The sequence below is a fragment of the Juglans microcarpa x Juglans regia genome, chromosome 8S, assembly GCF_004785595.1.
Source record: "Juglans microcarpa x Juglans regia isolate MS1-56 chromosome 8S, Jm3101_v1.0, whole genome shotgun sequence".
Classification (NCBI taxonomy): Eukaryota; Viridiplantae; Streptophyta; class Magnoliopsida; order Fagales; family Juglandaceae; genus Juglans; species Juglans microcarpa x Juglans regia.
The window spans coordinates 12,175,096-12,235,083 of NC_054609.1; the positions used below are offsets into that span (position 1 = coordinate 12,175,096).

Here is a 59,988-nt window from a genome sequence, read left to right on the forward strand (position 1 = left end):
ACTACATTACTTGTCTTTCACTTGTCATAGGCCGGTACCCACTGTTGACCCCCGTGAATTAGAGTTAGCGAATCTAAATAGATTCAAATTCCTCTAGTAGTTACGTGTTGTGGAATACATACATAAGTTTCACGTTAGTTGCATAATACATGCATCAAGATATTTTATGAAAAGTCAAGCATTATTTTATGTGCAAATTTATGCATTAAGATATTTATGAAAAATCATGATTTTATATGAGGAAACATGTATCACAACATTTTATAAAAGAATGTGATTTCATTTGAAATCTATGATATACGCGTAAAGGTATGATCACGCTATGTAACGCCCCGTCCCCATGGGTCTGGAGAGTTAACTCATGTCACCTAAAATCATCTCCAATAACACTTTTAAAATAACCCAATGTCTCCATAACATATTAACCAATTTATTCAACACAAGTATCCATGTTCCTACATAAGGACACATCAGAAGTACCTCAATAATATAGATTAACATTTCCACAAAGATTAGAAAAATCTATTACTCAAAATACCAAAGCAACATAAAATATCAACACTACCAAAATGACTCTTCAAAAAGTCCTTGTACCCTAAGGCACTTAATCTTCTATGATCAACAAAATTTGTAAGTACTCCATATTTCTGACTTCCAGCTGATGCATCAAAATTATTTGAAAAATATTATGGAGATAAGGGGTGAGTTATCCAAACATGAGCATTTATAGAGTTCAGAATGCAAAACAAAAATACTTTTTTATTTTAGAATGCAGAGTCAAAACATGTTATTAAAAGTATCAGATCAAAAGTTTCAAAAATATTCTTATTCAAAATTCCCTTGGCACAACATAACTGAAACATCATATCAGAACAAAATTATATGTTTAACCCCCGTGATAGGGTTGTGCAATCACCAATGGCCAACCGAGTAGAAACAGAATGTGAATCTTCTTCTTATTATTCTTGGAGCTCTGAGTGTGCACATAGGAAACACCACGTAGAAAACCACTTTGTTTCCAAAGTGGGTGCACCAGAAACAGAAAAGTTGGTACCAACCCGAATAGAGGCCACAGTTTTACACATGTGGTAAGGTCATAATAGAACAGAAACAGAATGTCATGCCAGATGTTTTAGAAATCGCATCCTATTATATCAGAGTATAGAAAATTTTCAAAACAGAATCAAATCAAAAAAATATGATTTATGCACAATTTTTCATATTTGCTCTCTTTTGCATAGTTCAGAAACAGAATGCTAAAACTTTGCTCATGTATGTACCAATCATGACAGAAAGTACTTTATTCTTATACATAATTTCATGAGTCATGCAGAACAAATAACTGAGGTTGTTTCAAATTTCTTTTCATAACATAACATGCATATTTTTCCGAAAATCAACCTCAACCCATTTTATTTATTTTTATGCAAAGTATAGTATAGAAACTCCACTTACCTGGACTTCTTAGCTTTTCAGAATTTCCTTAAAAAATGTTGAACAAATATTAATCATCACCTATAAAAATCACGTAATTCCCGTAAATTTTAATTGAACATGTATTTCAATATTTAAGCCTAAACTTCTAAAATAACCTATTTGAATTCCTTAAAACCTAAAATTCTCATAACCTCAAAATATATCATCATTTTCTAAAATATTCCGTATCCAACTTAATAACTCAAACTAAAACATTAATTTCTAACTTATTTACTATTGGGATCTAACTATAATTTATAAAACTAAATAACATAATTATATCAAAATCATTAAAAGTAGAAAATCATAATTTTGTTTAAATAAAAAAAATATTCTTTTAAACGGATTCAAAATAAGATTTTGTACTTACTAATCACTTCAAAAATTCATCAGTATTTACTTAATAAATATTCTGTTAAAAATATCAAACTCTTACAAATACCAACTTAACAATACAAGTCCACACGTCTACGTCCAAATAAAAACATACTTTGCAACCCACGTAATATAAACTCATCATTTCAAACCCAAAGTACATAATATAAACCCATTAAACTAAACACCCTAAACAATAAACCTAGAGGCATACACTCAGGGGTAAAAAAGTAATAGCACTTCCTTTTATTAGGTTAACATAGTTACATATATATATGTATATATATATATATATTCATATATATAACTTAGAAGAACAAAACCGGAGGAACAAACATACGGAAACAAAACCAAGCATGTAGGAGCAGGGGCTTACCCAAGGGAAACTGAGGCACGCGTGGAGGGGTAAGGCACAAAGGGTCTAGCTGGAGGGACTGTGGTGGCGCAGCTAAAGAGCAAGAGTGCGGCGGAGATGTCGTTGGGCTGAGCACAAGAGAAAGAGAGGGAGAGGTGAGCGAGAGAGAGGGCGAAGAGAAAGAAGGGAGTAAACCAAGAGAGATACTCACCGTGAAGGTTGCTACGGGCTAAGGTGGCCTGTGGGTGTCCGACGGCCTCCTTTCCATGTAGGTTGTGACAGCTTGAGGTGGCTGACAAGGTACAGTTGTCCGATGGTAAGAACTCTCTATTTTGAGTGAGAAAAACAGAGGTATGGTGCTGTCGACACTTTGGCTGGGCAGTGGTTTTTCGGTGGTCGAAGCACTCCTCTGCTTCTTGGTGCAAAAAAAAAAACAGGGGTGGTATTTTTACTGATAACTGAGAACCGAGCGTGCGCGGACTATGTGGTGAACTCAAAGTGGCTGAGGTATCGTGCGCGAACTGTGTTCGGTGGAGTTGCGTTACGTGGATTGGCTTTGGGGTGGTGGTTTACTGGATGCAAACTGAGACTTTTGGTTTGTTGTTTTATAGAAAAACGATGGTTGGCTACGGTGGTGAGGTTTGGACTAAGGTTCACATGGGGTGGACGAGCTAGGCGGCAACAACTTAGGGGTGTAATGGGTCATGGAAGTAGATTCACACTCTATTTTGGTGAAAGAAAATGGAGGGTGATGGAGGTTGTTTCCGTCGTGTGGAGGAGATTGCGATGGAGGCACTAGTTGGTGGCAAGGGGTCCTCACTAGCGGCAGCGGAGTGTAGATATCGGTTTTACCGTCTATGAAGAGGAGGACGAGCGGCACTTATTCTAGGGTTGAGGATGCTTAACATATGTATAAGATATATATATATATACATATAGTAAACAGATAAAACCTAGAGAAAAATGAAGGAGGGACGTGCACGAAAAGGGAAACGGACGTGAAACTGAGCATGATAGAGTCAAGAATCGTTTTCACGGGCCTGGGCTCTTTAGCCTAAAAACTTTTGGCTCACATCTTGGATCTTGTATGGGATTAATGCATAGGCTTTCTTCCTAAGTTTTGGACCTCAACACAACTTTAAAAAAATTACACTTGTTATAGAAATTTTTCGGACGAAAATCCACTTGGTCCATTAAAAGATTTTAAACCTAATTATCAAACCTATTGAAAAATTATATTCCACCTAAAAATATCTTAGGCCCAAACTCTCTTCCAAAAAATTTTACTTACAATCCCAAATGGCTTTTCATAACTATAAATCCAAAAATTTTGTAAAGTGGGTGTGGCTGGGCCCAAGTGTTACAACTTTAATCCAATATTTTCAGGTCACAGCTAATTACCTATCAAATATGCCAATAATTTCCTTAAATTTCTAATTAATCACGTGCTGCATTATTAAAACCTGAAAAGGCCTAAAGTCCTAGAGATAGGCGAGGTACTCTGCTTTTTTCATTTTCTATGAATATTAGGTATGGATCAAGTTCACGTGCTGAGTTGAGGGCTCTGTTGGAAGGTGTAAAACAATGTAAACAAAGAAATTTTGGGGCGGTAGACATAGAGATTGATTCAAAGGTAATCCTGTATTGGTTGCAACATAAAAGTTGTGGCATTTTTTATGTTGCGGCATTTGGTATCTACAAGAATACTGGAATGAGCTATAAAATTTGCTTCCAGATATCGATTACACAGTATCTCATATATATAGGGAAGGGAATGCTCCTGCGGATTGGTTAGCAAGAAGGGGTGCAAGGGGAGGTGATTCGGAATGGTCTCAGATGTCAGAAATTCCTTCTTATCTGCGGGGTTTATTGAGGATTGATAAATGGGGTCTTCCCATGATTAGATGCAGAGGTTTAGGAAGATATGGTGGAAGATAACGTTTCTTGTGGTCAAGTTTGGTTAAAGTTTATGCGTATTTATATATATGGGTACTAACTTTTTGTGCAGGTGCTCGAGCTTTTTGCTCTTATCGTTGGGTATGGGCTCCGGGATTATTTGGCTTTTTAGGATCGTGCAGAAGATTTCTTGAAGATATGGTGATCGAAAATGTTTCTGGTGGTCGGTTTTAAATTTTAATTGGATTAAAGTTAAGTTTTATTTTTATGTGTATTAACACTTTTTTTGCAGGGCTATTTTGTTTTGAGTTTTATTTGGGTATAGTCTTTGGGTTAGAATTTGTTTGTTGTTTGGGATTTATTAGGACTCTGAGTTTCTATACTTGGAGTCATTGAATGTAACCACGGTTTTCCTCCACCGCATGTGAGGGCTATAAATAAAATTGGGGAGGAGCTCCTAGTGGACAGGGGGCTCTAACTCTTCTAAAAAAAAAAAAAAATTATCTATGCAAACACGTGTTAACCCCTAAAATACACGCACATTAAGTCTACGATATTGATGTTAAGCCGTAATTCTAATATTCCTATATCCAACTTTGATTTCCAAAAGTTACGTTAATTACCCTAAAAATATTCCAACTTTTCATGGGTCTAAGTCCTCGTAAATTCATATAGCATCCCATATTCAGTCCCGTGAAGTCCTCTATATGTACTCAACCTAACATATACTAACTGGCTTGTGGGAGAAAGAGAGAATAACGTGAGAGGAAGGGATCAGATATTAACTCAGAGAGTTGAGGGCTACATACAGGGTGCTCGGGCGATGGAGGCTCATGATGCAGCAGCGACCAAATGGGACAGTGGGGGGCAACTTCCACCGTCGGTAGCAGAGGTTCAGTGGCTTGTTTAAATGCTCTATTTTTGTGGGGGCTAAAATAGAGGTTGGTAGTCGCTGAGATGTGTGGGCTTGCAGTTTTTGTAGCAGTGGTTCTTGGATTGGTTCTCTTCCAAACTGAGGCTAGCATGCGATGAACCCTAAATAGGGGTGCTACGGCTTGGATAACGGAGGCTAACCATGATGGTTTCAATGTAGGGTGGTCCCACCTTTTTTGTGTTGGACAGCAAAGGAGGGTTGCAACCTGCTAGCTTGTCGCGGTTAGAGGAAGAGTCATGCTCTATTTTTCCTTTCTTAAAATAGGGGCTGCCTTGGTTGTGTGTGGAGGAGGTGGCTATTGTGCATGGGACGACTACTGGTTGTTGTTGTGGGGATGCAATGGGGCTTTGTAGCTTGGAGCGTTCAGAGTATTTTCCTAGCTATAGTGATTGAGTGGAGGTCATGAGGGTGATGTTGGTCGGTTCTAGGGTTGAGGGGAGGTGGTTTGTGAAAGGGAAGGGCTATTGTGCATGGGTGAGGTCTCTTGGAGGCTTCGGGATGCTGACGGTAACCAGAGAATAAACTAGGGCTTGAAGAAGAATGTGATGCTTATACGTTGCATGGAGTTGAGTATATATATTTATATAAGGAGTCAGTTTAAGAAGCTTAACGAGAAGACACTTGTAGAGTTGTAACCTTGTTGGGAGATAATTCTATTGGGCCGTGAATCCTAGTAGAAAGTGGAGAGGTGCATGGCTTAGAATTATAAAGAAACCAGCATTGGCCAAACAAGTTTGGGTTCATCTCATGGGACAGTTACCAAATAAATAGATTCCACTTGATCCATAAAATATTAAATTGCTTTAACTTAATTATCAAGCCCAATCAAATTTCATAATCTATCACAATAAATTTTGGGCCTGTGACCTACTTAAAATGACTCATTAAATCTCAAATGGGCTTCCTATAAATATTAATCTCAATAATTTAATAGCTTGAGGGCTATTCCAAAATGGCCCATTAAACTTAATGCAGGCCCAATAAGATTATCCATATTTCATCCCTAATAATATTGGATCAAGTTGTTACAATCTCCCATCCTTATAAAAATTTCGTCCTTGAAATTTGCTAGATCTCTAACAGTCTACATTCTATCTCTCTCTTTTACTCCTCAATCAGTTAGTCAAACTTAATATTCCTACAATTATAATCATCCTCTGTTTTAGTCCTATAACTCATGTATTCTAATAATTCTTAGTCATACACATTCACGTGCTTCATACACTCCAAATCTAATTTAAGCCTAATTTAAGCTCCAACATAATCTTCAACATCAAGATCTATTACGAGCCTAATAGTAATTTCACCCAAACAGTTTTCTTACTCCAATAAAATGGTGAATTAAAACTCTCCACATAAAGTAGTAGATAAACTCTCCGCATGAAATAATAATTAAGACTCTCACATAATATCTAAACTCAATTGCATAGTAAGCTTCTCAATAGTTCAAATCCTAAATCTTACAATTCATACTATGCGATAGAATCACATTACCTATATGACATAAAAGTATTTCCACTAGTCATCATGAAATACCATAAACTATATTCTTAATATTCCAAAGTCCATCCAGGGCATCCTTTCCTTCAAAGCATTGTAATGCTTTGCTTACTACCTTCCATTCGTCTATATCCATTAAGCATGCAAGCAAGACCCTAAGTTGTTTGTAATCATACCAATAATCCCATTCCAGAAACAATCAATACTTCTAATTGAGGAAGATAGTCACCTATGTCCTCATTGGTGGGCGTGTAAGTGTCACACAACTGTGCCAAGGAGAAAACTCGAGCTGGTGCCATATTCCGCTGTCCACCTCTTGTAGCTTGAATAGTAATTGTGTTCTTACCAAGGCAGTCTCGAATCTGATCTCCATCCTTCCCACACTTGAAACATGTGTCGGTCCACATCAAAAATTTCTAAGCATGCCTTTTACAACACTTCTCACACATGGGGAGCCATCTTGTCACACCCCTATCGTGGCCTCTGTCCATTATCCCAAAAAAGCCTCTTAGCCTGACCTTGCACAACAGACTGCATGGGACGCTTCCTTTGTTCACTCCATTCTGTAATCTCAAGGATGTCCTCCTCTACCACAGTGGCCCTCATGACCAGGTCATAAAAGTTTCTGATCCTGAGTGGAATTAGATGGCTATGAATCCTCGAGTTGAGTCCTCACTCAGACTTTTCTGCTTTCTTTTCCTCATCAGAAATCATATACTCAGCAAAATGAGACAGATCTAAGAATCTTATAGTGTACTCATCAACAATCATGTTACCCTGAGTAAGGTATGCAAACTATCTTGCTCTTGTCTCTTTGAGAGTTTGCGGGAAGAAGCGCTCCAAGAATGCTTTCTTGAAGCACTTCCAGGGAATGGGAACTCCCTGGCCTCGGTACAGGAGATTTTACCTTTGGACTGGGAGGAATTGCAGAACCATTAGAGGGAGGACAATAAGTTGTTGGAGACAATATGTAAGATAAAGAACTTGGGAGGGTCAAGAGAATTCGGGGTCAGAGGAGACGGTACATTGTGCTATAAGGATCGTAAAGGGATCATGTAACACCTAAGCCCAGCACCTGGCTCATTTTTTTTTTTTTTAGTTTATAGGTATGAAAAGCCCATTTGGAATTGTGAGTAAAAATTTTAGAAGAGAGTACGGGCCTAAGATTTTTTTATTTTTTTATTTTTTTGCGGAATATAATTTTTGAATAGGTTTGATAATTAAGTTTAAAATCTTTTAATGGACCAAGTGATTTTTCACCCGGAAAATTTTTGGGACAAGAGTTTCTTTCTTTTTTAGGTTGAGTCGAGACCCAAAACTTAGGGAAAAACCCATGTATTAATCCCATGCAAGATCCAAGATGTGGGCCAAATTTTTCAGCTTATAGAGCCCTAACCCGTGAAAACAATTCCAAACTCCATGACATGCATGGTTTCACTTCCGTTCACACTACATGCACGCTTCAATCACGTATGTGTTCCATAGCTTACTGATGCACTTCTTTCCTTTTCCACTATAGGGTTTTTATATTCAATCCCCTATATATATATGTGTGTCGCAACCATCCTTCATGCATGAAGAAACCCCAAGTTGCCGCTGCCCACTTTTCATGACCTTAGCCATCCAAACTCCCCAAAGCATCTACCCTCCATTGTGAACCATGGCCACCACCACAACCGAGAGCCAAACGTGCTGGAAACCACCCAAGCCCCACCGTACGCCACCACCCTCTTCACGAACTCAACCCATTCTCCCCTGTTTTCCCACTCCCAAAACTAAGCCTTGCCTCAACCAATCGAGACCCCCACTCAACTGCCGCTAGTGAGGCCAGCCCGAGACGCTGGTGGCACGTCCGTGGTGTTTCTGCGTTAGAAAGCCAACTTTATACGTACCAGCCACCTTTAGCACCACCACGAACCCAATAGCCCCTATTTTTAGCAATCGAAACAAAGCACCCGTTCCCTCCACGCCAAGCCACAGCCCAGCCACCCATAGCGCCAACTCTCTCCGCATCTTCATTACCTGCCCAGAAAATGCCAACCGTTGCCACCCCACGTCCGTCGTTCATTGACCTTCTTGATAAGCCCACGACCTCGTTTCCCCTCACGACACCCTCTGTCTATCGCATCTCACAGTGAGTTTCATCTCTCTCCCTCACGTTTTGCTCTCTCACATCGTGTTTCTCTCTCTCTCATCACTCTCTCTCTCTCTCTCTGTCTCTCTCTCTTGTTCAGCCGCTCAACTCGACGGTGTCTTCAGTAACCACCCAATTGCGCCACGTCGAGCTCTCTTTCACGGGTCCTCTGTGCTCATTGGGTAAACCACGCCGCACGTCTCTTTGGTTCTAAAATCAATATGTGTTTTGTTTTAAAATGGGCATTAAGTTTTGATTTCAGTTTGTCAAACATGTCCGTATTTTGTTTATTTCCCAAAGCACCTTTGTTAACAAACTAGTTTCACGTGGGCTGCAGGTTTTTCTTTGGACTTAGACGCTTGTGGGCTTATATTGTTAAGTTAGTATTTTAGGATACTAATGAATTTAATGGAATATTTATTAAATGATTATTGATGAAATTGGGAAGTGCTGGTATTTTTAGGATTAAGAGAATTTTAGATATTTAGGAAAAATAGGTTATTTTAGTATTTCAGATTTAAGAATCGAATTGAAATTTATGGGAGTTACATGGCAATTTTATACATAATGATTGATTTTCGTTCAGTATTGCTATGGAGAAATTCTAATAAGCTATGAAGTTCAGGTAAGTGTGGTTCCTATGCTAGATTTTGCATAAAATAAAATGATCTGGGTTGATTTTATGAAAAACATGCATGCTTTGTTATGAAAATAAATTTGATATAACCTTAGTTATTTGTTCAGCATTACTCATGAAATTCTGTATAAAAATAAAGTATTTTCTGGCATGACTAGTGCAGACATGAACTATTTTTGCATTTTGTTTCTGAACTGTGCAAAAGAGAGCGAACATGAGATTTTCTGCATAAAATTATATTTTTGTGATCTGATTCAGCTATGTTCTGAAGATGTTCTGTGCTCTAATATGATATGATGTGATTTCTGAAAACCTCTGGCATGACATTCTATGTCTCTTTCTCTTTCTGTTTCTATTTATGTTCCATTCTGACCTTACCAAGTGTGTAAAATAGTGGCCTCTGTACGAGTTGGTACCAATTTTTCTGTTTCTGGTGCACTCACTTTGGAAGTAAAGTGATTTTCTGCGTGGTCTTTCATGTGTGCACACTCGGGGCTCCGAGAATAATAAGGGAAGATTCACATTATGTTTCTGCTCGGTTGGCTATCAGGGTTAGCACTACCCTACCACAGGAGTTAAACATGGAATTATGTTATGATATAATGTGTTCAGTTATGCTATGCCAAAGGAATTTTGAATAAGAATATTTTTTTGGTACTTTCGCTCTGATATTTTTTATAACATGTTTTGACTATTTGCTCAGCATTCTGAATTATGTAAATGCACAAGTTTGCATACTAATATATGTTCTCTACTTACTGAGTTGTTAATAACTCACCCCTTATCTCCAAATATTTTTCAGATAATCTTGATGATTCTGCTGGAGAGCAAGAGTAGGTAATATTAAAATGGTTTGATGTGTATAGAGGAATAAGTGTCCAATGGTACAAGTACTTATTTGAGAGTCATAGTTAGTAAATTGATTATTTTCGATTAATTTGATATGATGACTTAAGGATATTTTCAAGTCTTTGGAGAGTTTTTAATTTATTTTATTGAGAAATTCTTCGTTGTCCTTATTAAGGAACATAAATATTTGGGTTAGGCATATGAATTAATATTTTATGGAGTTTTCTGGATTTTATAGTTGTAGTATTGGAGTTGATATTGAGTATTAAAAACTAACTCTTCAGACCTCTAGGAACGGGGCGTTACAGATCAGCTGACTCAGAGTTAGGATTTCGAGGGAAGCTCATCATACTTCCTATATAGCCCATCCTAGTAGCACTAAGATGTATCAGGCCTTAAAGCTGTATTTTTTGTGGGAAGGAATGAAAAAGGATGTAGTGGAGTTCATAAACAAGTATTCGGTTTGTAGTTGTTAAACCAGAACATCAAAAACCAGTAGCCGTGTTACAACTAATACTGATCCCAAAATGGAAGTGGGAAGATATTTTGATGTATTTCGTAGTGGGATTTCCAAGAACCGCTGATGGAAATAATACTATCTGGATGATAGTTGATCGTTTGACTAAGGCCCCATTTGTATACAGAAATGATTTCATCTCATCTTATCATTACAACTTTCTAAAATTTCCTCACAAAACATAATCAACAATTCAACTTTTTCAAATGTCAAAATAATAATAATATTAAAAAATAATATTCTAACAATATTTTATTCAGGTTTCAATTTTCATCTAAAACCATCTCATCTCATCTCACTATCCAAACGAGGCCTAAGAGCATCCACTTTATATCAAGAACACCGATTCTTTGGGAAGATTGGCCAAGATTTATGTGTCAGAAATAGTCTTGCTACATGGAGTACCTAGAACGATTGTGTCAAACAGAGACACTTGTTTTACATTCAAGTTTTGGCAAAGTATGCAAAGCTTGATGGGCACCGGTTTGAAGTTTAGTAGTGCCTATCATCCTCAAATATACAAACCCTAGAGGACATGCTTAAGGCCTATGTCCTTGAGCACAAAGGTAGCTAGGAGAAGCAACTACCTATGGTAGAATTCGCTTTTAAAAACAATTTCTAGGCCACCATTTAAATGGCACCATACGAAACCTTGTACAGAAGAAATTGCAGATCCCCACTATATTGGGATGAAGTCGGAGAGAGCAAGGTAACTAACCCGAAGGTTTTGCTAGAAATAAAGGACCAAGTCCTATTACACGGAGAAAGAATGATAGCAGCTTAGAGTTCGCAGAAGAGTTATGCCAACAATAGGAGAAGGAATTCAAACTTTGAAGTTGGTGACATGGTCTATGTTAAGGTATCTCCTATGAGGTGACTCGTTTTGGCGGGAAGGGGAAACTGAGCCCAAGATATGTGGGACCAGATGAGCTAATAGAGAGTTAAGATGTTTTATTAGATTTTGGAAAAGGAGAGAGAAAAGTTGAATAAAATATTATATAGTCAAAGAATTTTTTAATATAATTTTTTTTTTGATATTTGAGAAAATTGTATTGTCTATTGTGTTTCGTTTAGAAGTTTGAAAATGTTGTAATGATTAGATGAAATAGTGGAAGATTTGAAATTGAAAAGTATTTTTTGTTTGAGTAATGTTTGAAAATGAAATATTTAAAAGCATCTGAAAATACTTGATAATAGTTGTATTCCCAAACAGGCTCTTAGATTGTCTTCATTAGCTTTCCCCCCCTCTCTCTCTCTCTCTCTAGCCTGCGATTTTATTTGTATTTTTCTCCATTTCTCTTCTATGTTTTCATTGCCAAAATTTAAACTGAAATTTTTTAGCTTATTTAATTAAAACTTAAGTAGATTAACCTTTAATTAATGGAAGCAACTAATGTTATGTATGAAGGCTGACCTTCTAAAAATCAACCTATAAAAAATTCCACATGAATCTCTTTTGGACATTTTTTAAAAGGGTATAGTCATAAAGCGATCGATGTGAGACAGACCATGAATGAAATCAGAATTTTTACCACTGCATGGTCTGGAAGAGGAAGAATAATGGACACGATGGTTAACTTTCCTGGAACCGTATTTCAAATGGGGAAAACCATGGAACACTAGCAGTAACTCAAATATCAAGACCAGGATAACAAGGTGAACAAGGTGGGCTGAAAATAAATAAACAATATACAGAAGAATAAAAAAAATACTCATGATATCAAAAGATTGATTTTATAATTATTAAAATATTTTATGATCTTATCAAGATATTGGATTTTCAAGATATTTACCTTATATCATCTCTATTTAGTTCCCCAATAAATAAGGACGTTTGCTTTATATTCAATTCACTGAGAATAATAAAGATATAAGAAATAATATTTGTAATTGTAGAGTGCGCAAGTACTGCCACGCAATCCTTTTGGAAAAGTAAATAAATATGAGATCCACATCAAAAAGAAAAATTAATTTTTTAATAGTAGACTCCACTTTTTTTCAAAATGATTGTGCGGCACTTGTGCACTCCATAACTATATGTAGTATTGCTCCAATTGTGCTTTTGATATTCTTAAAAAAATGTGCTTTTGATATGTTGTGAGCATGGTTTAAACCTCCTGACCATTTTTTTTTTGGCGTTTTATTTTGCTTATATAGTTAACCAAAGTCATTTTTAGCTTATTGTTGACTCAATCTTTAGACTTTTGTTAGCATTATCTCATTATTAACCATTTGTCCGGCATAACTGTAGATTTAATTTTCCGGCCACCAATTATGTACCATCTCATCAGTTTCAATGGTCAATTCATCACCACCGGCATTTTCAACGTCTCGGTGGTGATCAATAAACAGATATAAAGGTCACACTCAAATTTTAAAATTCATCTTGAGTTAGGGAATGCTAGAAATAATATTAAATCAAGTATTTGATTTAATTATTATCCTAATCAAAAGATTTGACTTCTATAATTATCAAAATATTTTTATCTTATCAAGAAATTTGATCTTTTAGATATCCACGTTATCTTATCTCTACGTAATTTTCCTATAAATATGAACGTATACTACTTTGTATTCATTCACCATTAATAACTTGGAAAAAAAACACCGTGGATAATAAAGATGCAGTTATTAATGTTTCTCTCTCATTCTTCTTCTTCTATTTTCCATTTAATTTGTGTTATGCTTTAAAATTTTGTCAAAACATAAGATTATAATTTCTATATAATATCTTCTTATTCTTTTTTTACGTATCCTTCTTATTCATATACAAGCAAGATAACATTACAATTCAATCAATAACTTGACAAAATCCCTTTCCAACTTTCAAATAATAAAGGACGGTTTGGGACTAAATTTGCAATGGCAATGCTCAAAATGAATTTGGGTTAGAGTGCAAATTACGAATTCATGCAATATCAATCAAGAATCAAGATAATATTTTTTATTGGCACTGGGTGTCCAAGAATAAAGTCCCAACAAATCTCAGGATGCACAAGCTCTCGACAAAGAATTTCTCTTAAGTGCAGATCGGGTAATTCAATGGAAAGTTCCCCCAGTCCGAAGGCCCCTAAAAATTATTTCCACCTAAGAGGATTTAAACCTTATTACAATTTAATCAATAACTTGACAAAATCCTTTTCTAACTTTCCAATAATAAAGGACGGTTTGGGGCTAAAACTTGCTATGGCAATGCTCAAAATGAATCAGGGTTAGGTGCAAATTATGATCTCATACAATATCAATCTAGAATCAGAAAGATTTTTTTTTTATTGGCATCGAGTGCTCGAAAACAAAGTCCCGACTAATTCAAGGGGTGTACATGCCTTCAGGAAAGAGTTTCCCACACATGTATCTCAGGTAATTCAAGGGGAAGTTCTCCCAGTCTGATAGCCCTAGAAATTATTTTCACCAAAGAGGATTTGTACCTTAGACCTGGAGGGAGCATACCACCAAGACCAAGACTTTTACTACTTGAGCCAATCCTAAGGATTCAACCTAGAATCAGGATGCTACCCCCACTCGAACTCACTTTGAACCAAACTCAAGTCATTGCTCATTCCCGCTCATGCTTGCTATAACAATTCCCTTGCCTTCTAGACTTGTCTAAAAGAAGAAAAGATGCACGAGCACTTGCGAACCTGAGTGGAGTACTAGACTAAGCTTGGGCCTGTCCGTGGTGAAGCGTTTTGGAAATGTTGGAACACTTTAGTAAAAAATAAGAAGCATTTTAGGTGACATTTCCAACATACTATAACGAAGAACACCATTATATATATATATATGAATGAGTATGACCAGAATACCCAGTGGTCTCCTTGTCGGCAGATAATAGACAATAATAGGCCTTTGGTTTTCTAATCTACACGCTTGTTTGTTCGGCTGAGGTGTTGATCTATACGATGTTTGGATCAATGATTCTAAGGTCCAATTTCTAGTTCGAAATCATGGAATCCCAAAAAGTTTTCATTGACATGCGAGAAATTTTGATTTTTTGATGGCAGCAAGGGGTTCGCAAGTGTCTCCTCCTCCCATTATACAACAAAGACAAAAGGGTATGCCAACGAAACTACCCACTGAACAACGATTGATTCGAGGCAAAGTACCTTCTCAGAGTTAGCGGGGTTCCTTCTGCCTACTTTCATCCGATTGGGAAGGAGATAAATAAAGAAAGAAATTCATTCAATTCTAGATGAGCATATGAGCCTTGACCATTTGCCACAAAGCAAACAACTAAAGACCGATCCAGATTTGAAATTCCCGATGTTCCTTCGACACAGGAATGGTGTCTGACTTAACCTCGCATATAGTGATATTCTCAAGCGGTATCCAGTAACTCAATAAGACAAGACAACAATGGTTGTCCGAGTATGTGCAAGATTCATGAGGGTAGATGCCTAGGGTGAGACGACGCTAAGTTGATCCACCTATTTCTTGAATTCAAACTTAGGACAAGCAAGGAATCGAGACGGGGAGTGGTGTCCCCTATCAGCTTGAGCCCCCTTCACAGCAATGCCTATACTCGATGTTGGCTCCATCCGATATAGGTAAAGAGATCAATGAAAAAGCATGTGAAAAGCAAAATGTGCTAACAGAACACTAGTATAAGCATGAAATCCAATGGACGTACTTTTTCAGCCCAACAAAGAATACCAAGTTTTACCTTAAATTCCCTACGCATCCATACTGAAGCATGTACCTATCACTAAATTTATGAAATAAAAAATAAATAAATAAATAAATAAACAGAGAGAGAGACAGAGAGAGAGTAGTGGAGTTGTTTCTAAAGTAGTACAAAAGAGCTCTTATCTCTTGATGAGTTCGGGCCCTCCAAGCTTCCAACTAAAATCGAATCACTCAGTCAGGTGGTTTTACGTCCTATCCCATGTAAGGTTAGGTCAAGGTAAGCTAGATTTCACCAAAAGACTTGTTAGGAATTTCATATAGATAGAAGTTTTTGTGATCACTTGTGCAATTTCGAATCTCACCTTTCCCCATCTCCCTACGAGTGTAGGAGCTGAAAGAGATATGAGCATTATCCGCATTCAATTTCACATCACTCGAAGTCGTCAACATATCCGCAGTCACATCTAGTCTGTAGGATGGCAAGCTAGTCAACGAGGACACGTCCATGACCGAAGGTCCCATAGCCGAAACCAAAGGTCTTCATCGATGTGCTCCTTAAGCAAAGGGCTGCAGTGATCATCAAGCGATCCATGAGGATATTTTGTGTGGAAAATGGAATGCATTCCTAAATTCCAACATTCTTCCAAATCTCCAAAAATCTTGTCATCACTCTCCATACGCACTACCTAGTTAAGCTATTCCTTTTGAGGTCTTGGCCATCTTATCACAAAATTCTACTAGAAGCACTTGGTCCAGTTTGGAGCCTTGGAAAAGAGGGCTTCTTCGGGATATTGAGGGAAGACTTGGTGGCTGAGATCTGAGACTGGGCTTTCGAATGGGACAATGAAGGCCATATCATATCACCAGTTGGCTAGGGGTTCTTTGGTTTGGAAAGGGTGGTAGACAAAGAAGGGGATGGAGAAAGGAGAGTCAAAGAGGTTGAGCACAATTGGAAGAGAATTTGGAAGAGAATTATCCTATAAAATGAAGTGCATCTACGGTTAATAAGTTTCCTTCCGCTTTTAGGTGCCTATCTCTAAGAGGGCAAGAACTCTATAACATCCGATTTGGTAATTAAGACAAGATCCGATTCTCAGAAAGAGCATCAAAGAGACTTGGCTTTCTACCCTTTGCCCCTTGACAGACAGGATCGCCTTTCCTTTGAAAGGGCAGACAGGATTGTCTCATTGATTAGACACTGGTACTGGAATGATAGCAAGCATCCCGTTGGTAAAAGTGCTTTATTTAATATGTATATCATTCATCCGATTCTAGTTCATCTAGTCTCCTAATTTCGTTCTAACTGAGCTAGCTCGTGGCTTGGTCTTTAGTGACATGATCTTCCCTTGGATTACTTTTCTGCCTATTGACTGACTCCCCTGCATTGAAGTTGATTAGCTTTATGCTTAGCTACATTTTGTCTTCTTGATAGCTAGATAGTGAAGAGAGAAGGGTGGTCTCCATCCTTTTCCTCATAAGTGTCGAGAGCTTGCTTGCTATCTATCGTGCTACAGAGATTCTTTTTTCAGAAAAGATGTCTCCGTTATCTAAGAAATTCTGTTATTAGCTTAATCAAAGGCCATTCTCCCTTCTCAAGGAAGTGAGCCATAACATTTTCTTTTTTATAGGCAATTAACTAAACATAGTTACCCTGACAGAGTACTTTTCAGATTCAACCTACCCTTTTTTCTAGCTCTGATTTTTTGTAACCTATATGACTAATTGGGGACAATCTATCTATCTATCTTATCAAAATGAATTGCACACTAGATTCTCTATGTATGCGTCCTAATCGAAGGAAGGGGAATGCTAATAAAAGATCAAAGATCCGCCCCCAACTTCTTGTGATTCGAGACTAGGAGGATATAGAAATGAAAAAAAAAAAAAAAAAGAAGAAGATGATGAGATTATGGAAGTACCGATCATTTTTTTGCAACTGCACTGTTAGTTTCTACTGCTTTTTTGACTTTCAATATAAATATAATATAAACCCCAAGTCAAAATGATTCACTTGAATGAAACTTGAGTTATTTATTAGTTCTTATCAATGATTGAAGAAATGAAGGGATTACAACTCCAAGTCTTAAATGAAATGAGTGGACTGGATTGAATCAGCTGCATATAGATCCAATAAATAGATAGTAAGAAAGAACTAGATGCACCTTTCTACCGAACTATCTATAGATGAAGATATGGGATTGATATAGATCAATCTAGAATATATATCAATATATATATATATATATACATGTAAATATATGTGCATGTATATGTAAATAGCACTCCGATTTTCTTTCTTCGCTACTACACCCATTTGTCTTACCTTCCAATCAATCAAAAGTAGATTTTTTAAGTGTTTAAAATGAGTGGCTTGTAGTGGTTTTTCAATAGGGAAAGTAGTTTTATCTCAACCTAGAACTAGATGATGAATCGAAGTTCTTACTGTTTCCAGTAAAAATCATCTTTTTAGATGTTGGAATTTCTTTAGGAAAATGCCTTTCATTGTCGGGGAGTATTTAAGACTCAGCCAATTTGGATCGAATTAGGACCCCCAAAGGCTCTGTGACTAACAGCGTCTTGACTATTACATAAAATCAACCTGGTTCTTCACAATTCAAAAAATTCGTAACTTTAATCTGCTTTTACATAAACTCAACGCAGTTCTTCAGGATTACTTGTGCCAGAGTTTTCCAACTGAGCTTCAGGTACATAACTTCTATTTCTAGTCTTGTGCATCATTACCACCATCTTCAGCCAATTGCTTCTGTTTTTCTTCTTCCTCTGCAAAACAACAGAAAATCATTCCAGTTTATTCGATTGAACTACATTTTACTGCAAGTCGCAAGATAGTGAAAAATGGCGGGTAATTGTTAAAGAAGCTCCATACTCTTAACACAGACACAAATTCTAGGTGTTTATGCTGGTTTAGACATACCTGTAATTTCAAAATACAGAATAGAGACAGTTAATGACAACTTTGCCCATGTGGTTTGAGCTATTTTTATGTTGCTTTCCTGTGGTTTCCTTGGTGTGACACTTTCTCCCATGTGGTTTATGAAAATGTAATAAATTATTTGAATAGATGGAGAATACCTATTAATATCCCAATCAGATTTCCTTTTTCCCATTTTGCTTTCCCTGTTTATGTTTTGGCACTAAAACTGAACTCCTACTTGTGAGACTGAAATAGCTAAAACTGAATTAGTGACCTTAGAATCATGTCTTGCAAGGGGAAAAAGATCAAAGTTCAAAATTTTGAGGATCCAAATCGAGCTATGTGAAATACATTTCCTCCAGAATCAAAAGAGTGCAAACTGTCATGAATTAAATAAAAGGGTGCAAATTGAGAATAGTCCAAACCACAAGCGCCACAGTGTATTAACCCAAAGGATATATCTTTCTTTTTTCATAAGAAGAATTTATTAATCCACATAATTAACCCAAAGGATATATTGATGTTTGTATTTGTGTCAAGTAAAATCAATGAATCTATGATAAAAATGAAACTACAGATTAGGAATCACAAATTAAAATAGCAAATTAGTTCCACAAATACAACATCAGAAATTGTAAGACATCAGTTGAGTAAAGCCATTCAAATGTCTTTAGGATCCACCTATACAATAAAAAGACAATTACACATCGACACAAGTTTCATTCACGACCCTCTATTTAGTTCGAAAAATATAAATAACACAGAACAGGAATTTGAATAAGATGATATTTCAAAGTTTTTTGAAGACATTTGGAATTTGGTTAACAGAATATAAATCTAAAATTTGGAAGATGTCATGTTGATGTAGGACAAAAAGAAAATTAAAAAGTAAACAAGTTGAGGGGAGATGAGTTGTCAATGTTCATAGTACTGTAGTGGTGGTACCATTTGCAAGGATTACAGCAGTGTCACTAGTACAGCAGTGGTACAAACCTGAGCAAAACTAAGTTAACATTTCGTAGAATTAAAGGTAACAGTCAAATTAGATGCCATGCAGCTTCTATAGCTCTATAAACAAACCATGACCTCATCTACACACATAAAGACCCAACTCATTCTCGGGTTTCATAGCAAGGATATCAACGTGGAGAGAAACCTTCATAGATTAGAGAAAAATGAAGGCCCAAGGAAAATGATTCTTTGTGAGCAGTACCATATCCAACCTACATAATGCGCAGGAATATTGCCAAGCAGTCTCAGTTTGGTGTTTTTAGGTTTGACGCACAGTAAGAATGACAACCTCTTGGTGAACACAACAAACAGAGAGAAAGCTATACCCAGAGGAAGAAAAATATTTGTCAACTGATTGCCAACCAATAGATTAATGCAATGGGAACAAAAAGGGGAAGTCAAGTAATACCATTGTCACGTTTCTCACTAGTGGGAAAAAGGACAGATTAAAAACAGTAATTACTTACCCATTAAATCATACAATGCCTTCTGGGTGCGTCTTTCGAGCTTATCCAGTTTCTTCTGCACATCCCTCCTAAGGTCCCAATTTGGTTTCTTTGGAGCAATATTCACAAATGGGTCCTGAGTACTTTCCCAAATTAGAACACACAAACATGGAAGATGAAACAACTCAAATGCATGCAGATTAAAGCTATTGAGTCATAATTTCAAAGGAGGAAGTAATCTATTACCTCCTTTTCTGATGGTGGAGGAGCAGCCGCAACAGGGTCTTCGAACTTTGGTAGCACTGGTGGAGCAAGCTTTCCGTCCTGAAGCTGCTTATCATGAGGAACATAGTTCCGAAATTTCATATTGAGATTACTGCAATGAAATTAGCAGCTATAAGTTAGAAGGGCAAGCATTCAAAATTGGTGAAGTAGATGGAAAACATACAAACAGAAAACAACAGTACACACCTTTGGAGATTTTTCATACACATATGAAAGAATCATCACATGCCAATAGATACTTAATCTATCAGCAACATCATCAACTTAAACTAGTACATTTGTCGATATATGAAGTCAATTTACTATTAGTAGGTGAAAAAAATAAATAGAAAAAACAATGGAAGCTCTTTCATGTATGGTCTGACATTTTTTACATAAAACCAAAGACTAAAGATTAATGCTAGGTACAAGCCTTAAATAGACAAGCTCCATACAAGTCCTTTGTAAAAAAGTGGGTCCCACTAAGAAAAAATAGTTTTTTTACACTCTTTTTAGGTGGGGTCCACTTTTTTACAAGGGTTTGTATGTGGCTTGTCTATTTGGGGCTTGTACAAATCATTTCTCAAAACGAAAACTTAATCAACACTACTCAGTGGACAGTCACCAAGAATGAGACTTCAAGTTCGTCCATATCTTGATGTAAAAAACTAAAGGCACTCCCAAAATTTTACAAAATAATAAACTCCCAGTGTTTAAACTTTCACAAATTACATCCAAGTTATATAAAACTCACATTTAAGTCTCTCTGTCCGTTTCTTGTTAGATTTCTAACAGCCCATTGCCACATATCCCATCCATTCAAAATAATGAAAAAACATCAATTCCATCTATAAAAAAACAAATAATTAAAAAAAAATAAAAGAAATAAATTCATCCCTCCCCTTGCGATGTAGTGGTTGGATTGACTGGAGGAGGCTCTCCCACCCACAGAACTCCACCACCCCCAATAATCACTGGAGTGTTTTCAATCAGACCCACCAAATAACTTTTTATCCTACCTAACCCTTTTAACAAAACTTCCCAGAACACTTTTTGATGACCTGACATAAAAGAAATTTTGAAAACTTTCTGAAGCATCCCCTAAGCGATTGAATAGTGGGGGTTTGAGGCAAGGATAATAGAAGTTCAACAATTCTATATTTATGCATATATTGGTCAGTTATTTTTTGGTATGAGTAAGCTTTTAAGGTCAACAGGCATACCATTCAGAGATATGATGTAAATCTGAAATAATTCCATAAAGTTACATCAAGCGAGTGAACAATATAAAGTTGGTTTCCCCCTCTTACATGATTAGGTGTTAGGGAAAACATATTCAACATTTAACGAATAATCCAAAACATATGAAATGGAAGCAAAAGCTATTACAACTCATTTCTAATCCTTGAACATGTAAATTTATGATATCATTAAATTCAATCCCGTACCTATGATCCAAAATATATGCTATGCGGCACTACAGAAAGCAAAGCTATAACAAAACATATGTAATTTTCGAAAGATGCATGATCATGTTTACATGTGAAACCATCAATTGGATTCCATCTCAAATGAAGTGCACAAATGTATGCCCATATTGATGGAGATGGATAGACTAGGTAAAGTTCGGAGTGGGTAGTTCATCATGGGGCGATTCATAACAAGCCCAATGAGCCCACAGCTACAGAAAAGTCAGACAATTCAGACCCAAAAAGCATTGTAAGTGACCTATTTTAGCAATTCCTGATAATTTTCGCATGAAATCCGAGATGCGTATCCGGTGCACAGTGAAACCCTTTGAAGATCATTGCAATAAAAGGCACTGGAATAAACAGATATCGGTAGGGCTGAGCAAATATCTGAAAAACCGACTCCAAATCCGACTCTGTTCCGACTCCAACAAAACGGAGTTGGGGGTGTTGCTATTGATCATATATACTAGATAGTTATATAGTTATATAACTAGACCTTATATATCAAATTCAATAATATACTAGTATGAGTTAATTATTATAAAATAATATACTTATAATATAATATAAATAGACTAATAATAGTTTAGTATATGTAAACATCATAGTATTACTACCACAATATGCTCCCCCATATTATGGGCCATAGTATGCTCCCCCCATATTAGGAGGAGGTCTGGGTATCAAGAATTTATAGGTTTTTAATAAGACTTTTCTGGGCAAATAGTTGTGGAGATACCACCAAGAATGGAGGACCTTGTGGAGAAATGTCATAGACTCGAAGTACAGTGAAGCGTGGGGAGGTTGGTGCTCAAATGAGGTAAGTGGGCCCTATGGGGTGGGATTTTGGAAGCACATAAGAAGAGGGTGGGATGCCTACTTTAGAAATACCCAGTTTGAGGTGGGTGACAGACGCAAAATCAAATTTTGGCATGACATATGGTGTAGTGACGGACCACTCAAGGAAGCTAATCGAGAAGTCTATGGTAGGGGGTGAAAAAAACAAATAGGTGAACCGGTGAGTTCGGTCTGGTTCTAAATCGGTTCGGTTCAGTACCCGTTTCATTTTTTTCAAAACCGGTCGAAATCAGTCCGGTTCCCTTTTTTTTCTAACACTGGATCGGACCAGTTCATATAATTATATATATATTATTTTTCTTTTTATATTATATAAAATATTTTTGATATGATTTTTATATTATAAATAATTTTTATATCTAATATATATAATTATATATAAAATAATCTTGTATTATATGCTAAATTACTAATTAAAATAACATTAAATTTTCATATCTTACATAAATAACTATATATTATCACTATAGTCTATAGTATTAGTAGCTATACTAATACAATATCACTATATTATATATTATAATATATCACTATAGTCTATAATACAATTATAATATACTACAATATATTATCACTACATTATTCTCTACTACAATATATATAGCATATTATATAAAACCCTGAGGGGTAACTCAGCTGGTCCGGCCTTGAGTTTGCTCCCCAATGGTCACTAGTTCGAGTCCCCTTAGGGCCACTGGAGGTTTACCTGATCATTAACTTCAAGGTCCTATGGGATTAGTCAAGGTGCGCGCAACCTGGCCTGGACACCCACGGTTATCAAAAAAACATATATAGCATATTATATATATTATATATATAATATACCTGAAAAATCGGATTAAACCGGTAAAACCAAAAGTACCGATTTAGGGGTGTAACCGGCTCATTATCGGTTTTTCAAATCTCAAAACTAGTGTATACCTATTCGGTTCTAAAATATGTCCAAAACCAGACCAAACTAGACCCGTTACACCCCTAGTCTATGGCATAACAAGAATGAAAGAAGCATCGATTGCAGACCTGTTGGTTACATCAAATGGTACTCCTCAATGGAATGTCACTTTTTTCAAAAATGCACATGATTGGGAATTTGACACAATATCGGAGTTCCATGATCTCATATATTCCACTCACATAAGGAAGGAAATTAATGACAATTTTCTATCGTCACTCCAAGAAAGGGAAGTTCACGGTCCGTTCATTTTATCAAGCCATGCACATGCCAACCAACCCATTCTCATTGAAGAGCATTTGGAAGATAAGGGCACCCTTAAAGGCACTCTTCTTTGTATGGACAACTTCATTGGGGAAGATACTCACACTCGACAACTTAAGGAAACGTCGATTCATTATCATGGAGTAGTGTTGTATGTGCAAAAAGAGTAGGGACTCAGTTGATCATTTATTACTTCATTGTGAGATTGACATGACATTATGGGACGACTTCTTCACTCAGGCGGGACTAACTTGGGTGACACCGAGAAGGGTGATCGATCTCTTAGCTTCATGGTGAGGCCTTTAGATTAACTCTCATATTGCTGTAATATGGTAGATGGTCTTAATATGCCTATGGTGGTTCATTTGGAGGGAATGACTGACAAAAGCTTCAAAGATCGAGAGTGATCAATGGAAGAGCCTAGGAAATTTTTTTTCAATACTTTACTTCATTGGTTGGTTGTAATTGATTTCAATGGAATGAGTTTCCATGAATTTCTTGTATCGCTAAACTAGCACGCTAAGGCGACGCTCTTGTATGTCCCGTATACCTGGGCTTTTGCCTATTCTTATGATCAATAAAATTTTGTTTACCGATCAAAAAAAGAAATAAGTTATAAATAAGTTAGATACTAATATAATATAATAACATGTAATACTATAGTAAAATAACAAGTAATTAGAAACAAACTATATTTAGTTTTGTTTTGTTGTTGGAATGGGAACATGTAATACTATAGTATAATAACATGAAAGCACCCAATATTTGGTTTTGTTTTGTTATTGGAATGGGAACATATAATTGATTATAATTTATGTTGTTGGTTGTTGTAGTGGCAACAAATGAATTAATATTTGGTGGCTGGTTGTGTTTCAGCAGTTTTGGTTTTTTTTATTTTTCAATAATGGTTTTTTTTTTTTTTTTTTCAACTGGTGCCCTTGATGACATAAGGCTAGCAACTGATATGGCATACCAGGCAGTAGCTGAATTTTAAACCTGTTATTTTTTTACTTTGTTGTTGGGCTCCTATTATATTTACTGTTAATTTTTTATAATTAAATATTTAATGTAAATATTGATGTGGAATGACCATTAACAGGGGCATCTTGTTGATCTTGTTCAAAGAGTTTTGGTTATGTTTTTAGTAAACTTGAAATTTGAAAGCCCACAAAAAAGTCATTTAAAAATGGGCTAAATACAAAACTAAAAAACAGCCCAAATCCGACTCCGCTCCGACAAGTAAAAGCTGGAGCCGAATTAGAGCCTACACAAGTTGAACTCTAACTTGGAGAGTTCGAGCCAAATCTTCGGCGTTGCGATTTTGGTTTTTTGCAGGTGGTCATAGAGAGAGGGAGTTACAAGACTCAAAAAGTTCCATCAACAACCATCAATAGAGAGTTAAGTCTTAGGTATCAATCATCACAAAAAACCTAGGAAAATGAGGTTCAGAAGGACTAGTCACTTCATTGCTAGATTGCATCTGTTTGATGGAAGACATACTTACTAAACAAGTTCAAAATTTATACGGCTTTACATGAAGTCTTAACACACAGTTAGAAACTAGGAAACGGCAAAACCATAACAAAATGGTCATAAAAAATAATTAGGTGAGAAGAAAAGAATAGAACAAAAAAAAAAAGAAAAAAGAGGAAAGGTACTCACTCTTCTTCGCTAGTTCCATTCTCAGCAGCTTGAGCAGAGTCCTTGTCTGGAGTGTTTAGCAGTTCCTGAGCAGTTTTAAGCGCTCTCAGCCTATCTCGGCGAACTGCTGCAGCTTGTTCAATGGAGTCCTCTTCTGCAGCCATCACTTACCTATGTTGTATACACATATAAGAAAATAAGCATCATTAGGTTAAGATAATAGTACATGTATCATAACATTTCAATCGAATATTAGCCATTTTACAAGACTAATCACTTTTTTTTTTATCAATAAGAAAGACTAATCATTGTTTTCTTAAGTTCTTTTTATCTTTTTTTTATTATAGATTCATCACAATTACCTTTATTACGAGTTAGACTTGGATTTATATTTACAGCCACATAACTATATATTGCAAGAGCTAGACCTAAGACTTCTGCTTTCCTTCCATGATCTTGTCCCCAAACTCACTTTTGTTGCTCCTCCCTTTTTTTGCCTTTACACATACAATTTCAAGCTCTCCGTCCAAAAAGGGAAAAACAAAAAACACAACCTTCTCACCACATTATGTGAATATTACAGTAAAAAAGACGACAACTTGAGAGAGAAATCCTAACCCTTTACCCATCAAACTTACTTATCTTTTCAAATCGGTTTCCCAGCAATCTGCCGTCTCGGATAAACCGGAACAAATTAATTAAATTCCGTCACCAGCATAAAAAAAATAAAAAATAAAATAAAAAGACGTGTTCGTGCTCTAAAGGTTTAGGGCATAAAAGGGAAGCAAAGACAGAAAAAATATGCGAAAGTTTTGATATCCTAAAGTTTTCTCGGGAACAAAACATAGGGTTAGAGTGAAAGAAGACGGGTCTGATACTACCAAAACAGAAGATTGAAAGGGGGAAAAACAAAAACAAATTCAAACAAATGAACAATAATAACAATTGGATGCATGAAAATGAAAGGAGAGAACAGCTTACCTGGAAGAAGAAAAAGAGATGACAATAATAGAGCGGAGACGAGAAAGTTTGCACTGCACAAAGAACTCAGACAAATAGTTTGTAGATTATCTCTTCGCTGGTTCACTTTCGATATATATTTTCTTCCACAAATTTAGTCAAAAGCAAGCAAACTTGGAGTTGAGCAGTATCAATGCTATCTATTTTTCAAATTTACATTAACAATGCTTTAAAATAAGATGTATATTAGATATTTCTTCTTTTTATAGTAATAAGGGAAGCTAATAATTCCTAATTTTTTTATTTTTATTTTTTTTTTGGCCAACGGCATGTGGCCTAATGTCACAAGATCACATCAATGGAAATCATGAGTTTGACCCCTATGTATTAAAAAAATAAAAAAATAAAAAGCTTTTTTTTTTATAGCTAATAAGATTTTTATTAGATTATTTAAGATCAATCTAAATTACATATGAATTAAATTGTTTCTTATATTTAATATGTACTATTCATCTACCTAAACATTTGTTATTATTTGTTTAGTTTTCCTAAATTTTTTTTATATTTCTTGCATTTACATTTTTATTTATAAAACATGAAAAAATTACAATATTATTAGAATACTTTATTTTAATAAAAAGAAAAATACCCATAATTAAGATTTGGAAAATTTGGTCAAAATCCTGTGCTTTTCCCCATTTGCAATTAGCTCCATGCGGTTTTTTTTTTTTTTTTTTTTTTTTTTTTTTTTTTTTAATGATTAACAAGTTAGATGAGATCCTTCCATTACATTTTCCATCAATCTCAATTAACGATAACACGTGTCATCTTGTGAGCTCACCACGTATCAAACTATTTTTACTTATTTTCAAAATTCATAATAAAATTAAAATAAATTAATACATTTTTTTTGTTAATAATAAAAAAAATACAAAAAAAATCTGGTGTTTATCGGAAGGGAGACCCCAAACCCACAAAACTTCTTGTGTTGCTCACCTAGGAAACGAGCACTTTATCTCTCGTGGTACTCGCCTGGAAGACTAGCGCTATGTCTCCTAAGGTGCTAGGCAAGGCAAGAACTATGCATCCTACTTGCCAAGTTGAGAAGTCGTTGCCTCCAATGGATTGCTCGCCTCGGGTGAGCATTTTGTCTCTGAAATTGCTCTCCTTGGCTACGAGCACTTTCCATTTGCCCATTGTTTGCCAAGGTTGCGAATACTTCAACTCCCCGTGAAACTTGCCTAGAGTATGAACAGTTTTAATTTTTCTATCGCTCATTGTGATCACGAGCACATTTACTCCCTGTGTTGCTCGCTTGGGGGTATGAGCACTTCACCTTTCTGCGTTGCTCCCACCCAAAGTGCTCATCCTGGATACGAGTTTTTTTCCCTCCCTTGGTACTCAAATGGAAGCGAGCAATTTCCCTTTCCACGTTGCTGCCAAGGTGCTCGCCCCCAAGCAAGTACTTTCCACTTCCCCATGGCTCGCCAAAGTTTCGAGCACTTTGTATCCGTCTTAAGAGACCCTACCAGTCCTTAAGAGCTAGACCCATTGATCTCAAACCCTTCCGGTTCTTCCTGTTATTGGATAAAAAAGATATATATTTTCAGTCATTATGTTTTGTTTATTAGTATATCGGGGATTTGATAATGTTTTCATTGGTAGGAAGATTTTGGGTCTACAGGAATAGCTTTATCAAGTGAATGTTTGTCGTGATGCTTGTACTACAAATAATGCTGCTACCACACATCGATCTCCCTTTCGTTTCATAAATATATGACTTTAATCATCTTTGGATCATCGTATATTTTTTTAAAAGAAAATTCAAACGTTGATAAAAAATAAATAGAGAAATAATAGTTACAATCATGAATGCGCAAGCGCCATATAATCACTTTAACAAAAATAAATATATACAGAACCCAAGTGAAAAAAATTAATTAATTTTTTAATAATGAACTCCACTATTTTTCAAAGTGATTGCACGACACTTACGCATTCCACAACTGCATATAGCATTACTCAAAAAAATATCACCTCATTATAATGAGATAAAAGTATAGTGTGCAGAACACATCTTACTCATAATTGGAAACTTTCATTGTTGCCCATTTATCTCTTAGCATGGTTGTCACGGAGTCAGGCTGAGCAATGGCAGTAGCGACGAAGCCGATAACAGCAACAAACATGGATTTGAACTGAGAAGAAATATAGTGATGGGGGCAATAATACTGTGAAGATATTTCCTTTATATATTCCTCAGCTAATTTTAATTGGGAATACAGAACCGAGGGAAAGAGAAGGGTGAATGGACTTCAAAGCCAGACATCTCAGATTATTATCATACAAAGACAGATTCGAATGACTAATGTTGTATTGTAGTTAAATAGCGAGTATAATCAACAAGTGTGTCTGGTATGCGGTAAAAACCAAGGTAATTATGTCATTCAATTTCAATTTGTTGTGGGACTTCTTCTGGTTTTGACCCTTCAGCATCAATTTCTTCCTCAGTAACTCCAGAGGCTTCCACAGTCCTCTCAATCCATTCCTTGAGTGGCTCTTCTTTCAAATCAAGCCTTAAAAGACCCGCAAACATTCCACCCATGAAAGCAACTGGCTCCTAGGGGAAAATAGCATCAACTTTCAGAGGAAGTACAAGGAAGCATATACAAGGATTTCCACACACAAAATGCATTCGTGGCTATTTGAAATATGAATAATACAGGAAACTTGCATGCTTGGTAAAGAATATTACATGGAAACAGAGCAGAGAATATCACTTTCACCTTTATCGGATTACCCAGACTAAAAGCAATTAATTGATGTTGCTTTATTTTAATAAAGCAGCACATAAATGAGATGAAATCTGATAGTGTCTACTTCATATACCACATGGTAAGGTGGTAGTATTTCCTGCCCTCTTTCCGGATTGCATATGATTAGGAGGTCATGGTGGCGGATCTTTTGGACAGCTCTAGTGGGCCTTTCAGTGGAATGTTCACTTTAGAACAGATTGAGAAATTGGTGTTATATCTAAACTTCTCAGCTTGATGTACACTTCGAGAATTGGTAGTGTTGAAGTAGATAAGATGATTTAGACTGCGTTTGGATGTTGTGCTGAGCTCAGTTCTTTATGAATAGTAGTGAGTTGAGTAGTGGAGAAAGTTATATGGGGTCTATCGAAACTGAGTTTAAAGTGTGTTTAGATGTTAAGATGAGTTTAATACTTTTTATGGAAATTTGAAAAAGGTTGTGGGTCCCACATATAAATGTGTTAAGTTGAAAAAGGTTGTGGGTCTCACATGTAAGGAAGTTTTGAGTTGAGATGAGTTTAGTAATTTGAGAGTTGAGTGTTTGGATGTTAGACTCAGTTTAAAATTAGACTGAACTCAGCTGAGCTCAGCAACCAAACGCAGCCTTAGACTCATTCCAGGAATCTGAAATTCACAGTTCAATTCCTGTGCAAGGCTTTGACATGTCAGAACCACAACTTCTTTCCTTGGTAGTGCATGAGGAAGAGAAAGGTATCTTACAAGGTTGTCCTCTTTGTTTGGACTGCTTCTTTTAGGAAGATCTTGATTATGGGCAACCTGAGGAGGAGTGAGTTTATTGCTATGGATTGGTGCTATGTGTTAAAAAAAGTGGTGAAACTGTGAACCATTTATTACTTCACTGTGAGGTGGCCAGGTCCCTATGGGATGAGATTTATAGCAGAATCAGACGTGTGGATAATGCCATGAGGGTGGTGGATTTCTTGCTAGTTGGAGAGATCTTTAGGTTAATCATCAAATTGCTGATGTGTGGAATATGGATTCATTTATGTCTCATGTGGTGTATTTGGCTAGAAAGGAATGATCGGAGCTTTGAAGACCGGGAATGCTCATTGGATGACCTTAGATGTTTTTTCTTTCACACCTTATTCTTGTGGGCTTCTGTTATGGTGCTCATTAAGGCTAGTTTTAATTATTTCCTCATATCCATATCTAGTTCCAAACTTGTAACTAGATGTTCTCTTTGTATCCTGTGCACGCGCATGTGTGAAAGAGAGATAGATCCAAGCAACAAAAAAACATTTTTTTGATCCAGAAAAAAAAAAAAAAAAAAAAAAACACCATATCATGAACTGGTTCTCTTTATTCATATGCAACCTAAACAACAATAAAAATTAAAATCTTCTTTGATGGAAAAGGAACTCAAGAAACAATGCTGAATATTTATTTGCGAGCACTATTATGGTAGCAGCCAAATTATTAGATAAATAAATATAGATCGGTGCACAAGCTTGAGAGGAGTAAGGCCTTTAGAATGGACTTATTTGACTATCTTGGTGAATGTCCTTGATAAAAACAACAAATTACTCTTCCCAGTAACAAAATTAGTGAAGCAATTTTTGTAGTTACCTTAATTTTTTTCTTAAGTAAAAAAAAAATACAACTAAAAATAAGGTAAAAATAAAAATAAAATTATGGAAACAATTTTCTATGGACACTGCTACGTCCACCGAGATTTTCTACCGAAAGTGAAAATTTCACTTTACTTTTTTTTTTTTAATCATTTTTTAAATCCCTTTAAACATTTTTTAAAAACAAAATTCACACTCATTAAAAAACATTTTCTTAATCATTAAGTTAAAAAAAACATAATTCGGTAGACATCATTGGTAGAACTTCTTGGTAGCTTTATCATTTTACATTATCTATATACCCTAATTTTTATAAGTAATAAAGGTGACTAATGTATTCGAGCATTATTCAGAGAATCCTTCTGCAAACTTACATTCTAAAATCTCAAGTAGTTAATCATACAATAACTTCAGCAATAAAGATCTTAACTAAAGAGAACGAGTATTTTTCCTCTCTCAATATTGTCTTCAAAAGACAATAAGGGCTGCTTTCCAAATGGAACCACCTCTATGCTTTCCAAATAGACTAATCCGGTTAAGTACATCTCAATTACTTTCTGAGGTATTTCCCATGAACACTAAAAATCATATATACAAAAAACCATATATCCTTAACAAGCAAGTAGCGAATTATTAAGCGATCAAGTGTTAGCCACTACTCTTGCACATGCAGCACCAGTCCACCAAGAGTGATGTTCCATTTTATCAAACACACTCATTTTAAAATTGTACCAAGGCAGCTATCCCAAAAAGAAAAAATGTAAATTGCTCCACACAACCTCACAGTGCTAACATGTCAAATTGAAATAAAATCAACTTCAAGTTTTTAAAATTCTTTTACAAAGTAGCTCTTGTTATGTCAAGAGTGGAGAGGGTGTGCCCTCCATACCAATTTGCAAGTAGAAAGACTTCAACAAAAAACAAACACGTCATTACATCATAACAAGACTGGGTATCAGATTTGCTTCCATGTTTCTGCTTCAAAAATAACCTAACAATCTTATCAGTCGCTGGCATATTCAAGAACAACGTTTTAAACAACAAGCTCACTGATTTAAACTTATAATCCTGGAATGCACAAACATATTTGGATTCTACGACCAAATCCCCCAAAACTGAGGTAAGCATGCCCAAGACTTTTTTTAACTCCATTGATTAAAAATTAATCAGGCCGCTACTACTTTAGAGTAAAGTCTGCACACCACACATTGTGATAACCCATATTAAGTGATGAGTGTAGGTGGTGTTAATGCTGTAAAAATCTCACAACAGGCAGGAGGGAGAGAGAGAGTCATTCCCAGCCCACTGAGTTGACTGGACTTTGAGCGGTGTTGTTTGAAGCCCCTAGTAGTGTTCCGGTATGGCTATATGGTGGCGATGCGTATGCCCATAGCAATGAATGGAAAATAAGTGCTGAGAAAGTAAAGAGAGATGAACACCAATATTTACATGATTCGGTACTAAGCCTACGTCCATGGAGATTTGGGGAGGAGAGTTTCCACTATAATATATTTGTTTACAGTCTCACGTGGTCTCTCCTATCTCACTGTACAAAGATTACTAGTGGTCTGCTGGCTGAATAAATTCTTCCTGGAGCTTGTTGTAAGTTGAAGAAGAAGTTGAAGATATGATCAAAAGAGTTGTTTGTCATCTGGCTGAAGGCTCTTTATATCTCCTTATTGCGTGTGCCAGTCTGGAGTGATGGGGTCCAACCCCTTTGCGTGTGTCAGCTTCCCTTTTCTTTCTACTTTCCCTCTAACATGCTCTAAAGCCTCCTGCCATGAGGTGACTTGTCCCTTGGTGTGTCTGACTTGCTCTCCTTTGCCTCTGACACTTGCATGCTCTCATGTCCCTCCTTGTCTCTTTCTTGTTTCCCTCTTGTCTCTAGTGGTGGCCTGGTGGGCTGGGCTCAACTATGTGCTATGGTATTATCCCTCCACAGAAGCCCACGATTTTTAAGGGCAATTAGTTCTAACAAAACGTCCTTGAAAATCTTTAAGATAAAATATCCAACATAAGTCATCAATAAGAAAACAAAATAATCTATTTGTGTTAAGTAATAAATGCCTCCAGAGGTGAATTTAGGCATGGGGCGTATTTGACTGCGAATGGTGTGAGCGAGGAGCTTGGATGTGGCGGGAGGCTGGCTCAACCGCGTATGATGCGAGCGCGGAGCTCGGAGGTGGTAGGAGGCTAGCTCGACCGCATATGCTACGAGTGCGGTGCTCAATTGTGGCGGAAGGTTGGCTCGACCACTTATGCTACAAGCGCGAAGCTTGGATGTGGCGGGAGGCGGAGCTCGGGGCTTTGGTCCTTAGCCAATGCATCGTGGCAAATCAAGAGACTGGGCTTGTACCTCGCGAAGGTCGACACATCAAGAGACTGGCTTGTGTTCCGACTAGTTGTTGTTTAAGGAAGAGCTCGAGGGCTCTGATCCTTAACCAATGCGTCGCAGGCAACAACCTGGCATGAAGATTGGCAAGTCGAAAGACTTGTGTTTCGACTGACTGTTGTTCGGGCAGAGCTCTGGGCTCTAGTCCTTAGCCAATGGATTCTGGTCAATCAAGAGACGAAGCTTGTACCCCGCAAAGGTCAACAAGTCCAGTCAAGGGACTGGCTTGTGTTTCGACTGGTTGTTGTTTAAGGAAGAGCTCGAGGGCTCTGATCCTTAGCCAATGCATCGCAGGCAACAACCTGGCACAAAGGTCGGCAAGTTGAGAGACTTGTGTTCCAACTAACTGTTGTTCAGGCAAAGCTTGAGGCTCTAGTCCTTAATCAATGCATTGTAGCCAATCAAGAGACTGGGCTTGTAACCCGCGAAGGTCGGCAAGTCCAGTCAAGAGACTTGTAGGCAGCAATTTGGCACGATGTTCGGCAAGTCGAAAGACTTGTGTTCCAACTGGCTGTTGTTCGGGTAGAGCACAGTGCTTTGGTCCTTAGCCAGTGCATCGTGGTCAATCAAGAGACTATGCTTATATGAAGGAGGTGCTTGTTCGTGCAGAGAAGACTAGCATTAGTGCCCATCGATCTGTTTCAATGGAGTCATATTGGGACACCCTAGCGATGCCCGGATGGCCCATATTGCCGGCGTTTGCCGTTCCAAGCCACAAGAAATAACTTTGTTAGTAGAAACAAAATTCACATAAGTTTTGAGAAAGATAAACCGGGAGTTGTTATCGGTTGGGGGGATTCTGTGCTTGCCTGCTGGGGAAGTCCATTGGATGAGCTCGCGGGGAGAGTCCACCGGGTGAGCCCGCTGGGAAAGCCCGCGGGGAGAGCCCTTTGGGAGGGATAAAATACCATAGCCCATAGTTGGGCCTAGCCCACCAGGCCACCACTAGAGATAAAAGGGAAAACAAGAAAGAGATAAGGAGAAACATGAGAGCATGCAAGTGTTAAGAGGCGAAGGAGAGAGAGTCAGACACGCAAAGGGACAAGTCACCTCATGGCAGGAGGCTTCAGAGCATGTTAGAGGGGAAATAGGAAGAAAATGGAAGCTGGCACACGGAAAGGGGTCGGGCCCCATCACTCCTGACTGGCACGAGCAACAAAGAGATATAAAAAGCCTTCAGCCAGATGACAAACAACTCTCTTGATCATATCTTCAACTTCTTCTTCAAACTACAACAAGCTCCAGGAAGAATTTATTCAACCAGTAGACCACTAACAATCTTTGTACAGTGAGATAGGAGAGACCGCGTAAGACTGTAAACAAATATATTGTAGTGGAAACTCCCCTCTCCAAACCTCCTTGGACGTAAGCCTACTACCGAACCACATAAATCTTGGTGTCCATCTTTCTTTAGTTTCTCGGCACTTATTTTTCATTCACCACCATGGACATACGCATCGCCACCGTACAGCAGCACCAGAACACTATCGGGGGCTCCAAACAACACCTTTCAAGGCCCAGTCAAATCAGTGGGCCGAGAATGACTCTTTCTCTCCCTCCGACCTGTTGTGCAATTTTTATAGCAGCAACAGGTAGTATATGGGATCCCAAATTACTTGGATTTAACGATTGGACTCATATATCCCACTACGTAGGTTACTAGAGCTTTTTATAGGTGAATATCCAGGCACCGTGCCAGAGTAAAATGGGCGATCCAATCCTCCACTCTTTTGTTAATTGGAAAGAGACGTCAGTTGGTCTAAAGACCAATGGCAGCATAGAAAGTTAGAAACTATGTTAAAGAGTTATTACAAGAATAATGACAATCGAATTAATTTCCATAGACGACGGAGAAAAGCGCTACTGATAGAAGATTGAGATTTTTTCAATTCTCATCCGTTAGACAAGACAATCTAATCATATTGGATGTTTACAATTTTCCCTTTGTACTTTAAACTTTATGATTGTTCTCAAAAGCACAAATTGTGGACGAATTGAAACTAATTTCATGAATTCACTAGCACACCAATAAGATTACAGGATACCCAAATCCGAAGACTTACGAGAAACACACAAAAAGGGAACAAGAAAATGAAAACATGTGGGAGCGATTAGCAGTAGCTACCAGCAAACATAAGCTCAAAACACCCAAAATAAATATCGGGTAAGGCAGTAGAAGTTGTACTCGAGTACCTTTAGAGCTTCTTTGAGAATGGGTTCATCGATGGGATTGAAGAAAAACGCTTTCACCCCAATTTTGCCTTTCCTGTGATAATTCGCTAAACGTACGCAGCTGCCGCCGCTGCTGCTGCTGCTTCTCCTTTCTTTCGATAACGTCAAAGGGTTTGTCAATGGCTCCTTCAATTTCCACTGTCATCCATTCGCCATATTAATTTTACTGACACAGACACAAGAAACGGAGAGAGAGAGAGAAGAGTACTTGGGAGAAGTGGAAGTCACGCACCAGAGCACATGAGGAGGACGAACTGAGAAGAAAGACCGACATTTTTTGGGTCTCTATGCGCCTTAGCTTACTGTCGGACGTGGTTTATTGTAAATTTGTATATAAATTTCTTGGTCGTCTTGCATTCCACGATATTGCAATTCTTTGTTTTTAGAGGCTGTAGAAATTTCTCTTTATTTCACACCTAAACATCAAGAACTCGACCCTAGATCGGATAGTGAGGGGAGACGATCTATAATTAGTAACAAAATAATTTATAAATAATAATAAAATAGTTTATATTAAGATATTTATAGACTTTTAAAAAATGAGAGAGAAAAAATTAAATAAAAATATTATAAAATTAAAATATTATTATAATATAAATTTTTAATATTATTTTTATTTTAAAATTTAAAAAAGTTGAATTTCTTTTTATGTTTTGTTTAGAAGTTTAGCAAAATTGTAACGATTAGATAATTATTAAATAAAAAAGTTGAAAAAGTTAAAAAATTGAAATTGAAAAGTGTTTATGGCATTTGGATATTGAGATAGGATGAGATGAGATGGGAGTATCTTGCTATCCAAAAAAGCTCTGGGATAATTGCGGGTATTGAAATTAATTTCCTAAAGAAATTAATTCAAGTGACATTTTATAATGATATTTTTATTTAATATAATATTTTTTATTTCAGAAAGTTTGATGTTTGATTATTGAACCAAACTCAACTCATATCAAACCAATCATTAATAGAACTAACTATTTTTTCAATTTTTTATAAAAAAAAAATTAAACTCATCTCAGCCTATTTTATACATTTCAACTTAAAAAATTAAACTCATATCAACATAGGCCTAGTTTGGATGTTGAGTTGAATTGAGTTCTTCATAAATAGTAGTGAGTTGAGATGGTGGAGTGAGTTTTGTGGAGCACACCCAAGATGAAATTAGATGTGCTTGAATATTAAGATGAGTTTAGATATATTTATAAGAAGTTAAAAAAAATTGTGAGTCCCGCGTATAAAGAGATGTTAAGTTTAAAAAGGTTGGGGGTCCCACATGTAAAGAAATTTTGAGTTAAGATGAGTTTGATGATATGAGCATTAAGTGTTTATATGTTAGACTCAGTTTAAAATTAAATTGAACTGAAATTAACTCAGTTCAGATCAAGTTCCAAACGGGGCCTTAAACTCATCTCAATGAGACCCACAAAATACTATTACAATTCATCTCAACATCCAAGTACAGTCTAAATGTTAGACATTATAGTAAGTTAATTTGTAAGATATCTATTCTATTAATAAAAGAGGCTATCTAGGAAGGAATAGTGAATTTTTTATCATTTTTCGTTTCCAATTTTGCTCCTTTATTTTTCTCTTTTCCCTTTTTATCCCTCAGTTTGGCTTTGGTTCTATTGGTGTGTTTACGTTTTTAGCCCTCTATTTTGTTCGTTTTCATTTTTGTCCCTCTATTTGGTTTTGTTTTATTTGCACCAGGCATGAACAGTGATTTTCAACCACTTTTCATTTCCAATAATAATATTAAAAAATAATATTCTAATAATATTTTATTTAATTCATCGAAAACTATCTTATCTCATCTCATTATCTAAACCAGCCATATGATCCTCTCTCCAGCCAAGAGCCACTCTGATCAACTCTCAAGCTTGAAAACTCCTTGTCTCTGCATCATCTTAAAAAAGCTTAACTTTTTTATTTTCACAACCATTCTCATCTCATTTCATTTTATCTAATCTTTACAATTTTCTCAATTTTTCATACAAAATAAAATAAACAATTCAATTTTTTCAAATCTCAAAATAAAAATAATATTAAAAATATATATTCTAACAATTTATTTTATTCAACTTTCAACTTTTATCTCAACTCAACTTATCTCATTTGCAAAAATAAACATTTGTAAATTTATCTTATGTTTTATCTTGTAATTTTTATGTGATTTAAAGTCTAGTATCTCATCTCTAATGGTATAATTATCTATTCTAGCTTCTATTTAAATTAATATTGGTTTTAAGAATGAATTTTGTGACGCCCCTAATTCCTGCTTGGGATGGAACGGAGACTTAGAGTGTTGGGACATGCAACACAAAGTTACATACCACCATTCATGACAGTTAATATGCAATGTATCCTAGTATGCAACTAGTAGTATGCAATAATCGTAGAGGAAATAAAATGTTAAGGTGAAAAATATACCAAAATAACTAAAACATCACAACTTCATTAGATAATCCTCATGTTCAAAATACTAAAATAGCATAGATTTATATACAAAGTCATATTATTCTCTTCATATGATCTAAAGCACAAATGACTTGGATTATAAACATCAAAATTAAGTCCAAATTCCTCTCAAGATCCGGCTCCTCCTCAATCATGTTAATCCAGTGCTCCATCATTCCCGTCTTGGTCAATCCCGGACACAAATTCTATCATTCCGAGTGGAATGATAATGGTCCCACAAAAAGGTGAGATTTACTCAAAATCTCAGTAAGTTAAATAACTAATTGACACAAAAATAAATCAATCATGAAACATGATAAATATGCAATGCATGAGATGCAGAAAATCAGTATGCATGTCTCCTATCCAAATTCCTCAATATCTTTTAAAAGATATGGAGACACAGGGTTTTACTCAATAAGTAATTTCGTCATCATTTTTAAAAAGACATAATTTCTTCATAAAAATTTCATATAAACTTTCATCATTATAGACTTATATCATTTTCTTAATTAATAACATAACGTGTGGTAATGTCATAGTTCCCCATATGTACTGTAATTACCTGCCGATAACCGTAGTATAACTTACATTGAAACTGCGTTGTCTATAGACTCGTTCTCAATGCATTAGTATATAACGTAACATCATAAAAATTATAACGTGTACACCCACCAGCGTTAGGTGTCGTAACATGTTGACTTCACTCCAGCGTTCTTTAAAACGAACCCATTTGAAACTTGTTGACTATTCTTTGTCAACCCCGGGGTTACCACTCCATTATCAAACACTCCAGAATGGACATAGGAGTTATACCAGGATAATTCTCCATCTTGGCCTTTGGAGTCATGAAAAAATGATTTTCACGCTATGTTTTTAAAAAAATATTTTTCATTACATGTGCAAATGTAGTAAATTTTATGAAAAAAAATGACTTTTATAAATGTAGTATGCAAAAATGGTGAAGATGTCATGTTTTGTAAGTATGCACTCAATGTGTTATATACATGATAATTTATGCTCATAATGATAATTGAAGAATAAATGAATCATTTGTCAATAATCCATAAGAAATCTATCAAGGTGTAAGTTAGAGGCCAACTTAGAAACTTTCAGAAAAATTTGAAATATACTCTTATGGATAGGTTCAAAATCAAAGGCTTCAAAAATTAGATATTTACAAAAATACTCTTAGACTTTCAAAAATTATCATTTAGGCCCTAAATTTTCACTAATTGCAAACGAACTCCAAATTTAACCAAATTTCATGGATTTCATATTTTTTTCATTTTAAAACCATCTATACCCTTGCATTTTAAAAAAATTCAAAGTGGAACTTATCCTATTAGTCTCAACCAGTAGCATGCATCCTAGTTGATGCTTATGTGTATTTTAAACTATTGATCCCTATGAATGCATGCATATGAGATTTTCTCCAATCATTAATGATCACTAACATCTTTAGGGACATTATGAAGTCTAATTCTTGAGTAATCAAGTTCATCCCAACACTTAATCAAAGCTAAGAAATCATTAATCACCAATATGCTTAAAACCGATTCATACTTGATAATCAAAACAAGATAAATTTAAAACCTATCATGACATGCTTCTAATAAAAAATTTAACATTCCATAATCATATCAGAACAATGTTAGATCATATCAAATCATGCTTAGGGCATGGCAAAGCTAAATTTTCAATTGAAAACACTCAATCATCATAACCTTCTCAAAACTCAACCAAATTTCGTACCCACATTTGGAAAAAATCTTGAGATACTAGGTAAGATCAAAATGAAGAAAACTTACAAATTATGTGGTCTTCCAAGCTCTCTAGATTGCCTTACACAAGAACACTCAAGTACTCATCAAAACTCACTCAGTTTGCACTCTTATGATCTCTAAGAGAGGAAATGCTGTCAAGGCACAAGAGGATACTTAGAGCTATGGTGTGGGTGAAATGAGAAAGAGAGAGAAGTATTTATAGGTGGTCAAGGGGTGAGGGACGTTGGCTTGGGAGCTTGGTGATTGGGTGAAGTGGGAGGTGCTCAAATCTGGAAAATTTCCAGATTTGCTTGCATGAGGTTAGGTCACTTGTGCATAATGAAATAACGCCCTAAACCACCACCATTCCCGCTCCATAGTAGTTGCAAGGATCTTGTAGATGACTTCAGGTCGTGGGACATCATTTGGATGGCAGAAGATCCCTTAAACCACCATTGAAAACAAGTGGATGGAGGTGGTTTTGTGGTGGCAGAAAATCAGTTCGGTTTTGGATGTTTTTGGGTAGCCAAAATGAGTCAAAATCCTTAATGATGGTCATGAGACTTCTTGATGATTGGGTGGAAAAGGAGGTGGCATGGGGTGGTGGTGCAAAACATGCCAAGAAGCTGGTTCAAATTCCATTCAAATGGTTCCTACACAAACTAGACCAAGGTACACCCGGTTTGATTCTTTGAGTTGGTTGATGCAACCAATTTCTTCCAAGACTCAAACTGAGTTTGAGAGGGTCTCATAAAGTGTTTAAGGACCATATTGCCCTTGAGGAAAAACTACAAAAATATTGGGCCCAATGACAAAACAGTCCAAGCATTACAAAGGGTAATGCACAAAACCGATTGAAGCATGATTTGGACTTGTTATGTCATTTTTCTTAATGACATGTGGGATGGTTTAACTAGGGTATTAACATGGTCTAACATGGTTTAAGGGAGTATTAAGTCAAGAAAATTTGAATTAAAAAGTTTAAGAAAAGATTAAGCATGATTAAGTTTCAAAACATGGCTTAAAGTTTACTAACCTCAAGTGTAATGGTTAATGACCTTAGCCAATTTTCAAAACTTAATTTGGGTACTTTGAGTGTGATTTGAGCTTAAGGAAACCAATAGTATGGTGTATTGGGCCTTTGGTCTTTGAATGGTGAAATGAGTCCAAACATGGCTTTGGGCCTTAGGGGCTTGAAAAGGGTCAAGGGTCCAATCTACACCAAAGACCTTATACCTTCCTATACTTAGGCCAAAACTAGCCTTGATTTCCTAAGGGCTTGGTTCAAGGCATTCTTAGGCTAAGCCCATGAATGTACTTAGGTCTTAAAAAACCTTACCAAAATTACTATTGAGCTTGTGTCTCTAATCATTAGCTCATAACATTAAGTACTAACATTAATACTAATCACACTATCAGCCTTAATGAAAGTGATTAACCTATAATTAAAAGCTTAATCTAGAATACTTAAGAGTTAATCGAGGGTTAATTAAGCGGGGTGTTACAAATTTTAAGGATGAATTAATATTATCTATAGTCTATAGCTCCTGATAAGATTATAAGCTGTTGTATATGATGAGCTAATTTAATAGCGGGCATCGTGACTTCTAATTAATATGTTGATATAATTTGGAATATATTGAACTACATGATTGCGATTTATTATGCTGAAAATTACTGTCATTTGAATATTAAATTTACTATTACTAATAGCATTTGATTCTTTCCAAACAGAGATGAGATGAGACACAGAATTTATAATACGTATAATAAATTAGCTATTCTTAATCCCGGGTCTAGATATTTTAGTAATTTTAATATAATTATGTTGAATGTGGTCCTATGAGTAAGAAAATAATCAAGAGATTAAATTAGAATTATAGAATTAAGATGTAGATAAGTAAAAGAACAACAAAGTAATGTTTTATTATATATTTTAAGTATAAGTCAACTGTGACATTTACTTAATTAGAGATCTATTGAAATTAAATAAATTACAATGGAATAAATTATAAATGAAGATAATTCTAAATTAGTTCTGGCTAATTAGAAGCTAGACATCCTTACTAAATTTTGCTTTTTCCATAGATACCTCCTGAACCCTATAAGAATATTAGTACTAAATAAAGAAAAAAAAATTATTTGCAGTAGTTATTATTATTATTATTAAAAATACACATTAACTTCTTTGGGTCCTTTTGTTTATTATATGCATAATTTTTTCTTTTTTCTGTTTTTTTTCTTTTTTTGTCTTAAGTTGCACATTGTATTGAAAAGGATGAGTTTGTGGTTCAATTTCATTTTATTCCTATTGATAAGTTCACATAGTACCCCGGCCTCGCCAATTGCAAAGGGATTGGAGAAAAGATTATTGTAATAAAGGAGTACTAAATTTGAATTTTTTAAAATCTTAGAGTTGTTTTCTTCTTCACAATTTATATTTTGTTCATAAATTTATGTAAACTTCGAGTTTTTAATCTCTTCTAATTTTGCAGTGCAAATGATTTGCAAACACGATACTTTTTAGAGTTGGAAAATTATAGACAGGAGTAGGGAACGCTCACCGGATGGTTTTAGGCTTTTTTTTTCCACACATTGTTGCTTTGGGCTTCGTCTATTGTATTGAATGGAACGAGTTTTAATGACTTTTATGACACTTTCCGTAACGTATAGTTTGTAATTAGGCTCTTTCTTGTATACTTCTTGTATACCTGGGTATTGCCTAATTACGTGGATTAATAAAATCTCTTTTTACTTATCAAAAAAAGAATTATAGAGAGGAGTAATTATTTTGTATATGGTTTCGCATATCCTTGACAAAAACTAAAGCAAGAGAATCTTCTACAAGGTAATTATTTAACTTCAATAAAATTAACTAATTTTTGGTGGATAATTAATTAACTAATGGAGAGTTAATTAATTTAACAAAATTTATTTAACTCATGTGGAGTTATTTTAACTCATTGCAAATATTCGTGAGATCATGATTCATGAGTTCTCACAATCTAATTTCCAACATTTTCTAGATGTCATGCCCATAAATTGTCTCCCCTTAACGTCTTATCTAATTATTCTATTAGAAAATGAAGTGTGCAACTTAACGAAAAAATATAGAATAGATACGGAGTCCTCTCGTAGTAGGGTGAGGTTTTTTTCTCTCCAGGGTGAGTTAAGTCTCTTAGACGAGCTTGATTGGTTTGAAGAGGTTACAATGGAGGAAAATTTAACTAAATAGTCGGAAGGTTTTTGTCTCACTGAGAAGGAAAAAGAGGAAGTGGTTTTATCTACAAACTTGATTGCCAAAACTTCATGACATGGCAAGTTTTGTTTGTTGCCATGATCATTGCAGAAAGACTAGTCAATCGAGAAGCTTTTAAGTCTACAATGGCCAAGATATGGCGATGTGATAGTTGGTTTAAGTTCTCAGAAATTGGCATGAATAAGTTCCTGATCGAGTTTAACAAAGAGAAGGATCTGCAACAAGTTATTAGGGGCAAACCTTGGTCCTTTGACAAATGGCTATTGTGTTTGCAAGTGTTTAAAGGCAACAGTTCCATAAATGAAGTACCCTTTAATAAAGAAGAGTTTTGGGTGCAGGTTTATAACATGCCACTTGCAAGCATGACATACAAGGTTGGAACCAAGATTGGTGAAAGTATTGGTAGAGTTATAACTGTCCAGGTGGATGACAGAGGTATTGGATAGGGAAATTTCTTAAGGATAAGGGTGGAAGTTAATATTTCAGAAGCCCTCCTCAGGGGGGTGTTTTTATCCTTCGAAGGCAAGAAGACTTTGGTCCCCATCAAGTATGAACATCTTCCTACGTTTTGTTTTAAGTGTGGTGTGATTAAGCATGCTAAGCAAGGCTGCTCTGTAAGTTCACTTGGAGGCAGTAAGTTACAATATGGAGTGTGGATTCGAGCTCCAACTGTGAAGGATAGTGAGAGCACAATAAGAAATATGGGAAAGAAGACCTTCAACATAAAGGAGAGGGACAACCATGAAGGAAGGGGTGGGAGGACAGGGATGAAGGTCCAAAAAGCAACACTGAGTCAAATGCAGATTTTTACGAAACTGGTCTGCTTGATGCTGACAATGCAGCCAACGTAATGTCAACTGAAAACATGCTTTACCCTAGGATTTCTACAGAGACAACCCAAATGCTTTTTAAGGAATGTTTGGTTAAGCCTATTTTGGATAGTTCTGAGCTGACTTTTCATGAAGGGGACGTCTGTCTCATGCAAGGCATTGAGGATTCAAACTGCCCAAGGTGTGAATTAGTAACAGCCTATAAAGGCAATATCCAAAAGACAGGCCTGGGCTTTGAGAGCAATCATGACCTGAGGGCCCAAGCCTCATCTCTAGCCCATTTTGTCTCTGACCAGGTCCAAGTTTTGGAGAAAATAAAAACAAGAGCAAGTTGGAAGAGGAAAACTAGAAACAAAAGTTTTGAAAGTCTCTTAGTTGGCCTCGAGGAGAGCAATGCAAGCTGTCCAAGTGGCATCAAGAGAATTTTTACTAGATCAAGTGCAGGAGGGGCCACCCAGGTTACTAAGAAAGCAAAAAATGGGGTGATGCTTGGTGAAAGTGCTAACAGAATTGAGGTGGTGGTGGCTGATGCATAGCCCCACCCTTTGTTATGAGTTGTCTAAGCTGGAATTGCCGAGGGCTTGGGAACCCTCGGACAGTGAATAACTTGCATCTAATGGTGCAAAATAAGGCCCCAACTTTTGTTTTCTTAATGGAAACAAATAGCAATAGACTTAAAGTAGAAGCTGTCAAAAGGAAGTTGAAGTTTGATAACAACTTTGTGGTTAATTCGAAAGTGGCCTTCCTATGGAAAGAAGAAACAGAAGCTGAGGTCCTCTTTTATACACAACAACACATCTCCTTGATAATTAAGGAAATGAAAGATGGTGTTCTTTGGATTCTGATTGGATTTTATGGCAATCCAATCATGGTAAAGAGATATGAAAGCTAGAAACTATTATAGGCACTTACACCTACAACCTCTACAAGATGGCTATGTGTAAGTGACTTCAATGAAATTTTGAGCTATGGAGAGAAATGTGGAGGTCCGTTGAGACCTTATAATCAAATGGAAGCTTTTAGAGATGCAGTGTACATATGTGATCTCAATGACATGGGCTATTATGGAAGGAAATTTACTTGGTCAAATGGGAGGCAAGGAGAGGCCTTCACCAAAGAAAGGTTGGATAGGGCCTTATGCAACAGTGTCTGGTCAACCTTATTTAATGACTCGAGAGTCTACACCTCCCAGCTCTTAACTCAGACCACAATCACAAATGGATTGCTATGGAACAGCTGCAACCCAGTGCTTATAGACTTCAAACGCTCTTTAGATATGAGGCAAGCTAGACACTAAGGGAGGATTGCTTTAAAACTGTTGAGGAAGCTTGGAGGTTGCCTAGAATGACTGCTAACAAAATGCAACACACTGCTGAGGGACTCAAAATCTGTAAACAGAAGCTATCTCAATGGAGTAAGCAGAAGTTAGGCAACTCAAAGAGAGAAGTCAATGAACAAATGGACTATCTCTCAAAATTATAGGAAAGGAACATAGACCATGTAAATGAGGAGATCAAACAAGTACAACAAGGGGTGGACAATCTTCTTGAAGCCAAAAATATCAAGTGGAAACAAAGGGCAAAACATAGATGGTTGAGGGAAGGAGACAGAAACACAAAATATTTCCATCAATGTGCTTCACACAGGAGGACAACAAATGGGTTCAAAAAGCTAGTTGACAATAATGGACAAGTTACTACCTCGAGAGAGGGAATTAGCAAGCTATTCCAAGATCACTTCACATAATTGTTTACCTTCTCTAATCCCAGCAGAATGTATTGCAACTTTGGAGTCTCGAGTGACTGCTGAACATAATGAGATGCTGTCCAAACCTTATTCCTAACAGGAGTTGGAAGATGCTTTATTTCACATGAATGGCTTAAGCTCCCAGGACCAGATGGATTCCCTACAATTTTTTTATCAAAAGCATTGGTCAGTTGTGGGATCCTAAGTGTGTGAAGCTGTATTGAGTATTCTTAACTCAAATGGAAGCTTGGGTGACATAAATAGCACATTCATTGCACTTATTCCAAAGAAGAAAGCTCCTACAAAAGTTCAGGCTAATATCCCTCTGTAATGTTCTCTATAAACTCATCTCTAAAGTCATAGCCAATAGACTAAAAAGGTGCTGCCTTGTATCATTTCTCCCTCTCAATATGCTTTTGTTCCCAATAGACTAATTACTAATAATGTAGTCGTTGCATTTGAGGCTTTGCACATAATGAAATGTAAAATTACAGGGAAAGACGGCTATATGGCTTTAAAGTTGAACATGAGAAAGGCTTATGATAGAGTGGAGTGGAGCTTTCCAAGAGCAGTTTTATATAAACCGGGTTTTTGCTACCAATGGGTGGAACTAGTGATAAAGTGCCTTGAAACTGTTTCCTATGCCCTCCTTGTGAATGGTGACCTTCAACCTGAATTCCTACCCACTCGAGGCCTTAGACAAAGTGACCCACTGTCACCCTATCTCTTCATCCTATGTGCTGAAGCATTGAGCAATCTAATCTACAAAGCTGAAGAAAGCAGGTTGTTGCATGGGATTCTAGTTGCAAGAGGGCAGTTAAGGATATCTCACCTCTCTTTTGCAGATGACAACCTATTGTTTTGTAAGGCAACTGCAGTGGATTGGGGTAGGTTGATAAGCCTATTAAGAACTTATGAGATGGCATCTGGTCAAAGACTAAGGCCCCGTTTGTATTCAGAGATGAGTTGAGATGGTTTTATATGAGTTAATAAAATATTGTTAGAATATTATTTTTTTGAGATTTGAAAAAATTAAATTATTTATTATATTTTGTGTGGGAGTTTGAAAAAATTGTAATGATGAGATGAGATGAGTTGATGTGATATTGAATACAAACAGGGCCTAAACCTCGAGAAAACCTCTATCATTTTCAGCAAAAACACAGCCAGACCTACTCAAGATTACATCCTGTCAATTGCTGATATGAGGTCAGCTATGCCTTATGAAAAGTACTTAGGTTGCCCTCTGTAATGGGTAGAAACAGACTCAAATCTTTCAAAAGCATTTTATATAACATCAAACTGAGGCTAAGAAAAAATAGAGTTCAAACTCTATCTCAGGCAGGGAAAGAAATCTTCATAAAAGTAGTGATCCAAGCCCTCCCAACCTATACCATGAGTGATTTTAAGCTGCCAACAACCTCACTCAAGTCCATCAATAGAGTCATCCAGAATTTTTGGTGGAGACAACAAGAGAAGGAGCATAAAATTCACTGAATTTCCTAAAAAAGAACGGGGCAAGCTAAATCAGATGGGGGCTTGGGCTTTAGGGAGCTTGAATGCTTCAACAAAGCAATGCTCTCCAAGCAATGTTGGAGATTGATCCAAGACCCTAACTCCCTTGCAGCTAGAGTGTTAAAAGTCAAATATTTCCCTACCTCAACTTTCCAGACAGTAAAATAGGCTCTAAAAGCCTTCCTTTGTGTGGAGAAGTCTTCTGGCTGCCAGACCTATGGTAGGGGCATGTTCTTATTGGAGGTTGGGAATAGGGTCTGATATTCTCATCTGGAAGGATGAATGGTTAGACCATGCTAATCCCAGCAAAGTCACCAGCTCAGTTAAGACCTTGATGGCAATGCAAAAGTTGTTGAGTTGATTGTCTCTGAAGCAAAGAGGTGGAAAATAGATTTGGTTCAAGACATTTTCAACGAGAGGGATGCTAACTTGATATTGAAAACTCCTATTAGTGCTATGGATACTAAGGACAGAGTTATTTGGCATGGGACTAAGGATGGATCCTTCTCAGTAAGGAGTGCTTACCACATGGAGAAGTCTCGGGAGGTGGCAGCTCAAGGCCAAGCATCAACAAGCAACAACCTCAGAAAAATTTGGAACAAAATTTGGCAATTACATGTTACACTTGGTGATAAAGTATTCTTATGGAGAGCATGTCAGGAGGCCTTCCCCACTCAATCCAATCTGTTCAAGAAGAAAGTAGTGAGTGACCCTCTATGCCCCATCTGTTGCAGGGAAGAAGAAAGTGTCCTACATGTTTTGTGGAACTGTGAGGCAGCCATGGATGTGTGGAGTCGGTGCTCTAAAAGATTACAGAAATGCACTATCCCTCGATCCCCTATGCAACATTTTTTTGTTTCACTAACTATGGCACTGAATGCAGAAGAACTTCAAGAGTTTGTGGTGGTGGCCAGGAAACTCTGGTGGAGAAGGAATTCCTTTATCTTCAACAATGAGTTTTCTCATCCAAATTTCATTGTAAGAGAGGCAAGAATAGTGCTAGATATGTTGGCTGAGAAGGAAACTGACCAATGCAGCAGAGACAACCTAGTCTACTCCTCAATGGATGTCTGGCAAGTCCCTCCATTGAACTGGCTCAAGATTAATTGGGATGGGGTAGTAGACAAGACCAATGGTTTGATTGGTATTGGAGTGGCTATTAGGGACTGCACTGGACAGATTATTGCTACAATGAGGCAGAGGAAAAAGTTTTATCTAGACCCCTTAGTAGCTGAGTCATATGGAGCTCTATAGGTTGTTAAATTGGGACGAGAGATTGGACTACAACACATTGTTCTTGAGGGTGACTCTTTGCAAGTCACAAAAGCTCTGCTAGAAGATAGAGAAATTTGGAGTAGCTCAAGCATGTTCATAAGTGAAGCCAAGTCATGTTTTAAGTATTTTGCAAAGTGAAAAGTTTCTCATGTTAGGAGAAATGACAATGTTATAGCCCACTTACTTGCAAATGATGCTCTTACTATTTTTGATCTCATTGTAACTATGGAGGAACCTCCTCCTTGTATCTCATCAATTTTATAATGAAATGGCTTAAGGGTTTTTACCTTAAAAAATAAATAAATAAATAACGAGAAAATATAGGGTAAGAAGATATAACTCTTTCATGTCTCAGACTATTTGATCACTCTAAATCAAATTTCTTTAATCTCTCATGATTTTTTTTAGGCTCTCCGCTCAAAGCAATGGTTTACAAAATATTATATAATATGCTTATTATTATATTGTAAATAATACAACATATACATATATTCTTCTCAATACACTCATGGCAATTCGCTTAGATTTGATTGCTTTTCTAGATATGCATCATGAGCCTTAGGTATGTTTGAGTAATGAGATTAAATGAAAACAAAATAGTAAAATAATTTGAGTTAAGATATTTTACTGGATTTTGAGAAAGAAGAGAGAAAATTTTGAATAAAAATATTATAAAATTAAAATATTGTTTGAATATATCTTTTTAATAATATTTTTGTTTTGAAATTTGAAAAAGATGTATTGTTTTTTTATATTTTGTTCGAAAGTTTGATAAAGTTGTAATAATTAGGTAATGATTAGATGAAAATGTTGAAGGTTCAAAATTAAAAAGTGTTTTGTATTTTAATGATATTTGTAAAAGAAATTATGAAAAATTTTAAGATTGAGATGAAATGTTCTATTGTTTGAAATTATGAAAAGGTATGTTTAAGCTCAGATGGAGCTTTGTTTCAATCTTCTAACTTTGCAGGTATTGGGGCTATTTTAAGAAATGAAAAATGTGATGTTTTATTTACTTCGAGTCGGAAGGAATTTACACTGTTTGAAGTAGATGATATATAGAAGCTTTGGCTACCTTAAGGGGTCTTCAAATGATCTTGACTTTAGGTTTGTCAAGTTTGACATTGGAAGAGAATTCATTGTCAGTTATTGAGGCTATTGGTTCTAAAGAGCCTAATTTTTCAAGGCAATGGAATCTGATTTCTGAAATTCAAACTCTCTTTTCTCGATTTGTAGTGTATGATGTAATTCATGTTGGTAGACAAGAAAATGAAACAGCTCATTTACTTGTAAGGCATGTCACTTTGTGTATCATACTATTCAATGGTGGCATCAATGTCTTGATTTTATTCATTCTAGGGTCTTGCTTGATTCCAATTTATAGTTGTATGGTATTTAACTAATATGAATGCCAATGGTTCACTTAAAAAAAAAAAGTGTCCAAACATGGCCTTATTAATCATGTTGTTGAAAAAACATGCCAATGTAACAATGTCAAATATTCATTTCATACATAGCTCACCATTCGAGCAAATAAAAATAAATCGTCTATTGATCTATTAAGACTCACATGGTGATGGAGTAAAAATCCATCCAATCACTTACTTACATGGTGTCTATAGCACAATACAATACTCAATGTATTCTATGGTCAAACTCCCATTCAATTAGATTTATTACACTCGAATGCTCCTCGTCATCTCAATTTTCATCATCCTCTCATTATCCTATGATGTGGCATTAAATTATTGGAGACTATTTATTATATTTCATTTATGAATCTATCATCCGATGTCACATCATGGAATGATGAAAAAATGATATAAAAATAGATGATAAATAAATTTTTTCGAATGTGCAAGTTTGCAACTCCTGCAAGTCTCATCTCAAGCTAAGGTGAAATTTTATGAATTGACCTGAAACTCTTTTGTTAGTCGCATAGATCTCTTCTACATACTACACCTATCCATTTTTTATGATCTCCAGTAACATTCAATGGCATGCAAACGTAGAAGTTCCGAATTGCAACTTCAAAATCGCTATTGGTGATCCCTACTTTCTGCATCCAGATTCCAGATTGCCTCCCCGTTTCGACCCACACTCATTCATTTATGTTGGTTGTTTGCAACTAGTCCCCCACTTCTGTAATTTATGTTCCTTTCAAATGAGGTACCTGAGATTGCAGAGAGAAAAAAGAAAAAAGAAAAAAAGAAAAATACAAGATGGAGTTTAAAGTTCAATGATCAGTGTTATTATTGCGTTGTCATTTCCTATACAAGAAATAGATTGCATGTAGCCAAAATATATTTTTGTATATAGCTAAGTATGTAGCCAAAATATTAGGTCAATTTCAAATAAAGACAATAAAAAAGAGTGATTATGTTAAGTTTGGGTACTGAGAATTTAAGAATACGCCCCCCCCCCCCCCCCCCCCCCCCCCCCCCCCCCCCCCCCCCCCCCCCCCCCAAAGACAAATTCTTAAAGGTCTCTTATCCTATTCCCGATTTCCCGATGTCTTCAGCAAACAATTGAGCTACCCCGCCTGAAGTCTTCGAAGGACATAGCCGCAACACACTAAAAACTTCTCTAAATGGAGGATGCTATTGACAAGTGAATATGAACTCGAGAAGAATATACATGTAATAATAGCTGACAAAAGGGCTACAACATTTCATATGAAATTCATATACATCCGCACTTCCCTGGAAAAGTTTGAAAATTCCATAAGTTCCAACCATTTACCTTGGCAAAGATTTACATTTTTCTCCAGATGTTGACAAATCCATCTGCAAATGACTTCAGACTTTTCCACAAAGATGATTTCTTTGGAACTTCGGCATCAGTTTTTTGCCTAGTAGAAGTATCTCTGAACATGGAAATTTGAGTATTGACACAATAACCATAAACGGAAAACAGTAAAGAATTCATGTAAAAACGAATAAAATTACAGAATTGAATAATAATCTGTTATATTACTGACTTAACAAACATGGGTACCGTGATAATGTGAGAAAGCAATCTTGTAGGAAGTTTAATGTAACACCCCACCCAAATTCTTTAGGGAGACAACAACTCAAGGTTATGTTTTGGAAAGTGTGTTAAGCCAAATAAATCTGATAGGCCAGGCCCCGCCCTAAAATTTTGAAGTTAGGCTTCGTACTTGCTGGATAAGTCAGCCTACTTTTGGAAGACAAGACCAGGTCCACATTTTAGGGCCTCTTAAATATTTATTGGACAAGCTGGACTTCCCTTGAATGAAAGACCTGGCTCATTAAGGATAATCGTACATCATGATCAGCCCTCTAGATGTTTTACACCGCTCTGACAACTGATATCCTACCGTTGCACTCTCCTATTACAAGTCAATCTGTACAGTACTCTCCCTCAGACTTCTCTCTCCGACTACAAGTAAACCACCATGGTCATCCTTCCATGAAAACTCATCTCTTCCCACGGCACCAAATAAAACTGGAAAACATGCTCTATTTATATAGCTCACATACAAATCTCTCTCTCACGTACACACTCTGTTGCCATCTCCGCCTCTTGATCCATCTCCCAAGCCACTGTTAGTTTCGTTCTCCCAAGACTGACAACTTCTCTCTCTTACTCTGCCCTCTGAAGCTCTCATCACAAAAAAATAACCCCAAGCCCATGGCTTTGATCAGTAACAGCACTTAGACAAGAATCACTAGCAAGCCAAAGCCCAGTATCCTTGTTGAAGCCAAGAGACTGTCCCTCAACGCAAGCTCATTGTGCCGCCAAGAGCCCAGCCATTAGCCTCACATGCCATCTCATGGTGCACTGCCGAAAGACCAGCAGAAGCTCCACATATGTTCTTCCATCAACCTCGGCCACTCTCTCTCATGATGTGTACTGCTGAGACACAGCAAGCCGCAGCCCAATTCTACCTCAGCCACTCCCTCATGACTAAAGTATTAAGGATCAATAAACTCTGTATAAGTAGTAGAATGAAAACAGCCTGAGGCTGACTTCCAAACATTCACCTAACCAGGAATAAAGCTTTGCCTCATTTGTTTTCATAGATGAGATAAGTTAAGATTAAAGTTAAAAGTCGAATAAAATATTGTTAGAATATATATTTTTAATATTATTTTTGTTTTGAGATTTAAAAATGTTTAATTGGATTTTTTCCAGCTCAGCTACAACTACCATTTCCTTGCTTTATCATCCTCCGAAAGAGTCCCCCCCACTTCTTTAACATCAAATTGTTGCAGCTCCTGAGAGAGAGTAAGTCGCTGATCATTAATATTCCCAAAGACTTCCAAATTCCATTTCCTTAAGATCATTTTTCAAAGCTTTTAACTTCCCAGCCAAAATAAAGCTAGGGGTGCCTATGAGTTGATTGGAGTTCCACCATGATCTGACACTCTCCGAGAACCCATTGACCTTTAACCACATATTCTCGAATTTAAAATATCTCCGTCCCCCATGAAGACCCCTACAATCTAATAAGAGGGGGAAGTGATCGGAGCAAAGTCTGGAAAGCCTTTTTTGGCAAAGGTTGGGAAGTGGACCTCCCAGGAGGAAGAGACAATGAACCTGTCCAACCTAGACCAAGCCCTCCCGTTAGACCAAGTGAAATCTCCCCTTGCCAGAGGTAGGTCAACCAATTCCATCTAAAAAAAAGTGCTGAAAAATCAGCCATGGTTGAGCCCATGTTGGAATCCCCTGATCTTTCACTTGAGAACCAAGTGACGTTGAAATCGCCTCCAATACACCACATGATATCCCACCAACTACACAAACCAGCTATTTCGTCCCAAATAAGTTGTCTTTTGTTGTCAAGATTTGGCCCGTAAACACCTAAGAACCCCCAAACGAAACCATCTTCTAAATTTGAGAAAGAGCAGCAGCCTACCGAAAATGCGCCAACGAAATCCTCCACCAATTTGACTACTCTCTTATCCCAAAACACTAATATGCCCCCTGAAGCACCCTTAGAGACAAGGGTGGTCCATCCCACATAAGGACAATTCCACAAGCTTCTTATTAAGTGCCCGTCGATATACTTCAACTTAGTCTCCTACAAACAGATCACATCTAGTTTCCATTCCCGTAATAAGTTCTTTATTCTAAGGCGCTTGCTTGGATCATTCAAGCCCCGAACATTCCATGAAAGGATCTTGGGCTTCATGGAACACCGAGGTTCACCCTATCATTGTGTCTTCCCCTGCTCGCACTTCCTTCTATTGCATCATAGTTAATGGAGCAAGCAAACCTCTTGAGCTCCCTATCTTTTGTAGCGGCAGATTTAGCAAGATGTGGCTGTCCTGCTTCTATGGAAATAAGGAGGGCTTTAAACTGGTCCTCATAACCTTCGCATGAAATTCCAAGGCAGTGTCGGAGAACATCAACCTTTTGTAATACCCAATCAGGTTGTAAGCCAGCCCATGAAGGCAATGGTGGCAGCGAGCATAGAGGACTAGGTACGTCTTTGGGATCCCCTAGATCCATGTCAAATCCAAACTCCTTCCAAGCTAGCTGTAGATCAGAACCGTGTGAAGACTCATCATCTGAGAGTGTCCCTTCAATCGATGACTCATCATCCCCTTCTTCCACAGTGAACAAAACCATTAAAAGGGTCTCCAAAACATTGGAAGAAGAAGGCAGTCCTTGAGCCCTAATGAGAACATTTGAGAGTTGAGAGGGACCAGAATGGTGCAAGGGAACGTCTGAGCCCACGACCCAAGGCAGCCCAGTGGAGGTCGAAGCCTCCATGCAGATTTTCCTCCCAGCTGAGGTTAGGGGTGAGCTCAAAATATTAGCCAAAGGCCTGGATGAGGCCATCGGCACTGTCTGGGACACGGGCGAGCAAGACGACTCTTTCTGTGTCGCTGACGAGCTCGAAATGGTTCTCATAGTTGAGGTCAGGGGCAAGTCCATCCTGTTAACCAGAGGCCTGGGTGAGGCCATCAGCACTTTTTGAGCCATAGGCAAGCTCGACGGCTCGTTCTGTGTCGTCGGTGAGGTCCCCGAGGCCAGGGTGCAAACGGCGACACCAGCCGACACCTTCTGCCTCGGGGAGCTTTGATTCTCTGTCACCGTATGTTCACTGGCAACTGTCAGTGGGTTCTATGCCGCTGGTGGGGCAACTAGGTCAATCACCGGAATGGAGGAGCCTTTACAGCCCAGGCTCTGGGACTCATGGGCTTGAGAGAGCCCCTTGACTCTCCAAAAAGAGTCTGGCCTAATGGGCCTAGTGGGCTCGGGTTTGAGGCCCACAAACTCACTTACTCCCCTTAGCACAGATTGCGGGCACACGGGCCCCCTCAAGCCCTGGCCCAGACCAGAAACTCCCTCTTCCTTTCCCACCTCCATTACCAAGCTAAGTCCTGCATCCACTTTATTCATCAACACTGAACTTCCTCAAATACACTAGACAACTGTGCTTTGACAGCCCACAAAATACCTTCCACCTCCCCCAATTTCAACAGAGGACATCCCGCTACCCTTAAGGCAATGAGAATCACCTGCAACACAGATCTCCTTGCCCATCGACACCATGGCAGAGTTGCCTCCTACCGGTGAGGTTGTTGGTGACCTCAGAACAGAAGCAAAAGAGACACCATTTGAGAGAGAAGGTTTCTCTGTAACCACACCACCCCAACGTAAGGTAGCCACCTTCTTGAGATGGTAAGAAAAACCTTCCTAGCCACATCCCTTCTCACCTTCAGGGACAATAAAAAAACCCCTCCTCCTGCCATTCCAAAACTCCTAGCGCAAAAAGCAATTTCTACTGTTTATGTGGTGTTGGAGTATGAGAAACCCATTGCCCACCCACAACTTTCTGAAAAACTCTTGGCACTGACGTGAAGCAAGAGCTTCCTCCACCATCCCTGCCAACCATGAAGTCGACGTCCCATTAATGAAGAGAAACAAAACCATTCTTCTACTCCTCTCGGTAATACAAAAGCTATTAGCAGCCACCTTCATGAAGCTAAAGGTTTTAGACTCCACCGTAAAGCTTCCATCAACATCCATATTAAAACATAAGCAAGAAAAGGGAGAAAAGAAACTAAGAAAAAGGAAAAGAAGAAAAAAGGGTGAAAGAACAGAGAATCAACTCCGGCGAGAAGCGCCAGAGAAAGGATTACATGCATGCATGAGAGGAGAAAGAAAGGTGTACGGAGAGAGGTAGATTTGGAGAGAAATTAATGATAGAAACCTTAGGTTTGGTCATTTTCTATTTCTAATTAGGTGTTTCTCGCATATACGTCTTGTGTACTTGAGCTTTATTTTTTAACTTTTCAATAAAATCTTCTACTAATCAACAAATAACTTTTCAATTATTATGGGTTGGGCTTTATTTTTTAAGTTTTCAATAAATCTTCTACTAATCAACAAATAACAAATCTAAACTTGTTACCTTATTTTCTTCCTCTTTACAAGTAAAATGGAGCAACCCATAATTATTCTATGAATGAGATATTTTTAACCTTTACACAAATTGATGTTGAATGTCTCTTTTTCTGTTATGGGTATTTGTGTAGGCAGCACCCAACCCGGTGACAAAGCTTAACTAGTGTGGTCCACAATGCTACCGATGACAGTACTGCAGACTCTATTGCTGGCACAGCAGAAATAACAAAAAAAAAAACTTTTAATGATGTGGCTGACGAAGGAACAGGGACTAAACACTTACTTTGCAACTTTTTCAAGCTCAATGGAACCTTGATATTGCTCTGCTCTAAACTCCAGACTATCATCATTTGCCAGGTCTTCAGAGACAGCTTGCTCTTTTCTCTTGTCCTCTGCATTTTCAGGGCACGTGGGTAAACCTTTCTTACTTTCCCTCATCAGCAAACAGCTTTCAGTTACTGCATAGCCAGAATGACCACCCTGGGCTTCCTCTTTTTCAACATCTCCTTTTAGCAGATGACCTTCAGCTGGAACAAAATCAAAATCATTGAGCAGAGCTTTCCCCTCTTTATCATCCTCTGCTTTCTTAAGACCTGATGGAGAAACGTCTTTGGTATTTCCAGTATCAGATATTTCAATAGATTGATAAGAAACAAGCTTAGTTTCTTCTTTTAGCCGATGATTTTCCTGAGCTTCCTTCACTTCATTATCCTTTGGTTTCTCAAATAAAGGACAGGCTATGGCCTCCCCTTTCAGCAGATTACTTTGTGTTGCAACAAGACTGGAATGAAAACCCTGCAAGTAAATAAGAGATAATTATACGCTACTTTCACAACTCAGTTACAGTTGTGGCTTGGAAATTAAATTATCAGGAAAATATGGAGATGGGAAAAACCCATCATTTATGCGAAATTAGATTCATACAAGAACCAGAGGAAGTTTTAGGATGCATCAATCTTTATTAGTTCTATGGCAAGTAATGTGGAAAATCATGACCATGACGATCCTCAAGGAGCTGTTTACATGTGCATTAATTCAGCTATTTTTATAGGATAGTATAGTTGGCAGTTACAGAAAATGGACTGTCATCCTAGATCAGTTGAGGACAGAAAATATTGAAAAGAATCCCATGTCCACCAAAATCTTAGCATAATTGGACAGTGGTCCTCTATGATCAAATGGTGGACCATTTTTAGTCATTTGTAGTGGCATCATTTTATTTTTTTGATCAGCAAATAAGAATTTAATTAAAAAGGTGAAGCCAAGCAGCATCATTTTATTACATTAAAAAAAATAAGAAGTCATGATCCAAATACGCAGAAAGTATACAAAAGCTAACTTTTCTACCTCCAATACCATGACATGATAAAATTATCAAAACATTACTAATTACTAGAATTGGGGGCTTTACAACCTCTTTAGACAATGTCTTTTGAGCCCCAGATATTTGTGACCCAGAAACCTTTGATTCCCGTGATGGGCTTTCCTTACTTATATCTGAGGAAGACATCTTGGATTTGTGTTTTAGCTCCTGAATGATCTTTCTAACATTATAATAACATCCCCCCACTTGTTTTTGAGCAAAACTTAAATTTGGGAATTTTCCTCCATTCATCTCCCGGTACCTGCAAAAACAAAATGACAATAACTTCACTTAATCCCTACTTGTAGACTCATGTAGTCTCTCAATTATACTAGTTCAGAGTTTAATATCCATGAAATAAAATTGAAAAAATAGGCTTGGCTTCTCTAACCAAGTGTAGCAAACATCACATCATCATCTCTATCTTTTTCTCATCTCTATCCTCACCATTATTCTCATTACTATTATAATCTTTCAATAAGAAATTTATTAAAATAATCTCAACAAATGCATAGAATATATAAAAGTTGCCTAACATACTAGAAAGCAAATTTCTAAAACTAGAGAAAAAAAAAGTAGAGATAAGCATGGTTAGTTGGGAAGCAAAAAAATCAATGCAAGGATATAGACTTGCATTCAGCACATTCAGCGCAGCAGAAAAGAACTCTGAATTACTTATAAAATAAAAAAAATAAAAAAAAGAACTCTGAACCAACTAGCTTCTAATTTCTTTAATTGCTTTAAAAAACCTCTCCAGCACCTCCAAACTGTTGCAGGCATCAATCTCTTATTATGAATTACATTTAAAAGAAGCTCCACGTCTCTCTTGCAATATCAAAGTGAAGCAAGAGGTGTTTCGTGCTCAACAATCTTACAAAAGCAATGCTTTCTAATTATAAATAGATTCAGCTGAAATAGTTCACGCACTATAAGGATATTTCCCGAAGTTAATGACTCAAAAATCCAAACCATGTCTATGTTTTCCTTTTAGTTAGAGTAATGAACTTCAAGAAAACACCAAAAAAAAAAAAAAAAAAGAGAAAAAAAGACAAGTGCTCTCTAATATTTTCTTTCTAAACCAAAATCTGCCCACTTTCACCCAAGTCACAAACAAATAATAATTTAACCATTTCAAGGGTTGTATTCTCGAAATATTTTTCTAGTGATAACAACCAATACCTGTGACCCTCCTCACGCCTACATGATGAAGTAAAATCTAAGTTACCATTAGAAAAAATCTCCAAGGAAGCCATTAATCGAGCAAACGGAGCTTTTCTTCACGCACGCAGGCAAGCATTTAAGTAATACAGGTTCTAAAAAAAAGAAGGAAATAGAATAACAGAAATACTTGTTGACAAAAGATTCCACCATAGCTTGGCGTTCATCTTTGGAGACCCTTCTCCGGCGTTTCTGGGCATCACTTGGTATGTCCGAAGAAGCAACAGAGGCAGTATAAGACTTTCCGCGCCACTGAATGTGCGAACCAACAACAACTTTGTTTATCTCGATACGCACTATTCAAGCAACATTAGAGAAAAAAATTTAACAAAAACGAAAAAAGAGCAGTGGAGAAAACTGAAGGAATAAAATGATAAAGAAGAGAGAGGCAGCGAAAGCTACCTGATTTTTGGTACGATTTTGAAGAAAAGGCGTGGCCTCCTCTTGCCATCATCTTCATTTTCATCATCAACTGGGTCTTCCCCATGCTGGCCGCCATTTCAAATCATGGCATAAATCTGATCTATTTATGTGTCATAATAGAGCGTTTGAAATTTCAATTTTCAAACATCGGGAGACTGAGAAAAACTGAAGGAAGAAGAAGAGGAGGGTTTTTAGGGTTTTAACGGCTCTGATATTGGTAACGAGCAAATGGTCGGAGAAGCCGACCGGACAACCAGGTAAAAAGAAAAGAAAAATTCAAAACATAAACCTCACACACGTACGTCATTATATATTTTTAAATAATGTGAAAAATAAACTTCTATATAACATTACTCAATTAAAAAATAAAATAATATTAATAATTAATGATTGAGAAATAAGAGTATTGAAGCCTGGCTCAAATAAGAGTGTAGTGTTTTTTTCTTTTTTTCTTTTTACTAGTTAAATACTAGCGAATGTATTTCAAAAAAAAAAAAAACATTTACTTTGACACATAAATTTGACACTTCTTTATTTTAATTTTTTTTACTTAATAATTAAAGAAGTAACTATTAGTGTATTGATATATTTTTATATTTTTTAAAAATATTTTAAAATGATAAAAAAATATAAATAAAAAAATTAAAAAAAAATAAAAAACCCAATTTAGCCTATCGGTCAAATGGAGCGGTACTATTTAGGCAGTAGAGTAGCACCGCTCTATTTCAAATAGGAGTGCTACCTGGCACATATGGTGCGGAATAGACCCCTCATCATCCCATATGGGTTTGGAATGGGGTTTTCACCCACGACACCCGTCCTTGGTGTGCAGAGGCAGGTTACCCCGTCTGAATACCAGAGTGTAGGAGCGGACACCCCACCCCCTGGCCCCCAAATGGGTTATCGACCTAAAAATCAGAACATTCGCTCGAGCGAGCGAGGTGTCAAGCGCCTATTGAGGGGACGTTTGGGCAGACTATCGAGCGAGTGTTGAGAGAACTCACGGGTTGGCTTCTCGCTCGAGCCAAGGTCAAGTCAGAATCAAGCAAGGTCGAGCAACAATCAAACTAAGTCTCTAAAATGACATTTTCAACAGAAAATCAAGCCAATTAGGTGATCATTTTTTTCCTCTCTTCTTACACATGCAACACCTATTTATTGCTAACACATATTTAGGGGCTCTTAAGTTCTTAACACCCTAGACCAAAACGACGCCGTTTTGAATATGACAAAATGGTATCGTTTTGGTATGGGGTCGTTTAATAATGCTAGGGTGACTACTAAATATGCCCACCAAATGTGCATATTAGTACAAATGAATTTTTTTATTTTCTTTAATTATTTTTTAAACATTCTTAACCATTAAGAAAAAAATAAAATAAAAAATTATAAATTCACTAATAGTCACTTCCTTAAACATTAAGAAAAAATAAAAAAATAAAAATAAAAATATATGAGTAGACACGTTTTGGTGAGCATATTTGGTAGTCATATTATCATTTTCCTTTTTATTTTTCTTTCATTTACTACAATCTCATTTTCAAAAGAAAATTTCTATTTATCCTCTCCTACACCAAACAATAATATGTAATTTTTTATTTTTACCCTTCTATTTAAACACACACATA

General features: G+C 36.7%; 3 protein-coding genes across 6 annotated transcripts; all 3 read right to left on the minus strand.

The window, feature by feature from the left end:
* Nucleotides 1-17,778: 17,778 nt before the first annotated feature.
* Nucleotides 17,779-26,333, minus strand: LOC121244862 (coiled-coil domain-containing protein 12). Of its 2 annotated transcripts, none has more exons than XM_041143086.1 (5): nucleotides 26,124-26,333; nucleotides 25,164-25,313; nucleotides 19,938-20,067; nucleotides 19,713-19,827; nucleotides 17,779-18,080 (listed from the first exon to the last, which is right to left on the minus strand). In XM_041143086.1, the coding sequence occupies exons 2-5, from the start codon at nucleotides 25,304-25,306 to the stop codon at nucleotides 18,022-18,024; spliced, it is 447 nt and encodes a 148-aa protein (XP_040999020.1). In that variant the 5' UTR covers nucleotides 25,307-25,313; nucleotides 26,124-26,333; the 3' UTR covers nucleotides 17,779-18,021. The 2 variants fall into 2 exon arrangements, with proteins under 2 accessions (XP_040999020.1, XP_040999021.1); XM_041143087.1 differs by lacking the exon at nucleotides 26,124-26,333 and adding an exon at nucleotides 25,781-25,989.
* Nucleotides 26,334-28,126: 1,793 nt separating this feature from the next.
* On the minus strand, nucleotides 28,127-35,550 carry LOC121244749 (UPF0426 protein At1g28150, chloroplastic). Of its 2 annotated transcripts, none has more exons than XM_041142955.1 (3): nucleotides 35,337-35,550; nucleotides 35,090-35,266; nucleotides 28,127-28,722 (listed from the first exon to the last, which is right to left on the minus strand). In XM_041142955.1, the coding sequence occupies exons 1-3, from the start codon at nucleotides 35,400-35,402 to the stop codon at nucleotides 28,546-28,548; spliced, it is 420 nt and encodes a 139-aa protein (XP_040998889.1). In that variant the 5' UTR covers nucleotides 35,403-35,550; the 3' UTR covers nucleotides 28,127-28,545. The 2 variants fall into 2 exon arrangements, with proteins under 2 accessions (XP_040998889.1, XP_040998890.1); XM_041142956.1 differs by having other exon boundaries at nucleotides 35,361-35,541.
* A 14,309-nt stretch (nucleotides 35,551-49,859) lies between these two features.
* LOC121244628 lies at nucleotides 49,860-58,618 on the minus strand. 2 transcript variants are annotated; one of them, XM_041142786.1, is made up of 6 exons: nucleotides 58,340-58,618; nucleotides 58,068-58,233; nucleotides 56,771-56,981; nucleotides 55,640-56,151; nucleotides 50,716-50,839; nucleotides 49,860-50,146 (listed from the first exon to the last, which is right to left on the minus strand). In XM_041142786.1, the coding sequence occupies exons 1-5, from the start codon at nucleotides 58,434-58,436 to the stop codon at nucleotides 50,728-50,730; spliced, it is 1,098 nt and encodes a 365-aa protein (XP_040998720.1). In that variant the 5' UTR covers nucleotides 58,437-58,618; the 3' UTR covers nucleotides 49,860-50,146; nucleotides 50,716-50,727. The 2 variants fall into 2 exon arrangements, with proteins under 2 accessions (XP_040998720.1, XP_040998721.1); XM_041142787.1 differs by lacking the exons at nucleotides 49,860-50,146; nucleotides 50,716-50,839 and adding an exon at nucleotides 54,694-54,833 and having other exon boundaries at nucleotides 58,340-58,612.
* Nucleotides 58,619-59,988: the final 1,370 nt, after the last annotated feature.

What these genes read in the sequence shown, in the direction of transcription:
- LOC121244628 (XM_041142786.1), bottom strand. Translation starts at nt 58,436, where the DNA reads ATGGCGGCCAGCATGGGGAAGACCCAGTTGATGATGAAAATGAAGATG. An exon ending in AAAAGACATTGTCTAAAGAG is followed by an intron (nt 56,152 to 56,770) that starts GTTGTAAAGCCC and finishes ATTTACTTGCAG; the next exon opens with GGTTTTCATTCCAGTCTTGT. An exon ending in GAGCTTGAAAAAGTTGCAAA is followed by an intron (nt 50,840 to 55,639) that starts GTAAGTGTTTAG and finishes TTCCATGTTCAG; the next exon opens with AGATACTTCTACTAGGCAAA.
- LOC121244862 (XM_041143086.1), bottom strand. Translation starts at nt 25,306, where the DNA reads ATGGCTGCAGAAGAGGACTCCATTGAACAAGCTGCAGCAGTTCGCCGA. An exon ending in AATGGAACTAGCGAAGAAGA is followed by an intron (nt 20,068 to 25,163) that starts GTGAGTACCTTT and finishes ATTTCATTGCAG; the next exon opens with TAATCTCAATATGAAATTTC. An exon ending in GGCATTGTATGATTTAATGG is followed by an intron (nt 18,081 to 19,712) that starts GTAAGTAATTAC and finishes GTTGTTTTGCAG; the next exon opens with AGGAAGAAGAAAAACAGAAG.
- LOC121244749 (XM_041142955.1), bottom strand. Translation starts at nt 35,402, where the DNA reads ATGTCGGTCTTTCTTCTCAGTTCGTCCTCCTCATGTGCTCTGGTGCGT. An exon ending in GTGACTTCCACTTCTCCCAA is followed by an intron (nt 35,267 to 35,336) that starts GTACTCTTCTCT and finishes AATGGATGACAG; the next exon opens with TGGAAATTGAAGGAGCCATT. An exon ending in TTCTCAAAGAAGCTCTAAAG is followed by an intron (nt 28,723 to 35,089) that starts GTACTCGAGTAC and finishes ATTTTCCCCTAG; the next exon opens with GAGCCAGTTGCTTTCATGGG.